At 39.2% G+C, this 70,219-nt stretch overlaps 4 protein-coding genes and 2 non-coding genes across 7 annotated transcripts; 3 read left to right on the forward strand and 3 right to left on the reverse strand.

Moving 5' to 3' along the window:
- Positions 1-348: 348 nt before the first annotated feature.
- LOC114500491 (olfactory receptor 51I2-like) lies at positions 349-3,171 on the reverse strand. The gene has a single exon (XM_036028921.1). The coding sequence runs from the start codon at positions 3,129-3,131 to the stop codon at positions 2,169-2,171; it is 963 nt and encodes a 320-aa protein (XP_035884814.1). The 5' UTR covers positions 3,132-3,171; the 3' UTR covers positions 349-2,168.
- A 17,975-nt stretch (positions 3,172-21,146) lies between these two features.
- LOC114500465 (olfactory receptor 51F2-like) lies at positions 21,147-22,125 on the reverse strand. The gene has a single exon (XM_028517167.2). It carries the CDS (start codon positions 22,091-22,093, stop codon positions 21,149-21,151), a length of 945 nt encoding a protein of 314 aa, XP_028372968.1. The 5' UTR covers positions 22,094-22,125; the 3' UTR covers positions 21,147-21,148.
- Positions 22,126-30,795: 8,670 nt separating this feature from the next.
- LOC114501236 lies at positions 30,796-30,958 on the forward strand. The gene has a single exon (XR_003684986.1). It is a non-coding gene; the product is annotated as a U1 spliceosomal RNA (small nuclear RNA).
- Positions 30,959-42,783: 11,825 nt separating this feature from the next.
- Positions 42,784-42,947, reverse strand: LOC114501235. The gene has a single exon (XR_003684985.1). It is a non-coding gene; the product is annotated as a U1 spliceosomal RNA (small nuclear RNA).
- An 8,711-nt stretch (positions 42,948-51,658) lies between these two features.
- Positions 51,659-52,840, forward strand: LOC114500454 (olfactory receptor 51F2-like). The gene has a single exon (XM_028517153.2). The coding sequence runs from the start codon at positions 51,687-51,689 to the stop codon at positions 52,629-52,631; it is 945 nt and encodes a 314-aa protein (XP_028372954.1). The 5' UTR covers positions 51,659-51,686; the 3' UTR covers positions 52,632-52,840.
- A 3,569-nt stretch (positions 52,841-56,409) lies between these two features.
- Positions 56,410-60,715, forward strand: LOC114500378 (olfactory receptor 51E2). Of its 2 annotated transcripts, none has more exons than XM_036028922.1 (2): positions 56,410-56,703; positions 59,454-60,715. In XM_036028922.1, the coding sequence occupies exon 2, from the start codon at positions 59,504-59,506 to the stop codon at positions 60,455-60,457; it is 954 nt and encodes a 317-aa protein (XP_035884815.1). In that variant the 5' UTR covers positions 56,410-56,703; positions 59,454-59,503; the 3' UTR covers positions 60,458-60,715. The 2 variants fall into 2 exon arrangements, with proteins under 2 accessions (XP_035884815.1, XP_028372851.1); XM_028517050.2 differs by lacking the exon at positions 56,410-56,703 and adding an exon at positions 56,862-57,128.
- Positions 60,716-70,219: the final 9,504 nt, after the last annotated feature.

The following is a 70,219-nucleotide window of genomic DNA, read 5'->3' on the forward strand; positions in this document are numbered from 1 at the left end:
CACATATACACATATATTTTGAAATATGTATGTGTATTTCCTCACATGTTTTAGTTTTTATAAATTTCAAACCAGGGAAAATTAAAAGACTTATAATAAACACTTGTATTCCTATCACCAAGATTGATAACATTTTTTTTACATTGTTTTGTCTCCCTATCTATCCATCTCTTTTTTCTCCTCTTTCTACACTCGTACATTCACACACATGCACATACACACACACAGACTTGTAATTTTCACTGATTTCTATGAAAATAAATTCTAGACATTATAATCTTTCTCAATAAATATTAAGTATGTATATCCTAAAAGTAGATTCTCCTATATAACCACAGCGCCATTTTCAAAACTAAACAAATTATACTAACCTAATAATATCATAAATATATAACATATATGTAAAGTTCACAACTGTTCTAGTAATGAATTGTTAATGCTAGCATTTGGTTGTGGTTCAGCCCCTTTAATCTCTTTTAATTTAGATTAATTCCCCTGACATGGTTTTTATAACCTTGCATTTTAAATAAATTCCAGGCTAGGGGTGTGTGTGTGTGTGTGTGTGTGTTGCTTCCCATGTGCAAGATTTTTCTGATGATTTCCTCATGGTCAGGTTCAGGTTGAATATCTTTGGTAGGGATTTTGCACATGCGATGTCCTTAATGTTCATAAGAGTAGGGTAAAGCCAAATTATCCCAATATGGGTTAAGTTTTATCATTTGCTTAAGGTAGTAATTGTCAATCTCTTTATTGTAAAGGTACATTTATTCTTTTGTATTTAGTAACTAAACTTTGCAGTGGTACTTTGAGACTGTGTAAATATTCTGGTTTTCAATATCCTTTAAGTATGTTTTAATTACTTTAAATTACATGAAAAACTGCAGAAAGGTAATTTTCTAAATCCGTTGATACCTTTGCACTTATTACATGCCATTGTTTTATAAGGAAGAGTTTCCTTCTTCCTTTTCTTTCCTCCTCATTTGTTTATTTTCCATGTTCCTGTTGGCCTACCTTTGGCCACTGGTAGCTCCTCCAATAGGGTTTCGGTAGTTGTTCATATTTTTTACATTATGCTATTGTTTTTGTGTTCTTTATTGCATTCAGGCATGTATCGCCTTTTGTTCTCAGTGTTTCATACCTGGAATTATTAATTGCTCCAAGGATTCCAGGTTTCTGTAGTGGGAAATGGCATTTAGAAATAGTAGGGGGATGCTAGCTCTGCTTCCCGCTACTGGTGTCATTGCTTCTAAGGACTTCCAGAGGCCCAAGGAACAACCATAGAGATACAAGTTTTAAAAAATATGTCTACATTTTTCCCACTACTGGTGACACCAATTTAATTTCAGCTTCCATTTTCCTTTTTCTAGACTCTTCCAACAACCTCCTACATGCATTCTTTTTCTCCTCCACTCTTACCTTTTCAATCTGATATACACAGGTAAGCCAGTGCAAATTTTACAATGCGATGATAGCCTTTCCATGGCCGACTTTTAGACAAAAAGCAAAGGCCAAATGTTTCAACCAGATCTGAAACACCCCAAGAAGTCTCACCATTGCTCATTGTCTGTAGTTCATCTCCTGTCCTTCTTCCTCTAAGACCTACACAAACTCTGAGTCACATATGACTACTGACTGGCCTTTCTGGAAAAAGATCAAATAATTACATACCTTAGTATTCTTACGTTGTTTTCCTTCATTAGGCGTGCCTTCCCCTTGCCCACCTTTTCTGCCTGCCTGACTCCCCTTCACCTTTCATCCTCCTTCTTACCCAAGTCCTTTCCAGTTTCCTCTCAACAAGGCAAGAAACCCTCTTCTAGATTGCTAAGCACTTAGTGTGTACCCAGAACAGCCTCAGCACACTTGGTTATAATGGTGTATTTATAAGCCTGTGTCCTCCAAAGTAGGGAAAAGATCCTGCATGGTTCATGTTAATATCTAGTATTGAGCACAGATTCTTACACAAGTACACACTGGATGCAATAGCTGAGATTAATGAGTGCAGCAAAGAATCAAGACTGTTCTTGACCCATCAGTCTGGGGGTTTCCATTTGCTTGTCATACTCTTGATTACGTGTCTGGGTCAAGGCTCAAAATAAGGGCTTTCTGGACAAAGATATGACTGTTCGGCCATGTTTTCCCTCAGACCTTAAGGTTGTTTCTTGATTTTATCAGCCTTGGCCCTTCCCCCTCAGCACTCTGAACATAGCTTCTCTGATGGGCTTGGATTTCACACTGTAGATGACGGGGTTGAGCACAGGGGGCACCACCAGGTACACATAGGCAATAAGAGCATGTACAATGTGAGGCAGGTGCCTTCCAAAACGGTGAATCATGGACACACCTATGACTGGGATGTAGAAAACCAGAACAGCTAAGATATGAGAAATGCAAGTGTTGAGGGCCCGGATGCGCTCTCTGGGAGAGGCCAGGCCCATGACTGTATGAAGAATAAGGGTATAAGATAGGACAATAAGCAAGGAGTCTACACCCACCGTGGACAGAACTACATATAGTCCATAAAGAATATTGATGGTAATGTCTGCACAGGCCTTTTTCATGACATCTGCATGGAAGCAGAATGAATGGGATAGAAGGATCTTGCCAGGGCAAAAGTTGAGTCTCTTCAGTAAGAAGGGTACTGGGAAGAGGGACACAGTGGCTCTAGCCACAATGGTCAGTCCAATCCTGGTGATGACAGTATTGGTGAGGACAGCTGCATAGCGCAGGGGCTTGGAGATGGCCACAAAGCGGTCAAATGACATGGCCAGGAGCACCGAGGACTCCACCACAGAGAAGGAGTGGAGGAAGAACATTTGGACCAGGCAGGCATTGAAAGCAATGAGACTATGGTCAAACCAGAGCACAGCCAGGGTGGTGGGCAGTGTGGACAAGGTGAGGCCCACATCAGTGAGGGCCAACATGGACAGGAAGTAGTACATGGGCTGGTGCAGGCTGGGAGTCCTCCTCACAGCCAGGAGGATGAGGCAATTTCCAGTGAGGGCTGCAGTGTACATGCAGGAGAAAGGAATGGAGATCCAGCCATGAAGGGCCTCCAGCCCTGGGATGCCCGTCATCAGGAAAGCAGGTGGCTGGAAGAAGGACATGTTGACATTGGACTGGGAAGGGAGCATCCTTGGAAGGCACAAAAGGTCTCCAGAGACATGACTTCAATCTTGGCAGAAAAATAAGAAGACATGACACAATTACTGGAAAACAATACCAGCTCCTAATTAGGTGACATGGGTTTTTATGCAATGGCAAATATAAAACACAAAGATTAAAAATTATACTGCAATCATATGATCCTTGTCTTTCCTCTCCTCAGATGTGAGCTATAAAAGATAAAGCAACAAATGCAGAAACAACACACAAACAAAGAAACTGATAGATGCAGACAATAGAAGACTGTTGTTACCTGAAGGGAAGTGGGGTGTGGGGGAAGACAAAGAGGGTAAAGTGGGTCAAATATATGATGATGCAAGGACCGTAAACTTCAGGTGGTGAGTACATAAAAGAATATACTGATATTGTATTATAAAGTTTTAACACCTAAAGTTTATGTAATGTTACTAACCACTGTTATCCCAGTAAATTTAATATAAAAATACTGTGTCTAAAAGGAAACTAGAGAATTACTGCATTTTAATCTTTTGACTATGAAAATATCATTTCATCTGTAAAACACTAATCTATTCACGTCCTGAAGAAAGCAATGATTTAAAAATATATGTGAAATGTTTGTAGATCATCTAATCAAAACCACCCTATTTTAAACAACAGAGTGACCTCCTGGAAAACAATTGTTAACATATTGTAGAAGCCTGAAGGGTTGACAGTATGGGTTTGTTATCTTTGGTTTCCTGAGTTGCTTTAGATCCCAATACAAACAAAGAAGTAAATAAACAAACAAGGACACTTCAAAGGTAGGTTAATAAAAGAGCATAAGAGAAACAGCCACGCAAATATCTTTGAGCAGACATTTAAAAAACCATCACAGATAAGCCTGTGAGCTAAGAGAGGTTTTAGTCTGAATGCTGGGCTGTAGAGTTATGCTATATTTAGCCAATGGAATGGGCTTGCTCTGGAGGTAAGAATGAACTTTTTTGTTTTTGTTTTTCCCTTTAGGTGGTGGGGGAGTGCCTCTAGAGCAGAGGATTGTGCATATTATGGTAGAATGTTTTCCAAAGAAATAATATTGCTGATGGTGTCAGTTCTGTCAGCCTCTATTCTTTCTGTCTCAGATATTTTTTGGGAAAATATGAAACAAAGGTGTAACTTGCGCCATTCAAAGATGAGTAAAAAGCAGAGCAAGTCCAACATAGAATTTGAGCAGATATATTTTGTAAACAGTCAAAGGGACAAGACAAGCTACAGGTATGTAAAAAATACTCTCGGAGATCAGGAATTATTCAGGAAAGAGAAAAAATTATGTGCAAACTTTCCTAAATAAAGAAATGAAAGAAATCATGAACCAAATTAAATATTTTTTTTGATATTAAAGTATAAAAATGAGTTGCTAACAAAAAGAAGAAACTGATGAGTATGCCAGATGGGAAGACACATCCTCTAAGGCATTCTTTGTTGTGAGAGGCTGTGGGGGACATCTCTCCCTGGAAATACGGTCTGAGATTCCACCTCATCTCTGAGCTGTAACTCCCTCAACCTTAGGAATACAGACTCCTCAGGCTCTGTTTTTCAAGCAGAAGATGAGACTACTGTCTCTTTCATTGTCCAAGACTGATTATTTCTCCTTCTCTGCTTTATTTCCAGATCCTTCCCATTAACATCTCCCTCAGCTGCTGAGATGCCAGCAGCCACCCATCTGAGAAGTGGAGAAGCGGGTGTGTGGACCCCAGGTTACTCACCCAGGCTGTTGTGTCAGGCTGCTCTGCCTCTCCACATTATGCAGGAGCCCAGGATGTCTTTGTGGCAGAGGAACTGAGTTTTATCTCATTGCACAGAGACACCTTAGTGGCAGTTCCCATCTCCAAGGAAGGAGAGGTTTGTGTCACAGGGGAATCACTCCACTTACATCCCTGGGGAATAAAAATGTTGGGGCTCCTTTTGGAATCAGGGGAAGTGTTTTGAGAAGTAAACACTAAGGGAGAAAGGGAGACAGAGTCATAGGCTCTACAATATCGCCCCAATTTAAATTGTTGTATTCAGAGATTGTCAGCTTCAAAGGCCCATCTACATTTGAAATCCCTCCAGGAGAACACTCCTAGTGAGGCTCTAAGATGAGTCCTACAGGACTTCCTAGTCTTTGCAGAGGGTAAGGATATAGAGTGATATGTTGGGACCTAAATTATTGGCCCAACCCAGCTGAGGGAGTCAGGAAAAGCTTCCTAGAGGAGGTAGAGAAGGAGCAGACTTTTGAAAGGCCCACAGACCCTGTTCTAAAGACTCAGCTCTCATTCTAGGACAGACATCAGGACTCCAGTCTTGTAGATTCAGACTGGGGCTGGCAAAGATTATGCCAAACAGATGCAAAAGGAGAGGGAACTTGGACCGTGAGGAGAACATTATAGAGCCTGTCAGACATGGGTTCTATTTCTTGCTCTGTTTCTCAACGCATACAAGGTCTGTCTCTGTTCTTTTCCAGTTTCTCTGGGGAGCTCCCTGCCAAATAGCTTTGGACTCAGATGTTTCATATGGCAATTTGGACTAAGGTCATTGAACTGGAGCTGCTTTCTATGGGCCCATTTACTTCTCTTTCTTTGATTTTGGTTGCACTCTCCCAGCTGGACTGCGTTTAGCCTGCCTGCCTTTCCCCCCAGAGGTAATAAGTAAATGTAGGGAATAATCACACAACTTGGAAATCCTGTATCAAAATGAATTAATGGTGATTAACCTGAGCTGAGACGTTAGCATCACTTCACGATGCTTTCCTTTTAGTTCTTAAATTGTCACCATTTTTCTCAAGCTCTTTATCCAACTTTCATCTCTACTCTCAGTGGGTAAATGATGAGGCTGTCATTTAGTTATCTAAATAGATCTTGGATTTCTGTTTCCAGGAATGTGCCTGATGCAGAAGAACTTATGACCCAGCCTGGACAAGCCATCCTGGAGAATGATCACCCTAGTGTCTCTGCTCTGGTGGTCTTGCCTTATTTCCCTCTTCCAACTAGAAAACACATACAGTTTTGACGTGATAAGGCTGCAAATGCCACAGCTCATGATTAATTCCTGTCTTGATGTATGATTTCAATGATGCTTGCTCCCACAAATCCATGTCAGTGAAGCTGTGTGGGCCTTCAAAATTCTTTCTTAGACTCCAAGGTGGTTACATAGTTATTTTTTGTGGGGGATGATAGTAACTGAAGAGAGGGGAGGGACACAGAAACAGAAGAGGAGTCAGTTCTCATGAAATGTTTGCATTTCTGTATGCATGTGTGAGTATTTATGTGGAAACTGCCAATGTTCATCTATGTGTGCCTACTGGAGACTGCTTTCCCATAAGAGTACTGTACATTCTGATTGTGGCTGGGTGTAGGTATATTTATGTGAGTATAAGTGATACTCATTGTGTGTGTGTGTACAAAGAAAATGTGCCAGTTGTGCATTTGTGTCTTGGTGAATGTGGTAGGTGTGCCTTGACATGTATATTTCATGGATAATGGATCTGATTGCACACTGATTGTGTTTCTATGGACCTGTTAGTTGGCATGTGATATGCATCTACTGAGAATGTTGGACAATATCGTTCTAAGTGTCTGCTAAAAATGTTGCCTCTATTTTTATTCATATTGCAAATATGGAAAATGTAGAATATAAAATATTATACATTTGTAACAATTTATATAGAATATCTAATATGTACGTGTATGTGGAATGTGTGGACTTTGGATGGCTACAGCTTTCAGCATGTGGAGTCTTTGTGTTTGGGCATATGTCTGTTGTGTACGGTATTTGTGATAGGAAATCATTTTGTGTGATACAAGTGTCTTTAGTCATACACAGATGGAATGTCATGTCTGAAGGACATGTGTGTATGCAGGTATGTGTGTACATGCAGTGTTTGTGAATGTTGCATTTTAGGGCATATGTCTGGTGCATGTGTTTTAGGGCACATTTCTTTTGTGTGGTAGCTGCCGCACACATGGCTCCAGAGTGAAGACAGCATCTGTGCTCCTGGGCAATGATTGTAGAATTGTGTCTCTATGTATTAGGGGTGGAAGTAGGAAATTAAGGAGGTCCTGGCTGTGGAAGTAATCCCAAATCTGAGAGCCACCTCTGGGGCCCAGAGTCTTGGACTGGGCTCCATATGGGTATGGCTCAGCCTCTGGGAATGATTGGAAAGCAGAGTGCTTCCTTTCTACATCTTCTCCAGGGCCAGATCACACCTTCTTTATCCTGACCACAGCACTTTCAGTGCTTCTGTCACCTCTTCCCATCTTTCCTCCCATACTTCTGGCCCATCCACAGGTATTGATCTGCCTAAATCTCTGGCCTCCTGCATCAATGGCATCTCATAACTTTTTCTATTACACTTGATCCAAAGGAAATGAGGGTGATACAGAGTCAGATTATAGTCTTCCCTTTCCACTCCTAAGGAAGCCAGCAGCAATACAGTGCTTTTAACTCAAAGAAAGTTGAGGAACAATGGTATGGAGAACCTGGAGGATACCTAAAATAGGGACATAGAAGAGGATGCAATTTTTAATATCAGACTTCACCATGGCAACCAACAAGCAAGGGACATGCCTGAGTGAGCTTAGAAGAAGAGCTGAGGCAGATGGCACCATATTGCTGTGTCACTATCAGCATTGCCCGATGAGCACATTTGTTTAGCCATTATTTAACAAACATTTATGGAAAAATATAATAAGATAAGACATTGTTGTGGAGGTGGCTAGGGTTACAGAGAAGAATAAGACAAAAAAACCCAACCTTAGGGAACTTTAAGTCACTACATATTCTCCAGCCCAAGGATTTTCAACAGGTGTGCTGCAAGTGGCACACTGGTGTGCCACAAGGATTTTTAAACATGCGATACCTGACTATTTAGTTGGAGGTACTGACCTCTTTTCCCTGAGATTGTCACACAAAATATGAAGAGAGCCAACAAAACAATAGCCATCTGGTGTGAATGAATAAGAATTATATTTTTTGGGGGTGCTGCAGAATTTTAGCCATTAGTTTATTTGTGCCACCAGATGAAAAAGGTTGAAAATTGCTGTTGTAGCATATAACCACAAGAGCTTGAATCCTGACCCCAAAGCATCCTTCCTTTATTTCTGCCACTAAAGTTGTAGATTGGAATTGGGGTAGATGGTGAGAAAGTCCATTTTAGACCAGTGGTTCCAGGGTAGCTTGTATAAGAAGTAGAGCAGTTTTTCCTCTAAGGTCTCCTTCACAGAGGTTTTTAGAGCCCTGATGTAGTCTTTCCATACCCACTTCCTTTCCCTCGTCTTATTCTTTCTTTTCACATTTCTTACTATTGTAATCGACAGGAAATCTAATCCTTTCCTTTATTTTTAAGCTCTTCTTATTGGTCATTTTTCTGTATTAAAATATAGGTACATCACTGGAAGGAAACCACACTAAAGATAGGGAATGTAAAATTTTGAAGACAGAAATTCCTTCTTGTGAAAACCATCCAGAGAAAGGTGTCTGTAGAAAAGGAAGGTAATGGGAAGGAAGACACTAAGGAGGACTGGAAGATGAATCACCCTTTCAGACTTGGAAGGTTTTATGTCTTTCAAGGCACCTTCTATCTTATTGAAGTTATCAAATTTACTGGCATAAAGGCATTTATAATATTCTCCTATAATACTTTAAATATCTGTAGCATCTGTAGTGAGGTCACCTCTCTCATTTCTCATATTGATGTCTGTCTCTCTCTTTCTCCCACCCCCCACCTCTCTCTTCTTGTTCAATCTGGATAGAGCTTTATGTATCTTATTGCTTTTCTTATTTTAATCATTGTTCAAATACAGTTTTCTCCTTTTTTACTCCCAATCCAGTCCCCCCTTCTACCCCTCCCCAATTCCCTCCCACTACCACCCTCTCCTTAGTTTATGATCATGTGTCCGTTAAGTTTGTTCCTGTGAACCCTTCCCACTGTCCCCTTAAATTGACTCTACTTTCTTCTGTGGGCACTGTTAGCCTGGCCTCTATTTCAGTGTCTTTGGTTATATTTTGCTTTTTTCTTTGTTTTGTTGTTTAGGTTCCTGTTAAAGGTGAGATCATATGGTATTTGTCTTTCACTGCCTGGCTTATTTTGCGTAGCATAATGCTTTCCAGCTCCATCCACGCTGTTGCAAAGGGTAGGAGCTCCTTCTTTCTTTCTGCTGCATAGAATTCCACGGTGTAAATGTACCATAGTTTTTTGAATCATTCATTTACTGATGGGCATCTTGGTTGCTTCCAGCATCTAGCTATTGTAAATTGTGCTGCTATGAACATTGGGATGCATAGGTTCTTTTGAATTGGTGTTTTAGTATTCTTAGGATAGAGTCCCAGCAGTGGAATTGCTGGGTCAAAAGGCAGATCCATTTTTAGTTTTCTGAGGAAGTTCCATGCTGCTTTCCATAGTGGTTGTACCAGTCTGCAGTCCCACCAGCAGTACACTAGGGATCCCTTTTCTCCACATCCTCTCCAACATTTGTTGTTTGTTGCTTTGTTTATGATGGCCATTCTGTCTTGTGTGAAGTGGTATCTCATTGTGGTTTTAATTTGCATCTCTCTGATAGCTAGCGATATTGAACATCGTTTCATGTATCTTTGGATTTTCTGTACATCCTCCTTGGAGAAGTGTCTGTTCAAGTCCTTTGCCCATTTTTTAATTGAATTTCTTGTCTTCTTAAAGTTGAGTCATGTAAGTTCTTTATATATTTTGGAGATTAAACCCTTGTCTGAGGTATCATTGGCAAATATGTTTTCCCATACAGTTGGTTCTCTTTTAATTTTGATACTGTTTTCTTTAGCTGTGCAGAAGCTTTTAATTTTGATGAAGTCCCATTTGTTTATTCTTTCCTTTATGTCCCTTGCTCTAGGGGACAAGTCAGTAAAAAAGTGTCTTCGTGAAATATCTGAGATTTTCCTACCTACGTTTCCTCTAGGACTTTAATGGTGTCACAGTATATAGTTAAGTCTTTTATCCACCTTGAATTTATTTTTGTATGTGGTGTAAGTTGGTGCTCAAGTTTCATTTTTTTTGCATGTAGCTGTCCAGTTCTCCCAACACCATTTGTTGAAGAGGCTATTTTTACTCCATTTTATGTTGCTGCCTCCTTTGTCAAGTGTTAATTGACCATAGAGACTTGGGTTTATTTCTGGGCTCTCTGTTCTGTTCCATTGGTCTATGTGCCTGTTTTTATGCAAGTACCAGGCTGTTTTGATTACAGTGGCCTTGTGGTATAGTTTAGTGTCGGGTATTGTGATCCCTCCTACTTTACTCTTCTTTCTCAAAATTGCAGCAGCTATTCGGGGTCGTTTATAACTCCATACAAATTTTTGGAGTGTTTGTTCTATGTCTGTGAAATATGCCATTGGTACTTTAATAGGAATTGCATCGAATGTGTAAATTGCTTTTGGTAGTATGGACATTTTGATGATATTAATTCTTCCAATCCATGAACACGGTATATGTTTCCATTTGTTTGTGTCTTCCTTGGTTTCTTTCTTCAGTGTTGTGTAGTTTTCTGAATACAGATCTTTCACCTCTTTGGTTAGGTTTATTCTTAGATATTTTATTTTTCTTTTTGCTATTTCAAATGAGATTTTTTCCTTGATCTCTGTTTCTGCTGTTTCATTGTTGGTGTACAGAAATGCCTTTGATTTCTGGATATTGACTTTGTATCCTGCTGTTTTGCCAAATTCATTTATTAGGTCAAGCAGTGTTTTGGTAGAGTCTATAGGATTTTCTATGTATACTATCATGTCATCTGCAAACAGTGACAGTTTTGTTTCCTCCTTTCCGATTTGGATGCCTTTTATTTCTTTTTCTTGTCTGATTGCTGTGGCTAAAACTTCCAGTACTATATTGAATAGAAGTGGTGAAGGTGGACAGCCTTGTCTTGTTCCTGATCTTAGTGGAAAAGATTTTAATTTTTGCCCATTGAGTATGATGTTGGCTGTAGGTGTCTCATATATGGCCTTTATTATGTTGAGGAATGCTCCCTCTATTCCCACTTTGCCAAGTGTTTTTATCATGAATGGGTGCTGTACCTTATCAAATGCTTTTTCTGCATCTATTGATATGATCATGTGGTTTTTGTCTTTGCTTTTGTTTACATGATGTATTACATTTACTGAGTTGCGAATATTGAGCCATCCTTGCATCCCTGGAATGAATCCCACTTGGTCATGGTGTATGATCTTTTTAATGTACTGTTGGATGCAGTTTGCCAGTATTTTGTTGAGGATTTTAGCATCAATGTTCATCAGTGATATTGGCCTGAAGTTTTCTTTCTTTGTTGTGTCTTTATCTGGTTTTGGAATTAGGATGATGTTGGCCTCATAAAAAGAGGTTGAGAGACTTTTATCTTTTTGGATTTTTTGAAATAGTCTGTGAAGGATAGGGGTTAGCTCTTCCTTAAATGCTTTGTAGAATTCTTCTGTGAAACCATCTGGTCCAGGGCTTTTGTGTGTTGGGAGTTTTTTGATTACTGCTTCAATTTCTTTTGTTGTTATTGGTCTGTTCAGGCTTTCTGCTTCTCTTTCATTGAGTTTGGAAGATTATATTTTTCTAGAAATTTGTCCATTTCATCTAGGTTTTCAAATTTCTTGGCATACAGTTCTTTGTAGTAATTAATTTCTTACAATCCTTTGTATTTCTGTGGTGTCAGTTGTAATCTCTCCTCTTTCATTTCTGATTGTGTTTAATTGGGTCTTCTCTTTTTTTCTTGATGAGTGTGCTTAAAGGCTTGTTGATTTTGTTTATCTTTTCAAAGAACCAGCTCTTGGATTCATTGAGCCTTAGAATTGTGCTTTTAGTCTCTATGTCATTTAATTCTGCTCTGATCTTGATTATTTCCTTCTTTCTGCTTGCTCTGGGCTGCCTTTGTTGTTGTTCCTCGAGTTCTTATAAATGTTGGGTTAGGTTGTTTGTTTGGAATGTTTCTAACCATTTTAGGTGGGCCTGTATTGCTATGACCTTCCCTCTCCAGATGGCCTGGGCTGTGTCCCATAAGTTTTGGGTTGTTGTGAGTTCATTTTCATTTGTTTCCAGAAACCTTTTGATTTCTTCCCTAATATCATTCTTGACCCATTCTTTGTTTAATAGAATGCTATTTAATCTCCATGATTTTGAGCATTTGGGGTTTTTTTCCTTGTGGTTGGTTTCTAGCTTCAGTCCCTTGTGGTCTGAGAAAATGCTTGGTATGATTTCAATTTTCTTGAAATTCTTGAGGCTTGTTTTGTGTCCTATCATGTGGTCTATCTTTGAAAAAGTTCCGTGTACATTTGAAAAGAATGTATATTTAGCTTCTTTGGGATGGAGGGTTCTGTATATATCAGTAAAGCCCATTTCATCAAGGGTATTGTTCAATGCCACAATATCTTTGTCTATATTTTGTTTGGAAGATCTGTCCATTTTTGGTAGTGGGGTGTTAAAATCTCCCATTATAATTGTGTTGTTGTCAATTTCTTCCTTGAAGTCCTCTAAGATTTTCTTTATGTATTTGGGTGCTCCTATGTTTGGTGCAAATATATTTACAATATTTATGTCTTCTTGATGGATTCTTCCCTTGAGTATTATGAAGTGACCTTCTGGGTCTCTCTTTATGGACCTTTTTTGGAAGTCTATTTTGTCTGATATGAGTATTGCTACCCTGGCTTTTTTTTTTCCTGTCCATTTGCATGGAAGATATGTTTCCAGCCCTTCACTTTCAGCCTGTGCAGGTCTTTTATCCTGAGGTGGGTCTCTTGTAGGCAGCATACGTGTGGGTCATGTTTTCTTATCCAATCAGGTATTCTGTGTCTTTTGATTGGAGCATTTAATCCATTTACGTTTAAGGTTATTATTGATAGGTACTTATTCATTGACTTTTATGTATGTGTGTTCCTCTCTCTCTCTCTCTTTTCCTTTCTTTTCTTAAAGCAGTCCCTTTAGCATCTCTTGCAGAGCTGGTTTGGTGGAGGTGTATTCTGTTAGACTTCTTTTGTCTGGGAAGCTCCTTATTTGGCCTTCTATCTTGATTGAGAGACTTGCTGGATATAGCAGCCTTGGTTGCAGACCTCTGGTTCTCATTACCTGGAGTATTTCTTGCCATTCTCTTCTGGCTTGCAGTGTTTCCATTAAGAAGTCAGCTGTTAGCCTTATTGGGACTCCCTTGTATGTTACTTCCTGTTTCTCCCTTGCTGCCTTTAAGATTCTTTGTCTTGAAATTTTTCCATTTTAATTATGATGTGTCTTGAGCTGGGCCTCTTTGGGTTCCTCTTGATTGGGACTCTCTGTGTTTCCTGGAATTTTGTGAGTTTTTCTCTCATCAAATTAGGGGAGTTCTCCTTCATTACTTATTCAACTAGGTTTTCGATCCCTTGCTCTTCTTCTTCTCCTTCTGGTATCCCTATTATATGGATATTATTACGTTTCATATTGTCTTGCATTTCTCTTAATCCCTCTTCATTCTTTCTGAGCCTCTTTTCCTTTTCTTGCTCTTTCTGGATGTTGTTTTCTACTTTGTCCCCCAGCTCACTAATCTGATCTTCTGCTTCATCAATCCTGCTTTTCATTTCTTCTGTGTTCTTCAGTTCAGAAATTGTATTCTTCATTTCCTTTTGACCTTTGTTGAGGGTTTCTATTTCCTTTTTCATGTTTATATAGTTTGCAGTGAGATTGATGTAGTTTCCCTCTAATTTCTGAAAGCTCATTGTGAGTTCATTGAACTTCCTGGTAATCATTGTTTTGAACTCACTGTCTGATAGTTGAGTTGCCTCTATTTCATTTAGCATTTTTCCTGAGGCTTCCTCATTTCCCTTCAATTGGTGGTTGTTTCTTTGTGTTCTCATTGTTCGTGGGTTTCTTCTTTTTTCTTCTTGTTTGTTAATTTGATCTGTCCTGATTCCCTGAAATTATGGTGTGAACTTCTGTGGTAGAATATTTGTGAGATTCAGTGGTGCAATCTCCTTCGTGTATCCTTGTGTTCACAGCTTCCCCCTACTCTTTTTTGTGATCAGTTGGAGGAGTAAGGCAAAATGTTTTAAGACAGCAAGACAGTGTACTATGATATTTACATTAGCAGCCAGTAGAGAAGAGATGGGTTATTCTTTGGCTCCTTATAGTGTTAACCGTGATCCTCCACCCCACTATCCATGTTTTAGAAAGGATGGAAAGAAGGTAAGACTCTTATTGGGGACGAGAGGATTGTTAGTTGGATCTAGAAAGCTGTGAGGCTGTGGGAGGTCAGATTCTAAGGTAGGATTGGAATAAAGATTAGTAAATAGGAGTAGTGTGTAAAAGAATAGAGACAACCCCCACAATAGTATAGTTCAGAAAATTGCAAAGTGGGCTGAGATCAGGTAGGGGTATTGAGAAGTATTTACAATTGTATAGACTAGGTCTTACTAACAGTAATAGTAAAGTGACAGTCTTGTGGCAGAATCCATGAGGTCTAGATAACACGAATAAGGGGTATAGAACCTTGAGAGGTGTATTAAAGGAACCCAGATGAAGGATAGTAACTTATCAACACCTTGTGACTGAGATACCAGGGGGAACCTATCAAATGACAGTATAACTAGCCAAGCAAAGAAGATTATACAGAAAGAAAAAGAATACCAAAATATTATTAAAATAAAAAATGTCAGAAAAATGAGAAAAAGATAATATAAATTTAAAGTAACTTGCAAGATTAAAAAATAAAGGAAAGAAAAGCAGAAGATGTAGTGCAGGAGAGATAAATTTGGAGTGGAAAGAATAATATTAGGATGAATGGAAGAGAAACATAAGGGATTGCGAGATAAAAATAATAAGAATTGAAAAATCAAATGTCACATAAAACACAAGATAAAATCAATCAACCAACAACAGCCACAAAAACCAAACCAAACCAAACCAAACCAACCAACCAACCAAACAAACAAACAAAAAGAACCTCTTGTTGGTTTCTAACTGGCCAGACCAGTTTTTCTGATCTTGCTGGCCTCAGCTGGCTGAGGGATTTTGAAATGCTTCTCTCTCTCCCAGCCAGATCTCAGCAAATCTGTCAGGTACCCTGGGTGCTCCCGAGCACACTGGCTCTCTGGATCTCACTTCCACGCTCTTCTGGACTCCGGGGTCCTGCAGGGTTCCAGCTGTATGATCTCAGTAGGCACCCTCGACGTTTTGGGATTCACTGCGCCCTCCCTGGGAATCGTAAAAGGGTGCACCCCTCTCCCAAACTTTTGAGATTCGGGGTCTAGGATCGCCCTAAGCGCCTCGCTGAGACCCTTCCGGGTTCACAGCGCGTGAGTCAGTCTTCCCGAAGGTGCGCGAGCTGAGCCCTTTCCAGCTCTGTGTTCCCCCACTGAACCGCACTCCGACTGGGTGTTGGTGCCTTTCCCAGCTCCCCTGGTCGGGCTGGCTGGAAATTTCTCAGCCACTACTGTATGAATGCACCAAGCGCCACGTCCCTCCCGGGATCACGGCGCGTGATTCAGGCCTCCCTATAGGGCGTGAGCCGAGCACAGCCCGGCTCTGTGCTCTCCACTGATCCGAACTTCCACTGGGCTAGGGGTGTGGGTGCTCTTCCAGGCTGCCCCTGGTCCTGTCGGCTACAGGCCCTCACTTCTCCCAGGTCTCTGGGCGGGTGTTCTTAGTCCCTGGGCGATTTTTTCCCAGTCCAACTGGCCAATCTGTTCCTTCTAGCAACACATTCTCCCCTGGAGTTGCTCACCCCCCGAATTCGGGGGAGGGAGCAGTGACTCCCCTCTCCTGGGAGCCCTGAGGCAGACCTGGGAGCACCGGGCCTGGTGATTGCACACCCCTAGACCCCGCGCTGATGCCTGGGCCCCTTTTGTCCTGAAGCAGTCTCGTTACCATCTGGTTTTCCAGTGATCGCAATAATTTTTGATGTCCTGCTTTCAAAAGTGATTCGGTAACCTAGTCCACTTGCTCTGTTTCTCCACCAATCCGCGAGTTTCTCTCCTCTTCACAGAAGCCGAGAAAAACGCTGCCTAGAGTAAAGCCGCCATCTTCTGTCCCCGCTTTTTTCAATGAAACAGATTTCAGTTTCCTTGATTTTCTCTTTTTTGTTTTGTTGATTTCTTCTCTTTATCATTTTCTTTTTCTGCTTAAATGGGATATAAATTTCTTTTATTTTTCTAGGTTCTTAAGGTGTAAGCTGAGCCTACTGGGATCTTTTTTTCTTATATAGGTGCTGTAACACTAAACATTTCCCTTTTAAGTACTGCTTGACACTTACATCCCACAAACTTGATGTATTTCCTTTCCATTCAGTTCAAAATAATTTCCCTGTTAGTTTCTTCTTTGACCTATAGTTTATTTAGAAGTGCATTATTTACTTTTCAAAGGTTTGAGGAGTTTTCCAGAGATTTTTATGCTATTGCTTTCTAATTGAATTTCTTGTGATCAGAGAACACAACTTTACATAATTTGAATCTTAAAATATATTGAGAATTATCTTAGGGCACAGAAGATGTTTGGAATAATGCTTGTTGTATGCTGCTGATTCATGGACAAATGCTCTCCAACTGTACATGAGACCCACCTGGAGAACTTTTTGGAAGTGCAGGTTTCTAGGTCTACTGTTATTAGAGATTCTAGTTCTGGAGATCTTGCATAGGGATCAGCAAACTGTTAGTTTGAAGAGGCTTCACAGGTGACTCTGAAAGGTAGCAAGGATTGGGAATCATGGCTAAGATGGGATAAGAGGAGTGGCAGATGTAGATAAGATTGGCCATTTGAGGGTGGCTGTTAGCTGGTAGGAGAGGGAGTTTTCAGGACTGTGCTTTATTTGTAGCCATGTTGGGTATGGAACAGAGGACAATCTTGCTCTTTACAAGCATAGCAACCAGGCAGCTCTGCTTTCAAGGACACCACACACTCCCTCAGGCAATAGCCCCACCTGTTTTCAAGTGCATGGGTCATGCATATAATACCTTTGGCTACTCCATTTGCTATACAGTATTTGCTATACAGTATTTTACAACCCCATGGCTGTTCTATAACTACCTATTTGTATTCAATCCCCTCACCTCTTGCCCATTCTCCCACACCCTTCCCATCTGGCAACCATTAAAATACTCTCCGTATCCATGCTTCTGTCTCTGTTCTTGTTGCGTAGTTTCTTTTTTTAGATTCAATTGTTGATAGATATGTATTTTTTGCCATTTTATTGTTCATAGTTTTGATCTTCTTTTTCTTAAATAAGTCCCTTTAATATTTTCTATAGTAATGGTTTAGTGATGATGAACTCATTTAGTCTTTTCTTGTCTGGTAAGCTCTTTATCTGCCCTTAGATTCTAAATGATAGCTTTTCTGGGTGGAATAATGTTGGCTGTAGGTCCCTGCCTTTCAACCCTCTCAGGGAGTTCCAGGGTGGGGCAAACAGTGTTAGGTAGATGGAAACTCAGATATGGTGTCCACCTGCCAGCTATATAGGGGGAGGGATCATCCAAAACACAATGGCCTCTGCCAGCACTTGTGTCTGGGAGCAAGCTGCTCCTCCAGCTGTGTCTGGACAACCCAGTTTCTCCCCATATGTCCCTTGCTGCTTTTGAACTGCAGCCCCAGTGCTGGAGCTCAGAGTAAGTGAGTCCAAGTAGTCAGTGAATGAGCCCTTTTAAAGGAATGCCTGGGATTACAGGAGCCTTCTGTTTTATTTATCTACAATCTCTGCTAGCATTTTTACCCAGAAATTATGGGGACTTGTAAACCCAGCAGTGGCACCCTGGACTGCGGGTTTTGGTTTGAGACTGGGACTCCTGGCTCCTAAGGGGGGACCTCCCCACCTGGGATAATCTCTCCCAGTTTTTAACCACCACACATGGGTGTGGGATCATCCCATTCCTGGTTTGCACCTTTCCTACCAGTCTTGATGTGGTTTCCTTATATGCTTAGTTATAGGGTTTCTGTTCAGCTAGATTTAAGGTGGTTCTGAATGATGGTTGTTATGTAGTTTTGTTATAATGTTGATGTGAATGTGGGAAGTTGCAGGGAGTTCATATTCCTTTGCACTCAGCTAGACCAGAAGCCGCATCTGTTTCTTTCTATTTATAGGTCTACTGCCTTTGACTATTTCAATAGCCTTCTATCTGGTAAGTTTGCATACATTATAGCTTCAATTCAGTCTGTTCTCTACCACACAGTATGAAATAATCTTTCTAAAATCCATATGATCATATCAAAACCACTTTCATTCTTTCTTACGGCCCTTATCATTTCCCATATTTCTGATTGGTCCTCATTTATGTTTTCAGACATTTCTTGAGCCATGGGTTCCTTGCTCTTTGACTTCCAGTCACCCTGCCTTTCCTTCCAATCCTTTACCACACCATGCTTCTGTTCCTATAAGCTCTTTGGAGACATGTTTTTCTGTTACTAAAATACCTTCCCCTAAACACCCACACTTCCCTTTTTCTAGTTAATTTATCTTCAGCAATTAGATATTAATGACCACTTCTTGAGAAAAGCCATTCCTGACCCCTTAGAATAGGTTAGATACTTTTATTATTTGCTTTCACAGAAGCATCCATTAATCCATTTGTTTAGTCACTGTAGTAGACAGAATTCTAAAAAGCCCCAAAAATGTCTTGTTTGAGTTTCCATAACCTTTGAATATGGTGAAATATCACTCCCATGCTTGTGTTATATGCCACAATTGACCTTATGACAGGTGTGGGTGGAAGTATGGCCCACAGAATCCTCACGTCCTCCATGATGGTAAACAAGTTTTCCCAGACACAATCTTGCTGTTCTGGTGGGAAAGGGGGTGGCAATTTCCTCCAGTGGAGAATGCCCCGAGCCCTTCTTTCAAATGACTTTTTGGGAATGGTATGTGTAGGTGTGCACAGCATACATGCATAGCTCATCCATCAATGTCTAAAAGGCTATAGCCATACAAAAACAGTTATTATCTATAGATAGTAATTGAAGGAACACAGAGATCTGTCATAGGTCAGGGTCTGTTAGTCATGCTGATGCCAGAGGGTCTCTAAGATGTATTTAATGAAATAAGGAGCTCATTCCTTGTGCCTTGGACTTAAACATGGGGTTTATATCACCATGGTTATACAAAACAAAGCAGAGCAAGCTTCAAAGGATACAATGTACATTTCAGGCCTGATTCCCATGTGGATGCTTGGTGTTAGAGTCAGGTATGCTTGCCATCTGTGTTTTTACTTAGTTTTCCAGGGAGATTTACTAGCCGCTTTCAGGGCTTGTTCTTGTGGGGCTACAGTCTCAGAAACCACACAGAGTGGATCCCAGCAGATAGGTAGTTTATATCTTGGTAGGCCTGGTCTAATTATGAGTCCTTAAAAGAGGAGGGTTCTACATCTGGTGACAAAAGCACTTAGAGATATTTAATTGATCTGTATTTCTTACATAAGAATGAGGTTCGTTTTGGTACCATTGTATCCTCATCACCTAGCAGGGTACTTGGCACATAGGGTCAGTAATCAAACCAAACTAACAACAAAAAACCCCGTTTGTTAATACATAAATGGTGAAATGCTCCAAGTTTGATACCTGGCAAGTATAACACACATGTTTGACAGAATTTAAGATTTGTTTCCCTGAGTGTAAAGTTTGTGTTCTTAACCCCTGCAACATAGGATATTACTTACCCAGTGCAGGCATGATATAGTAAGATCTTGCAATATTGAACCTCACCTTTTCAGGAGGAGTGTTGCTGGGGAAGGTCTGAAGAAAGCCATACATGCCCTCACAGCTTCACTTTGGAAGAAGTTACACTCAAACAGAAATATATTGACAAATCTTAGTATAGTCATTATTTTCCTATGAGAATTTATGGAGCCAGAGTATTCCACAGAGGTATGAAGGACATCAATTTTGGGAAGATGGCAGGGGAGTTCCCCTAAAGTGAAAAAGTAGGAAATCTTCACTAGGAGATGGGGCTTAATTCAGTGAATCACTTGTGTTTGGCTTCTCACACCTTCAGATCAGCTATCCAAGTTCATCAAGAAAACTTCTCCCTGACTTTTGTAATTACTTATATGTATTCTTTCTTTCTGAAATGCCAGAGGCTGCCTGGAGGTAAAATCTTGAAGTTGCCTCTTAGATGAATTAATCCATTGGGGACTCAAATTCATTTCCACATTCAAAAGAATGTTGGACTACTATTATTCCACTAACACCACTGGGCACTGAGTTGACTTTTGGCACCTTTGGAGTTGCAGTATTGTTGAGTGACAGGTTATTACTTATGTGCAGGAGGCAAACACAGTGCAATGTTTAATGTGGAAAAGAAACTTAATTAGGATTTTCTGAGAAATTAGGCTTCTGCTTGACAAATGAGAAGGTAGGCAGAAATGCCATGCAGGTAAGTGGGGTGATGAGAATGTTGGAGGCAGAGTGAATGGTGTCTGGCAAGACCCTGAGACCAGATAAAAACTGATAGTATGTTAGGCTCCAGTCTTGTTCACACATCCAACATACTTCTAATCTGCAAGTCATACTCCTAACTTATGTCATTGTAAAAATATTTAAAAAATGATTTGCAGGCATTAGATACAAAGCAAACTACTTAGTATGTAGTATGTGCAGTCCTGTGTAGTCTACCTTTCTGACTTCATCCCCTCCCTCTCCCTTTGCAGACCCTCTGCCACAGTCACACTGGTGAAGATAGAACAAGTGGTAGAGATGTAAAAAAGTACAGAGATGCTCATCTTTCCACAAACACTTTGACTTCTTCAAAATGTGGAGTTTTTTCTATGTCGCTTTTTTTTCTAGATTTTTCTCTGTTTTACTCAATTTCTAAGTTGCTTAGAACCTTCCCTCCTCCCCACATTTTTTTAAAAAGGTGAAATGAAAAGGATCCTCTTCCATGTTGGTGTTTGTCCAATTTTGCTTAGTAAAGTCTGGCAACTATCAATTTGCAGTATCTAGTAATCTCTTGCAAATAACTTTATTATGATACTTATGAATAGAAGTTTATATTCTACTTATATATATGAATGCCTTTATCCTGGCAAAACTGAGTTTCTGGAATGGACCTTTTTGAGTCCAAATTTTTTGAGTCTATATGTCTTTGGGATGGAGAATTTTTATCACAGCTCTACGTATCTGTTTGGTCTTCACACTGTAGATGATGGGGTTCATCACTGGGGGGATCAACAGGTAGGTGTTAGCAATCAAAGTATGTACATAGGGTGGGGCATGTTTTCCAAACCTGTGAACAAAGGACAGACTGATCAATGGAATGTAGAAAATAGCAACAGCCCCAACGTGGGAGATGCATGTACTGAAGGCTTTCTTCCTCTGTTCTGGGGATGCGATGCTGAGGACAGTTTTAATGATCAAAACATAAGAGAGGAGGATGAGGATTGAGTCTAGCCCAACAGTAGAGATCATGGCTGTCAACCCAACTGCGCTATTAATCCTGGTGTCCGTGCAGGAGAGCTTCATCACATCTGGGTGGAAGCAGTAGGAGTGGTGCAGCACATGGCTGTGGCAGTAGGACAGTCTTTTAAGAAGGGCTACCACTGGTGTCATCGTTAGTGTCCCCCTGATGACAATGGACACTCCAATTTGAGCTATTCTAGAGTCAGTTAAAATGGTGGCATACCTGAGAGGATTAGAGATGGCTACAAAACGATAAAAGGCCATAGCCAACAGCACTGAAGATTCCATGACAGTGAAGAGTTGAATGAAAAACATCTGTGACAAGCAGGCATTAAAGCTGATCTTCCTGGCATTGAACCAGAATATACCCAACATGGTGACTAGGGTGGATATGGACAAGCCGAGGTCAGTGGTGGACAGCATGGAGAGGAAATAGTACATGGGTTCATGGAGGCTGGGCTGAGTGACAATGGCAAAGAGAATCAGGCTGTTTCCTGAGAGGGCAGTTAGATAGAGGAAGCAGAAGGGAATGGAGATCCAGGTGTGGAAGGCTTCCAGCCCAGGAACGCCAGTTAGCAGGAAAATGATGGAAGAGGATGTGGTATTCTGGAAGTTGGACATGCTGAATTATAAGTACAGAATTCCAAGGTGAAACACTGGAATGGTGAAAAAACTGCATTAAAAATCTAGTTTCAAATAATTTTATTGAACCCCAAATCAACCAAAGATGAATATTTATATGCTACACAAATATGAATGACTCATTTAAATTGATAAAAGAATTGTAAGTTTTTAACTGCTATAGTAGGCACCATTAATTTATTTTTTATTTTATAGTTTTGCATTTATGTCAGCCCACAATTTTTCTTCCCTGGGGCCCTTTGCTTGTAGCTATGTTTATTCTATGCGACCTTTGCTTTCATTCCTTTAGTCAGAGATGACTGGACTAAATAAAGACATTTTATCCAAGGCTGACTGATCATATTTCATTCTTCCTGGAATGTTTAAATTGTGATGAAGAGGTTGCATGTTGGTTTTCCTGTATAGTTGGCTTCAGAGAAAAAGACATTGGGGCTATGGAAGAGCAATAATACTACATCAGCCAGAAGTATAGAAAGCAGAGAATCTCAAGACAATTTGGGAAACCGGAAAATAGTGAGAAAGAGATACTGGTTTAAAATACAAGTAACATATTACATTATGGTAAATGGCTTAGGACCAGTGCAGTCACATGCAGCTTACTACAGTATCTAACCTTCACAGTGGCAGTTAGATTGCAGGAGCTGGCATCATGTTTGAGAGAGATGGACAGTCAGAACAGACTTACCACTGTAGGGACAGAGGCCTCTGCCCCCACTTGACATAACGTGCTGCCACATTCAGATATATTTCTCTCTTCAATCTGCTTGAAGATGAGTTGTTTCCAGAACAGATTTTCTCCATTTTGTGAAGACATACTTTCCAAGAGATACCTAATACGATATTACTGTTTTGCTTTGAGGAGAAAGACATAACCTGATGGCAAATGTCTTCTGGCTTTTTTCATTGAGCAGAGAATTCAAACTAGATATATGGGTATGTATGAGTTGGAAGAGGGGACTGGGGAAATCAGAGGGGGCCTCTCTTGTGGCTGGAGAGAGGGCTCAATCATTGGGAAGCAGCCAGCATTAAGATCACTGTTGCTTGGGGAAACCCAAGAGTTTTCAGCGCACACAAGTTCACCAGATAAAGTGCCACCTCAAGGATTCCCTAAAAAATACATTAGTTTAAAAATTGGGAAATTTTGAATTGAAAATTAGAGAAAACAAGAAACATTAAGTTACATGAGTTAAGTAAGTGAACTATAACGTAAATTCTAAAGTTTAGGGTTACAAGAGTGTCCTCAGGGAACCAGTGACGTTACTGCCAGGAATGCCTCAGCCAACCTCATAATGAAAATAAGAGTTAACAGGAAGGGGGCATGCACTAGGAGGGGGAACATCTTTTTGACACTTCCAGTGACTATTTATTAAATGTCATGAATACTGTTGACGTTATACAGAAATCAAGCCTTGCCCAACTGGTATGCATTTCACAATAAGCTGTGAAAGTTTAACAGGCTAACAAGTTCTATTGACACTTTTCATAAATAGGCTGACTTCTGAAAAAACATTTTTAGTAACTATACTTAGCTTTGAAGAAACTATATATTGAGCAGAAAGACAAACTAAAACTGTATTTATTAAATAAATGATACATAGGATAGTTTTAAATAGTCAGTGCACCTCTCATTTTCCACATGTTTTTGTCCTGTTTATTTACTATTATTGATTTACAGAGCCTGGGACTCAGTCTTTGAAGTCAACTCCTGGAGTTAGAGGGAGGTAGAGTAATCATGAAACAGGGAATTCTTTAATTCTATGTACAAAAGGATCTGGGTATTTAGAGATGGTTAGTTAGAAAAATCAGTACTTGAAAGAATTCTATGTTTTGTCTAAGTTGGGAGGTATTCCCAGGCTTTTAGAAAAGCATATGTAAAAATTATTGTGGCAGAATGAACTTGTAATATTTGTGCTTGGCTCTTGCCTTATGTTCTCAGAGACATTTACTGAGCACCTACTTTGTGCACAGTAGAAAGTATGACATAACATGAACAAAACTCCCCTTAAAAATTTATAATGAAGTGAAGGAGAAAGAATAGCACTATTTCTAAATAACTCCAATATCTAATATCCAATGATGAATAATAAAAATGGTTGCGAGAGTACAGAGGGCCTTCACATGTGTTGATTAATTCTGGTTATCACTATGATTTTCATGGTGTTTATGATAATACACACAATGATTGAGTTGGAATTTTGATCACTGAGTTTTAGGTAATTTTATGAGATCAGTTATTTTTTAAAAATTACTAGCTGAAGAATCTCTCACTCATTCTAACTTGTTCATGGTTCCCTTTACATTATTTCATTAATTCAAACAATTTACTCCTTTCTCATTGCATTCGTTTTGTCAGATTTTTCCTTCCATTTCTGGCTTGGAGCTCAGAAGAAAAATGCAGAGTTGAGGTTGAAATGATCTGCACTGAGTCTGGCAGAAGAGAACGCCTTCAAATTCAGCTCCCTCCTTTCTATATCTTCCTCACCTGCTCCTCATTTATGCTGGACTCAGACACAGGGGATTCCTTATTCCTTTTCACAGTCAGTAACTCCACACAAGCTCCTGATCATCTACCATAAACACTTACTTCGTTTCAGTATTCAACCGAGAGCTCACACTGTGTATAGTGTCAACACTAAGCATATGAAGCAAGTAAAACAATAGTGGTTTGGTGCCTGAGAAAATCAGAGAGGTTGCCAGGACTTTTTCTTTTTAAAGCCCAAGCCCTTATTTTTAATAAGAACTAGTGACTTATGGAAATGAGAAATGAAAAAGGACAAGTTTTGAATACTTACTACATGCTGGGCACTGTATTAGTTACATGTCAGAGGATATGTAACTCTACCATTGCTTGTAGAGTGTACAAAAACATGATGTTTCTAAGCAATAAGACAGAAATATTGTGGAGTGACAGATACAGAGTGTGTGTATACAAGAATGTGTCTGTAAATCTTCCGGAATTATTATTTCCAAGAAATCTTAACAGAATACATAAAATATAACTGTAAAGTTTTGATGAATAGCTAAAAATGGAACTGCCTTTTGACCCCGCAATTCCACTTGCTAGGATTATACCCTAAGAACCCTGAAACACCAATCCAAAAGAAGCCATGCACCCCTATGTTCATAGTAGCACAATTTACATTAGCCAAGTTCCATGCAACCTAAATGCCCATCAGTAAATGAGTGGATCAATTAACTGTGGTACATTTACACAGTGGAATTCTGTGCAGCAGAAAGAAGGAGCTCCTATCTTTTGTTACAGCATGGCTAGAACTGGAAAGCATTATGCTAAGTGAAATAATCCAGGCGGTGAAAAACAATTACCATATGATCTCACATTTAAGTGGAGCTCAATCAACAACAACAACAACAACAACAACAAAACAAGCAAGCAAAATATAACCAGAGCCATTGAAATTAAGAACAAACTAACAGTGACCAGAGAGAAGGTGGGAGGAAAATAATGGGTGGGGGGAAGGGGGAAGGGTTTTCAGGTACAACAGTAAAAGACACATGGAGGAAACCAAGGTGGGGGGTCGGATCAAGGGAGAGAGGTGGTGATGGCTGAGTAGAGGGGGAGTGGTGAGGGGAAAATACAGACAACTGTACTTGAACAGCAATAAAATAAAGAAAATAAAACCCCCCAAAAGGTTTTGAGGAATACAGTGAGTTCATGATGAAAAGCAGGAGAGAGCGTTTTTGACATAAAGACATGAGCAGAGACTGAGTGAAACAAGAAAATACAAGAGAATTGCCATGTTGGACACTTACATGTGAAGCTGGAGGACTCAGGGGGGCTAGGAAATGAAACTCTTGCATTCCATGGAAGAATAAGGATCTTAGATTTTAGTTGCAAAGCATCAAGAACCAGCCATTTCCAAATATTTTATGAGTAAGTGAACAAATTATTCTCTGTCTCTTCTAATTTAACTACAGCAATTTTTTTTTCTTTTTAGTATCTTATTTTGTACCACTGGCTTTTGTTTAGCATTCTACAATATTCAGATTTTATCCCAACCTAAACAAATGAAAGCTTTCCACACTTTTCTGTAGGTGTTTTCAACACACACCCAATTTAACCAAGATATATCAACTATATATTATGATTGGCCATTGTGCTTAGTCAGTGAGGGTGGTAAGACATAAACCCTGTATCTCTCTCCGTTTCATGCCATATATTTTATGACAAAAATGTTCTTTGGACAATCTGTTTTTGTTTATTTTTCTTTCACCTTCACTAACAGTCTGGAGTCTTTCTCCAATGACTCAAAGAAAATTCTCCAACTGATGTCACTAATGACTTTCTAAATACCAAATCTAAAAGTTTATTTTCAGGTTTGTTTTTCTCCCCTTCCTCTCATTTTTTCCCCATGTTTCTCACTTTCCCTTTGAAACTTTTTCCTTCCTTACCTTCAGTGACAGTTATTCTGTGGGTTTCCCCTGTCCCCATTTACCAAACAATATTTTTGTTCTGTGTCTCCAAATTATGGTATTCTTTTGGAGTCTTTCTCCCCCAACTCCCAAGAAGTCCCTCTTCTTTTCTTGCTATCTGAGATCCTACACTCTCCTTGGAATATCTTAGTTATTTCCATGGTATTAAATAGCATTTATATCAAGATGACTTGCAATACTGAAATCTAACTGTGGACTCTTCTGAGTTCTATACTTCCAAAGTTGATAGGATTTTTAAAGCTGTGGCAAGGTTTTAAACTTGAAGGCAGTACCAAATCGTGGAACTACAGCGAGGAGATCACATCAACAATTTAGAAAAAGCAATTCACAGCAGGAGAACAAATCAAAGGTAGTGATGGGTGCTGGTGAATAAAAGGTGAAAAAATTTTATCTCCCCTTGAGGGACATCTTCACTCACAATCCCTCAGATAACCCAACCTCAGTGTGAGTCAAATCCAGTGTGTTCCTTTCCCCATTCCAACCTCACTCCCTCTCCTTTGCTTTATTTATTAGTAAATGACATCAAACTCTAGAAAATTATCTAATTGGCATTACCATCCTCACACACACAGATGTTGTATCCACCCATTCTTTTCCCTCTCTCTCATCACCTATATACAAATATTAATTGCATTTTGTCTTGATTCTACTTGTGAAATGTTAAAAATTAGAACATCAGGTGGTCCACATATGAAGTTGAAGTAACAGCAATATAGTTGGTAGTGAGTATTTGAAGGTGTATTTCATGCATTTTCTCACACTGGATATTTCATTGTATTTTCTTACATTGAAGGAATGTTACTGTTTATATCAAAGAATAAAGGGGAACTAATGGGTACAATTAGGAGGAAGTACTAAAATTCCCCTGAGCTACTCTTTTGCATTGCCATCATCCTCAAACCTGTTTAATTCATCCACTCCAATCCATACACAACCTTCCTTTTCTCTTGTGAGAAATGACCTATAGTCTTTCAACTAATTTTCTTGTCCACTTAGATCAAAATGATTCTCTTCGTCGTTGCACTGTTGTGAGCTGTAGCTTGTGTTTATGTCTTTAACTGCTGAAGTAGATCATATGTCATCACTATTGTCCAAGCCATTGTCAAAGTGTGTGACTGACCATGGTGTGGATCCTTGCACAGACACTAACTAGTTTTGAGACTTTGTACAACAATGCTAATAAAAATATTAATCATAACAATAATAGCTGCCACTGATTGGAACTTGTTCCATGACTATTACTGTGCTGAGCATGTTACAAACATATAATTTTAATTCTTAGTACAATATCATGTGGCAAGTGGCATTATTAAATTCACTTTAAATTCTCTTTCCTGCTAAAGAGACTGAGTATCCGAGAGATTATGAAACATATACAGGGTCATACACAACTAGGGAATGTCTGAGCTGAGATTCCAAACCCAGTTCTTCTTAATTCCAAGGCTTATGGTTTTAAGAACTATTTCACTTGCAAGTAATATAAACTGTTTTTGATCCAGTTTCATCATCTATGGGGTAGAATATGCCTAATACAGTACCTGGCATGCAGTAGGTATTCAAATTGGCATTTTTATCACTTTTATTAAGAAACATTGAGCTTAGAAATGAGGTTTTAAGCCTCTGATAACCTCTTTGGTTTTTTCAAGCACCAAACCACTAAACACCATAAATATATTAGTACAATGATGAAGTCATTTGATTAATGAACAACCAACTATCCAACCTATACCAGACAGAACAAAATATAGATTTCCTGAGAATAAATAATTCTACAAATTCTTCCATCCACCTCAGTCTACCACCTCATTCTCTAACCTGATTTTGTACAGCGTGAGAAAATTCTGTCCTGTGCATAAGAAACTTCACCAGAGTCAAGTGTTTTCATCCAACAAAACATTGTAAGATTTACTTACAGAGCCCATACAGCAGGTCTGTCTGTTCTTCTTAGGCTGACTTAGAAGGCTGAGGAGGCTGTAGGTTTCAGGGGAGATCCAAGCTTATGAGGGGACTTGTTCCAGCCTCATAGAGACAGTGACAGAGCTGAGAGACCAGTTCCTGCTGGTGGTGTAACTTGCTGTGTCTCCAGTCAGTGTCTGGATGCTCCCAGAAGACTTACTTTTTTCCTCATACAAGTCTTTTATGTCTGTTCCATTATGTAATTAATTATTGTGGCAAAGTGTTTTATAGGTTGATATGCATTTTATTGTCCTTCTGTCCTTTTATGGAAGGGTTCTTTGTAAAAACAGTTTTGAGATATGATTCATATACCTTAAAATTCACCCACTTAAAGAACAATTCAATAGGTCTTTGTAAATTCTCAGACTTTTGCAATAACATAATCACCATCTAATTTTAGAAAATTCTCATCATTCCCAGAAAACTTATGCCAATTCTAACAGCTACTCTGAGGAGGAATTTTTAAGATGAAATTTTATACCAGACTGCTAAAAGGCATCTGCTTTTGCAAATGCAAATTAGACTTTACCCCATAATGCTTTAGCATCTATTGTTACTCACAGCAGTCATATTTCATTAGCCTACCTGGGCTTCCTAGTATCCTCTCTTTGCAAGCAGAAAAAACAATTGACTCATCCTCACATGTATCTAGTACATGTTCATAAGAGTGCCTATATATTCTAAACATCATGCTAAGTGCTGAGGATTTAAAAAAGAATACAATGTAGTTCTTACTGTCCAGGGTCTCCCAGTTTAGCCTAGAAAACAGATTAACCAGTAGTCATCAATGTTGACGACCATTGATAAGGTGATCTTTGAGGTGTGAACTAAGTGCTTGATGAATATACTAAGCAAATCTCAGTCCACAAGTTAGGTGTGTAGAAATAAAGTTTTACTTTTTCATCATTCAATCTATTTTCTATTTTAGAAAATAGCCCACTAGATGGAAGAAAAGTAATCCCAATAATTTGGGGTTTTTCCCACTTGTGTTCAGATATTGAGGGTGGTACCTTATATCACAGAATTTGGGTAGCTGGGTGATGGATCTTGCCAGCAATGTCATCTGTGGGGCAGCTTTGTCCGCTGAGCCCCCATCTGCTACGGCTGAGAATAAGTCTACCAAGACATGATCTGCTTGGGGAGGAAAGGCAGCCAGTCTCTCTAAGGAGAAGGACTAATAACCTTTTCCTCAATGGCTTTTTTTGGGGTTTGTTTACACAGGAATTCAGGTAAAGCTCATTACTCATTGTCTCCAAGTAAGGATCAAATAACAAGGGACTCTGAGGGCCTATTTTGAGTCAGGGTCAGATAGCTAAAGAGCTGTAAAAAACTTTAAGGGACAAACTTACTTCTTCCTTGGACCCTTATCAGTTATTTGAGAGCATTCTAAACAAAGCAGTTTTCACAGGATTTTACATATTCTTTCATAGACCTGATCACCAAGGGGACCTGCCCTTTCCAGCACAAGGCTGCACCACCCTCTGTCATTGTTTCAGATTTAGGTGGAGCAAGGGAAGTAAACTGGCCAAGAGATTAGGAGATTTTCTCGCAGACAATGAGGACTCAGGCTATGTCAAAGCCGAGGAGTGAGGGTCCATCACCCCCTTTTACTGTAGTCCCCAAAGTCCTTCCTTGGGGGCCTCCCATGTGATCATGCCTATCTTAGATCATTCCCCCCTTGGGAAATCTTACCTGTAATTGGCTAACCAACCAAGCAATGGGGGATAAGGGTGAATCAAAAGGAGCAGAAGCAGTGCTCCTGCCAGGGAGATAAGCTTTTGTCTCCTTGGTGCCTTATGGTCCAAGGTCATTCCCTCAGCCTTAGCCTTGGCAGGGGTTACAGCTTCTGATACCAGGCAGGGTGGTTCCCAACAGTCATTTGAGGTGAAGTGACTACTGCCCTCTTTAGTCTCTAGTAAACTGTCCCCACAGATTGATGTAGCCTTACAGCCCCTTTAGATCCTCAGATATCCCCGCCATTTCTGGACCATGCTGAGCATAAAAGTCATCCTTGATTTCTGTCTCCTACAGTCTGCATACAAACCTGAAAATTCTGCCAATATCTTTGAAAATATTACCAGAATTTAATACTCTCTATCACCTCCAAACACCCAAGGCACAAGTATCTTCTACTTGGGTAATTTCAGCAGTTTCTTAACTATTCTCCCCGTATCCGGGCTTACCTCTATCCACCACCCAGTCTGTTTTACCACAGTAAATGCATTGGCATAAAATATTTTATTCTTTATCATGTAAAAAAAATAATAACAATAATACCTATCTTGCAGGGGAGACGCCACCATCACGAAGGTGGATTTCCCAGTGTGAGGCTTATCCATTGCTCTCTGGGTGTGCTGAGCCCTGCTCATTTCCCCAAATGTGGGGAACTTGACTGCATAATTTGTTGTAGTGGGGACTGTGTTCATGCTCTCTCCTTGAAAAAAAAAAAACCCAAACACTATTTTGTTATGCATTGTATGTTTTCAGATTTTATATCAATTGTTTGTGGTAGACAAAATAATGACCAGGGAAGATATCTGTGTCCCAATGCCTGGAACCTGTGAATATGCTCCCTTTATGTGGCAGAAGGAAGTTTGCAGATATGATTCAAATTGAAGACCCAGATGGGGACATTATCCTGGGTTATCTGGGTGGGCCTAGTCTAAGCATGTGAGTTCTTAAAAATAGAGAACTGGAAAGATGGCACTATGAGAAGAGCTTGCTCCGCTGTTGTTGGCTTTGAAGATGACAGAAGGAGACCACGAGCCAAGACATGTGGCTAGCAACTAGAAGGAGAAAACGGGAGAGTTTTGATTCTTTCCCAGGCCCTATGGAAAGGAATGCAGCCCTGCTGATGCCTTGGTTTTAGCTCTGTGAGACTCATTTCAGACTTCTAACCCACAAAACTGGAAGATAATAAATTTGGTAGAAGAATCTATTATTACTTTGATTTATGCTGTTACCAAGGATTAAATGGTTTAAGTAATTACTTAGGTTTTTCAGTTAATAAGTGGCACAACCAATATTCAAACCTTGGGATATTTGGAGACCCTTTTGATTTTTAAAGTTCATTTCTTAGAGAATCGTCATACAACTATTCTTCTTCCACTAATTCCAGTTCAAGTCATTCTAAACTCTGTAGCACACATGCATGTTGTGTGCCAGACGAGATGTTAACACGTTGTCACTTGTGTAAGCTTATATTTGACATATGAAAGTTTGTTCTGTTGTGTGTGCTTATAATGAACTCCTCGAGACTTTTGAAAACATTTTCTCTACCAGGCTGGGAAACTTCTAGGGCAGTGACTCAATTCCCATTAGTCTCAGAAATGACTTAGAAGGGATCATATTTATATTTATCCTGGCCAAAAGAATGTGACTTTTTTTTTCTCAGAGCAATAGTACTGCAGGAATATCACGTGGAACTGGTGTGCACACTGGAATGGTGCTGACTCACACTGGTACACATGCTTTCAAAGCAGGGCTCTTCTCACCAACCTACTCTCCACCCAGCCCAGCAAAAGAGTCACTAGTAATTTGATTCAACCTTCTAAAATCTGAGCAAAATGTCCCTCAATAAAATTACACAGCAACAGGAATGTGCAGTTGTCAATACCAATACCATTCATTCAACCATGGAAACATACCAGTCTGTGACATCATTTGCCTTCATATTCATGCTTTCCAAACTTGTTAATCCAAAGAGAAAGAGCAGAACTAGAAACAAGAAAACTGTGCCATAGGGACTTGCAATGTTATTTGTTATCAATATTTTACAGAAAACTGTGCCATAGGGACTTGCAATGTTATTTATTATCAATATTTTACTACAGTAAATAGTGAAATATTTTTTCCTGTCAAATCAACACATTTTTTTTAAAACATAATACACAGTATTGTGTTTCTGTATTATAGTGGACTAAGCAGTATTTTATAATGTTTGTGTGAACTTTCTGGAGGTGAATTTTCCAGTATATTGCCTCAACATACCTATAATATTCTATTTCTAAAAATTCATCCAAAACAATTTATCAGAGATGCAGGCTATGTTTTATAGAAGGAAACATCAATTACAGCATTATTCACAGTAGTCAAAACTATTGGTAACAAAAATTCTCAGTGACATAAAAATAAAATGTTATATCCAGTCGTAAAATGCTATATAACCTTTAAAATTCATGCATGTAGCAGTTTATATGGACGATCATGCTGAATCAGGAAGTGGAAAAGCAGAAATCAGGGCTAAGAGTCTTACAACACAATGCATAGTGCAAGTTCTGAAAGAAACAGAAAGTCTGAGACAGGAGCTGTCCTTCTTTTGGTTGTGCAAGGAGGCAAAGTATATGTACCTATGCCTCTATCTTAGCCAGAAGTCCAAGGTATATAAGTTCTTGTGTACCCAATACAGAAAGAAGATAACAAAGATAATATTAAATATTCATCAGAAAATTCAATCAGAAAAACACTTATGATTGAACAAATATGAAATGGCTATTGATAAAATCTAAATATCAAGAAACAGAATTGTGCAAATAAACCACAGTGAGTGATAGATATTAAAATGTTTATACAGGCAGTAACTTGAACCTAATATTATTTATGGAGAATTCTCCCTAAAGACAGATATCCTAAAGGTAACCTCAACAATAACAATGAAATTCAATGGAAGCTCTCAGACATTAATTGGAGAGGATATCTCAAAAGTTTGAATTTCCATCTTTGCCAAAGGGCATTGAAAATGTATTGGGGCAGTGAGTTCCCTAAGAAACCATCACTGATGCTGGATTTACTTCTATTTAGATGAAGGATGATAAATATGAATCATCTTCTCTGTTTGAGGATATAAGCATGCATTTACCCAGCTCAATAATTCTATAGAATCAAAGAAGTTCCTCTATATTGACTCTTGTGCTCATTTTTTCTGAAACTCTACTTTTATCTTCAGAAAGAATGTATGGTTTCTAAGGTCTGGGTTCCTCTTTCAATCATTGATGCATGCATTCTCTCAATAGGTATGTTTATCTCTATGAAATGGCAGTGTGTACAATGGACAGAATTAGAATTTGACCTGGTACTCCAAGAAGATTTGTACGTGACTCTAGCAAAGAAAATATCTGAGTATATAAGTTAACCTGATGAGTCTCATTCCAACCCCCAAATTGAATGAACAGGTAGTGGCTCCAACTTGAATGAGAATAATTGGTTATAGGAGATGTAACCAAGAAGGTTTTTCTCTAGGTATTTGAGAAAGAGAAAAATGTTCAATACAGACAGCCTCTTGAGGATTCACAAAAAAAATAAAATAAAATAAAATAAAATAAAATAAAATAAAATAAAATAATGGCTGGAAAGCTTGACTTGTGACAGTGCAAAACAAAAATAAAATCCAGGAGTTTGGAGTGAGCACTTTGACATCAGTTGGAAGACAAGCTTCATTTTTTCACCTGTGACATACTTGCAAGAACCTCTGTGCTGCCCTCCTGATACATCTTCAGAGTTGTCAAACTGGGGTCAGGATTAAAATCACAGAAGTGGTAAAAATATCTTGGAGTAATAAAATCTAAGGGAAGGGAAGTCTGAGGAAACAACCCTGGGAAATTTAACAGTATTTAAGGAAAAGACAAAAGAAATGTCTATTATTAAGGCTGTAGAAGCGTAGCCACTAAGGCAAAAAGGATCCCCAGGAAAATGCAAGGACCTCATCAGTTTTGCTCAGGCCTATGACCTCAGGGCCAGGATTAATGCCTGGCACAGTAGCATCTAAGAATATCTGCTGAATATATGAGTGAATTGCATTTAATCATAGTTGTAGACCCAAGACCCTTAATATCAGGCACATATTGTAATCCCAATATATGACCCCCCTCAAGTTAGATGTAGAGTCATGTGACCATGCCAGCATATATTAAAAGAGATGACAAACTAGTGGAATTCTTATTAATCTGGTAGTTATTCTTGATATTAGGACTTCATACAAATTTAGACATAGTGATAAAAACTTCTTTTTCTAGATAAAATGTTAACAACTTTAAGACATAGTTTGTAAGCTTAAAGGTGTGGAAGCAGACTCTCAAGTTAAGGCTCTTTTTATGATAGGAAATAAATTCAGAGACCCCAGGGGATTATCTAGGTTTCCAAGCTAGTCTTCTCTTTAGCAACAATAGTAATAATGTATTAAATGCTTCCTATGTGCCCCCAAATTTTCTTTATTATATTTTTCTCAGAGTCCTTTCCACTGCCCTGCATGCTTCTCACAATATCCTTTTTCAACTCAATTTATATAATCAAAGGAACATAGAAAGGCTACTCCAATGCGGGGAACTCTATTAGTGGCTGGAATAGCTTTTGTTTTTTATTTTTTATTTTTAATTATATGATTCTTTTTTAAAATTTATTTTTAGAAGTGGGAAAGGGAGGGAGAAAGAGAGGGAGAGAAACATATATGTGTGGTTGTCTTTCGCATGTCCCCAGCTGGAGACTTGGCCCACAACCCAGGCATGTGCCCTGACTGGGAATAGAACCAGTGACCCTCTGGTTCACAGGCTGGCACTCAGCCCACTGAGCCCCACAAGCCAGAGTTTATTTCTGTATTTCTTAAGTCACCCTTGAGTGTTCTTACACTAAAACTAATGAGCAAATGTTAAATAACTATTTTTGGAAAGGTATATTTGAATAATTTTTTCTCTCCCAGGGAGAATTCTTCCAGGGCTATGATTTAAATGTGCTTATAACCAGACCACCAAGAATACAGATAGACTTCCCCAGCTATAAAGCTTCACATTCATCACTATCACAGTAACATGCTTTGGGTATTATTAGCTACTTTTTACAGCTAAGAAAATTGAGGCTAAGAGTAAAAAATCAAGGGTCAGAGGAATCATATTACTTTCTCCTCTCTGACTTTAAATCATATGCTTTGTCACTCCTTATTTAAAAAGAACTTCAACTTTTTTTTTTTTTAGATTTTATTTATTTATTTTGAGAGAGGGGAGGGACAGGGGGAGAGAGAGAGAGAGAGAGAGAGAAGCATCACTGTGCGGTTGCTGGGGGTTATGGCCTGTAACCCAGGAATGTTCCCTGGCTGGGAATCGAACCTGGGACACTTTGGTTCCCAGCCCGTGCTCAATCCACTGAGCTATGCCAGCCAGGGCTAAACTTCAACTTTTTAAAATGTGGAATGAATACATGTTCATGACTTTATAACTATATTCTGCATTTTAATGGCTTTTGAACAATACTGAAATTGTTTTCAAATTAATAAAATATATGAATATATATAATATCTGAATGTGTTGAATACATACTAATGAAGTTATCAATTTTCTTTAAAGATGTTCAGAAAATGCTTCAATGTACTAAAATACTGACCTCATACAAAGAAGAATTCCTGGATCTGGAAAGGAAGTTCATTTGATCCTGCACCCTGCTTTTGAAGAGTCCTCTCAGACAATAGTAGAGAGTCTTTTAAAGCCAGAGGGAAAGGTGCTAAGGCTGGGGAAACAGTCTCTCATCAGTCTTGGCCCCTGAAACCATCTCCAAAGATATTCCCTTTTGCCAGGAGAACTCGTAGGGAGTTCTCTGGAATGGAGAGCTATCAGATTTGAGAAAGACAGCCTTTATAAAGAGCCCAGAAGCTTCCTGGTGAGAGGCATTTACCCACTAGAAACAAATTCCTAGGAGAGAACTCTAGAACAGGGCTGTGCCCTGCTAATCCTCTGAACAGCTATAAGCCAAAGCTTTGAATAGTGCAAAATAAGAGATAAGTGGCATTAATGAATCTCCCATCATTCATGTGATCATGAGATGGGAATCTCTCATCAAATGATGAGTTTGCTCCCATCATTTGCCATTAGTACAGCGTTCATAAGGCATAGGACCCAGATGACAAAGCAGTTTCTGAGTAACTATATTCACTGAGACTAGTGCAATATTACGTGCTGCAGAGCCCAAGGCCTTTCCTGGGCATTATGGATATCTTGGGGGTTGTTACTAACTATGCACTGACATAACAAAGGTTAACTTAAATGGAAGCAATAAGCATATAAAAACATGTTCCACATTACATGTCATGAGAAAATGCAAATTAAAGCAACAGTGAGATACCACTACAAACCTACTGGAATGGCCAAAATCCAGAGCACTAAGAGTACCAAATGCTGGTGAGGATGGGGAGCAACAGAAACTCTCATTCATTGCTGGTGGAAATGTACAATGGTATAGCCACTTTGGAAGAAAGTTTGGTGGTTCCTTACAAAACTAATCACACTCTGACCACACAGTCCAGCAATTCACTTCTTACTATACACCCACACAAGTTGAAAACTTGTGTCTACACAAAAATTGCACATGGGTGTTTACAGCAGCTTTGTCCATAACTGCCAAAACTTCAAAGCAACCAATTCAGGGTCCGATAGAAATAACACCTGCTTGAGTGAGGTCGGTAGGGTACTAATACAAGGGTAATAATTTATAGTTTTAATTTGAACATCTTTCTTAAAATGCCATAGGGTGATGCTTGATATGATATTGTTATGTTACAGAATTACATACTTAGGATTTTATAATAAAAGATTTTGGAGTAATGAAAGATTTTATAATAAAAAGTTTTCTGATGTTATTGGTGCCAGACCCTATATATTTTTCAGTAGGTTAATGAATAAATAAACTTTTATACATCCAGACAATAAAATGTTTCCTGCACTAAAGAGAAATTAGCCATCAATTACGAAAATACATGAATAATCTTAAATGCATGTTGCTAAGTGAAAGAAGCCATGTAATTCCAACTATATGACATTCTGGAAAATGCAAAACTATGGAGACAGTAAAAAGATCAGCAGTTGCTAGGGGCTGGAGGAAAGTTGGATTTAATAAATGGAGCACTGGGGATTTTTTAGGGCAGGGAGAACAATGTGTATGATACTATAATGGTGGATATATGTCATTGTACATTTGTCTATACCCATGTAATGCACAAGACCAAGAGTGAGCTCTGAAGTAAACTATGGACTTTGAATAATGGTGATGGACCAATGTAGGTTCATCAGTTGTAACATGAACCACGCTGGTGGGCGATATGGACAATGGGGGAGGCTATGTATGTGTGGGGGGCAGGTGATGTATGGTCAATGTACACACTTTTCACTCAATTTTCTGTGAACATAAAACATCTTTAAAGAATAAAGTCTATTTTTAAAGTGATTAAAGAAAACTACAGAACTGTTTCAATCTCTTATGTATCCATCAAAAGTTTACCAAGGCACTAGGCTGTTCTGATAGATGGCCTAACACTAAAACCAGTACATTTACCTCTGTGGTGGAGACAATTAAGCATGTTGAACAGAGTTTATGCCAAAGCAGTGGAAACTCATAAATGGCTTTTAGCCTTTGCCTATTAATATAGCCTTCAAAATTAGTGGTGAACTGAGAATGTTGTTAAGTTTTAAGAATAATAACTAATTAAACATACTTCTTGGCATACAAAGCTGTGCCAAGATTTATGTTGCCTAGCAAGGATCTGCTATATGGAAAGGGGGCAGGGGGTGATGTAATTATTTGCACTAGCATTGCTGTAGAGCAGACACCTTAATTGTTCTGTTTAATTTTTTTCTCCTTTTAAAAGATTCTAAGCCCTGGCTGGCGTAGCTCAGTGGATTGAGCACGGGCTGGGAACCAAAGTGTCCCAGGTTCAATTCCCAGCCAGGGTACATTCCTGGGTTGCAGGCCATAACCCCTAGCAACCGCACATTGATGTCTCTCTCTCTCTCTGTTTCTCCCTCTCTCTCTCTCTCTCCCCCCCTTCCTTCCCTCCCTAAAAATAAATAAATAAAATCTTTAAAAAAAAAAAAAGATTCTAGATCCCTGGGAGAGTCTGGAAAGACACATTCCTTTCCAGAAATTCATCAAGAACCTAACAAAATATACCACTGTTTTTATATAGCTTCTGGATAAATAGAAACAGCCTTTCCCCCAGAAAGCCCTTTTCGGAATGGGGGACACTTTTGCATAGCCTGGAATGACTTTGCCATGAAATGTATGAGACTCAGTGGGAAAAATTGCAATTCATATGGAAGCTCCCAAGATACAAAAGCAAAGGAGATGCCCAGGCTGTTACAGAGATGCAAATGTGAAAATGTTGCTGCTCATGCTGAGGACTCCAGTCTGAATAGGGCTGGTCCCTGAGCAGGGCTGCAGGTAATGGTGCAGTTAGCAGAACCTCAGACTCTTTTCCAGAGCAAACCCAAGGGATTTAAATCATTCACCACTCCAGGCCTAATAGTCAGTGGAAACAGAGACAAGAGGCATAATGAATGGCTAAGTGTTTTCTAGTTGGCTTGTCCCAGGCCCTGAATATTTTGAACATTTTCCGTGCATTCACTCACCCAATTAGAGCTGACATAGCATTGGTTACACTCATAGTATTTGGAACCAGACAGCCAGGGTCCAACTGCTTCGTCACTTAATGTGTGACCTTGTGTTAATTTCTTCACTTTTTACAATGGGAAAATAATTATATCTAGTTCACAGATTTATTTTATATAATAAATAAAATGACCCAATATTAATTTATGGAAAAGTCTTAGCATAGTACATTCTGCACACCTTCAAAATGTATTATTATTTGTCACAACTATTATGGTTTTTCATTAATATAGCAGTTTAATAAACTTTCATTTAGTGCCAAGTAGGTGTCACATACTGCACTCCAGACATGAGATGTAAAGGTGTAGTCTCCACCTTCAAGTTCACACTTCTGATAGATAAGGCAACTGTTACAAGAAGACAGATCTGATTCGGACTTCTCTGTTTCTGATCTTTTGCTTCCTAGTTCCCTGAGGAATCTGGCCTTGCAGCCCCTCTGGCACTATCCTGAGAGCACTGTCTTTCCACCTTCTCTGCTTCAACCCTACTGAACTTACCTTCTGTTCTCTGAATATGGCATGCTTTGCTCACCTCTGAGCTTTGTCTCAATCTGTTCATTGTGGTAGTACTAAGGCGTTTATTGATTCCTTGGTTCTGCCCCAAAGGTAACTCAAAAGACATTTTACTGACATAAAATTTACTTTTGTATAACAATTGAAATTGTTTTTTCCTAAGTTTTCTGATTTCAAATTGAAGCTACATTAATGTAAATTGAATATTGTGGGGTTTTTAAATTTTGCTCTTTGTTTTGTTTTTTTGTGTTTGTTTTCACTTGCCCTGCTCCATGGTTTCCCAATATGGTGCTGAGTTTGCTTATGGGATATAACACCACAGTGGCTGCCTGTGCCTAAAACATTTTCTTGACCTTCTAACAGTCTGTTCACAGTACCCTCTACTCTCCTCCCCTCCTCCCTAGCTCCCCTGGAAATAGTTTCTCACCATTTGTTTCTATATAGCAGATCTTTGCAAGGCAATGTAATTCTTGGCACAGTTCTTTATGCCAAGAAGTATGCTTAATTAGTTGTTATTTTGTATTTACTTAGATCTCCTTTCAGCAACTATATTTCATTAGCTTCCCTTGACCACCTGGGGCTAGGTTATCCCAACACTTATGTGATGATCTATATGAATTCTTCCCAAACATAATTGTCACAAGAGTCCCTTAGGTATCTTTCAAAAATGCAGAATATGATTCAATACATCTAATATATTGCATTTCCAGCAAGCATTCTAACAAGCACACTTATGCTACTAGTCTTTCAATAGCAAAGATGTCTACTAATTTCCATTTTAGAGTAACTATGACACAGTATTGTAATTTCTCATATACTTAACTATGTCCTCCCCTAGACTTTGTATACCTGGGGCAATGTCTATTGCATTCACTGTTTTAACCTCAGATCTTGTTTAATAACAGATATGTGGTATGCATGCAATATTTTTGTAATAATGAATAATGAATAAAGAATGTTGATGGGAGCATTACAAGATGTAGTAGGAGCAGAGAGGAATTAGATAAATAGGAATGATAAGAATAACCAGAGAAGTTAAATGAGAGAGGTAAGAATGAGCTGTATTTCTTTGTCCCCTGAAATTGAATGGTCGGTGTTGGCCAAACCAACAGGGTAGAACTGCTCATAATTTGACAAGGCTGGATCCAGGAGGAGAGGAAAATGAGACTTTCATCAGACCATGGAGGGTCAGTAGAAGTTGTAGGACCCTGATATTTTTTATAAATAGTGGCCTAAACAGAACAATCATTAATGCAGTGACCATTTTTTGTTATTATTGTTTGCTTGCTTTAGATTTATTTCTACAATTTTAGTACATTAACTCTAGATTACCTGATATGCCTCAGGGCTCTTGCTCATGTCTCAGACTTTCTGTTTCTTTCAGAACTTGCACTATGCATTGTGTTGTAAGACTCTTAGCCCTGATTTCTGCTTTTCCACTTCCTGATTCAGCATGACCGTCCATATAAACTGCTACATGCATGAATTTTAAAGGTTGTACAGCATTTTATGACTGGATATAACATTTTATTTTTATGTCACTGAGAATTTTTGTTACCTATAGTTTTAACTACTGTGAATAATGCTGTAATTGATGTTTCCTTCTATAAAACATAGCCTGTATCTCTGATAAATTGCTTAGGATGAATTTTTAGAAATAGAATATTATAGGTATATTGAGGCAATATACTGGAAAATTCACCTCCAGAAAGTTCACACAAACATTATAAAATACTGCTTAGTCCACTATAATACAGAAACACAATACTGTGTATTAAGTTTTTAAAAAAATGTGTTGATTTGACAGGAAAAAATATTTCACTATTTACTGTAGTAAAATATTGATAATAAATAACATTGCAAGTCCCTATGGCACAGTTTTCTGTAAAATATTGATAATAAGTAACATTACAAGTCCCTATGGCACAGTTTTCTGTAAAACATTGATAATAAATAACATTGCAAGTCCCTATGGCACAGTTTTCTGTAAAACATTGATAACAAATAACATTGCAAGTCCCTATGGCACAATTTTCTTGTTTCTAGTTCTGCTCTTTCTCTTTGGACTAACAAGTTTGGAAAGCATGAATATGAAGGCAAATGATGTCACAGACTGGTATGTTTCCATGGTTGAATGAATGGTATTGGTATTGACAACTGCACATTCCTGTTGCTGTGTAATTTTATTGAGGGACATTTTGCTCAGACTTTAGAAGGTTGAATCAAATTACCAAAAAGAAGACTCTTTTGCTGGGCTGGATGGAGAGTAGGTTGGTGAGAAGAGCCCTGCTTTGAAAGCATGTGTACCAGTGTGAGTCAGCACCATTCCAGTGTGCACACCAGTTCCACGTGATATTCCTGCAGTACTATTGCTCTGAGAAAAAAAAATCACATTCTTTTGGCCAGGATAAATATAAATATGATCCCTTCTAAGTCATTTCTGAGACTAATGGGAATTGAGTCACTGCCCTAGAAGTTTCCCAGCCTGGTAGAGAAAATGTTTTCAAAAGTCTCGAGGAGTTCATTATAAGCACACACAACAGAACAAACTTTCATATGTCAAATATAAGCTTACACAAGTGACAACGTGTTAACATCTCGTCTGGCACACAACATGCATGTGTGCTACAGAGTTTAGAATGACTTGAACTGGAATTAGTGGAAGAAGAATAGTTGTATGACGATTCTCTAAGAAATGAACTTTAAAAATCAAAAGGGTCTCCAAATATCCCAAGGTTTGAATATTGGTTGTGCCACTTATTAACTGAAAAACCTAAGTAATTACTTAAACCATTTAATCCTTGGTAACAGCATAAATCAAAGTAATAATAGATTCTTCTACCAAATTTATTATCTTCCAGTTTTGTGGGTTAGAAGTCTGAAGTGAGTCTCACAGAGCTAAAACCAAGGCATCAGCAGGGCTGCATTCCTTTCCATAGGGCCTGGGAAAGAATCAAAACTCTCCTGTTTTCTCCTTCTAGTTGCTAGCCACATGTCTTGGCTTGTGGTCTCCTTCTGTCATCTTCAAAGCCAACAACAGTGGAGCAACCTCTTCTCATAGTGCCATCTTTCCAGTTCTCTATTTTTAAGAACTCACATGCTTAGACTAGGCCCACCCAGATAACCCAGGATAATGTCCCCATCTGGGTCTTCAACTTGAATCATATCTGCAAACTTCCTTCTGCCACATAAAGGGAGCATATTCACAGGTTCCAGGCATTGGGACACAGATATCTTCCCTGGTCATTATTTTGTCTACCACAAACAATTGATATAAAATCTTAAGACATACAATGCATAACAAAATAGTGTTTGGGGTTTTTTTTCAAGGAGAGAGCATGAACACAGCCCCCACTACAACAAATTATGCAGTCAAGTTCCCCACATTTGGGGAAATGAGCAGGGCTCAGCACACCCAGAGAGCAATGGATAAGCCTCACATTGGGAAATCCATCTTCATGATCATGGTGTCTCCCCTGCAAGATAGGTATTATTGTTATTATTTTTTTTACATGATAAAGAATAAAATATTTTAGGCCAATGCATTTGGCCTAAATTTACTGTGGTAAGACAGACTGGGTGGTGGAGAGAGATAAGCCCGGATGCAGGGAGAATAGTTAAGAAAATGCTGAAATTACCCAAGTGGGAGATACTTGTGCCTTGGGATGTTTGGAGGTGATGGGGAGTATTAAATTCTGGTAATATTTTCAAAGATATTGGCAGAATTTGCAGGTTTGTATGCAGAGTGTAGGAGACAGAAATCAAGAATGACATTTATGCTCAGCATGATCCAGAAATAAAAGGGATATCTGAGCATCTAAAGGGGCTGTAAAGCTACATCTGTGGGGACAGTTTACTAGAGACTAAAGAGGGCAGTAGTCACTTCCCGTCTGATGACATTACTGGCCAGATCCATCACCCACCAACCCAAATTCTGTGATATAAGGTACCACCCTCAATATCTGAACACAAGTGGGAAAAACCCCAAATTATTGAGATTACTTTTTTTCCATCTAGTCGGCTAGAATTCTAAAATAGAAAATAGATTGAATTATGAAAAAGTAAAACTTTATTTCTGCACACCTAACTTGTGGACTGAGATTTGCTTAGTATATTCATCAAGTACTTAGTTCACACCTCAAAGATGACCTTATCAATGTTTGTCAACATTGATGACTACTGGTTAATCTGTTTTCTAGGCTAAACTGGGAGACCCTGGACAGTAAGAATTACATTGTATTCTTTTTTAAATCCTCAGCACTTAGCATGATGTTTAGAATATATAGGCACTCTTATGAACATGTACTAGATACATGTGAGGATGAGTCAGTTGTTTCTTCTGCTTGCAAAGAGAGGATACTAGGAAGCCCAGGCAGGCTAATGAAATATGACTGCTGTGAGTAACAATAGATGCTAAAGCATTTATGGGGTAAAGTCTAATTTACATTTGCAAAAGCAGATGGCTTTTAGCAGTCTGGTATAAAATTTGATCTTAAAAATTCCTCCTCAGAGTGGCTTTTAGAGTTGGCATGAGGTTTCTGGGAATGATGAGAATTTTCTAAGATTAGATGGTGATTATGCTATTGCAAAAGTCTGAGAATTTACAAAGACCTATTGAATTGTACTTTAAGTGGGTGAATTTTAAGGTATATGAATCATATCTCAAAACTGTTTTTACAAAGAACCCTTCCATAAAAGGGCACAAGGACAATAAAATACATATCAGCCTATAAAACACTTTGCCACAGTAACTAATTACATAATGGAACAGATATAAAAAGACTAGTATGATGGAAAAAGAAATCTGGGAACACCCAGACACTGGAGACACAAGTTACACCACCAGCAGGAACTGGTCTCTCAGCTCTGTCACTGTCTCTATGAGGCTGGAACAAGTCCCCTCATAAGCTTGGATCTCCCCTGAAACCTACAGCCTCCTCAGCCTTCTAAGTCAGCCTAAGAACAACAGACTGTCCTGCTGTATGGGCTCTGTAAGTAAATCTGTTTTGTTCGATGAAAACACTTGACTCTGGATGAACTGAGGTTTCTTATGCACAGGACAGAATTTTCTCACGCTGTACAAAATCAGGTTAGAGAATGAGGTGGTAGACTGAGGTGGATGGAAGAATTTGTAGAATTATTTATTCTCAGGAAATCTATATTTTGTTCTGTCTGGTATAGGTTGGATAGTTGGTTGTTCATTAATCAAATGACTTCATCATTGTACTAATATATTTATGGTGTTTAGTGGTTTGGTGCTTGAAAAAACCAAAGAGGTTATCAGAGGCTTAAAACCTCATTTCTAAGCTCAATGTTTCTTAATAAAAGTGATAAAAATGCCAATTTGAATACCTACTGCATGCCAGGTACTGTATTAGGCATATTCTACCCCATAGATGATGAAACTGGATCAAAAACAGTTTATATTACTTGCAAGTGAAATAGTTCTTAAAACCATAAGCCTTGGAATTAAGAAGAACTGGGTTTGGAATCTCAGCTCAGACATTCCCTAGTTGTGTGTGACCCTGTATATGTTTCATAATCTCTCGGATACTCAGCCTCTTTAGCAGAAAAGAGAATTTAAAGTGAATTTAATAATGCCACTTGCCACATGATATTGTACTAAGAATTAAAATTATATGTTTGTAACATGCTCAGCACAGTAATAGTCATGGAACAAGTTCCAATCAGTGGCAGCTATTATTGTTATGTTTAATATTTTTATTAGCATTGTTGTACAAAGTCTCAAAACTAGTTAGTGTCTGTGCAAGGATCCACACCATGGTCAGTCACACACTTTGACAATGGCTTGGACAATAGTGATAATGACATATGATCTACTTCATCAGTTAAAGACATAAACACAAGCTACAGCTCACAACAGTGCAACGACGAAGAGAATCATTTTGATCTAAGTGGACAAGAAAATTAGTTGAAAGACTATAGGTCATTTCTCACAAGAGAAAAGGAAGGTTGTGTATGGATTGGAGTGGATGAATTAAACAGGTTTGAGGATGATGGCAATGCAAAAGAGTAGCTCAGGGGAATTTTAGTACTTCCTCCTAATTGTACCCATTAGTTCCCCTTTATTCTTTGATATAAACAGTAACATTCCTTCAATGTAAGAAAATACAATGAAATATCCAGTGTGAGAAAATGCATGAAATACACCTTCAAATACTCACTACTAACTATATTGCTCTTACTTTGACTTCATATGTGGACTACCTGATGTTCTAATTTTTGACATTTCACAAGTAGAATCAAGACAAAATGCAATTAATATTTGTATATAGGTGATGAGAGAGGGGGAAAAGAATGGGTGGATACGACATCTGTGTGTGTGAGGATGGTAATACTAATTAGATGATTTGCTAGAGTTTGATGTCATTTACTAATAAATAAAGCAAAGGCGAGGGAGTGAGGTTGGAATGGGGAAAGAAACACACTGGATTTGACTCACACTGAGGTTGGGTTATCTGAGGGATTGTGAGTGAAGATGTCCCTCAAGAGGAGATAAAATTTTTTCACCTTTTATTCACCAGCACCCATCACTACCTTTGATTTGTTCTCCTGCTGTGAATTACTTTTTCTAAATTGTTGATGTGATCTCCTCGCTGTAGTTCCACGATTTGGTACTGCCTTCAAGTTTAAAACCTTGCCACAGCTTTAAAAATTCTATCAACTTGGAAGTATAGAACTCAGAAGAGTCCACAATTAGATTTCAGTATTGCAAGTCATCTTGATATAAATGCTATTTAATGCCATGGAAATAACTAAGATATTCCAAGGAGAGTGTAGGATCTCAGATAGCAAGAAAAGAAGAGGGACTTCTTGGGAGTTGGGGGAGAAAGACTCCAAAAGAATACCATAATTTGGAGACACAGAACAAAAATATTGTTTGGTAAATGGGGACAGGGGAAACCCACAGAATAACTGTCACTGAAGGTAAGGAAGGAAAAAGTTTCAAAGGGGAAGTGGGAAACATGGGGAAAAAATGAGAGGAAGGGGAGAAAAACAAACCTGAAAATAAACTTTTAGATTTGGTATTTAGAGAGTCATTAGTGACATCAGTTGGAGAATTTTCTTTGAGTCATTGGAGAAAGACTCCAGACTGTTAGTGAAGGTGAAAGAAAAATAAACAAAAACAGATTGTCCAAAGAACATTTTTGTCATAAAATATATGGCATGAAACGGAGAGAGATACGGGGTTTATGTCTTACCACCCTCACTGACTAAGCACAATGGCCAATCATAATATATAGTTGATATATCTTGGTTAAATTAGGTGTGTGTTGAAAACATCTACAGAAAAGTGTGGAAAGCTTTCATTTGTTTAGGTTGGGATAAAATCCGAATATTGTAGAATGCTAAACAAAAGCCAGTGGTACAAAATAAGATACTAAAAAGAAAAGAAAATTTGCTGTAGTTAAATTAGAAGAGACAGAGAATTTGTTCATTTACTCATAAAATATTTGAAAATGGCTGTTTCTTGATGCTTTGCAACTAAATTCCTTATTTGCAATCTAAGTTCCTTATTCTTCCCTGGAATGCAAGAGTTTCATTTCCTGGCCTCCCTGAGTCCTCCAGCTTCACACATAAGTGTCCAACATAGCAATTCTCTTGTATTTTCTTGTTTCACTCAGTCTCTGCTCATGTCTTTATGTCAAAAATGCTCTCTCCTGCTTTTCATCCTCATGAACTCACTGTATTCCTCAAAACCTTTGGGGGGGTTTCATTTTCTTTATTTTATTGCTGTTCAAGTACAGTTGTCTGTATTTTCCCCTCACCACTCCCCCTCCACTCAGCCATCACCACCTCTCTCCCTTGATCCCACCCCCCACCTTGGTTTTCTCCATGTGTCCTTTACTTTTTGTACCTGAAAACCCTTCCCCCTCCCCCCCCCCCCATTATTTTCCTCCCACCTTCTCTCTGGTCACTGTTAGTTTGTTCTTAATTTCAATGGCTCTGGTTATATTCTGCTTGCTTGTTTTTTTTGTTGTTGTTGTTGATTGAGTTCCACTTAAGGTGAGATCATATGGTATTTGTTTTTCACTGCCTGGATTATTTCACTTAGCATAATGCTTTCCAGTTCTAGCCATGCTGTAACAAAAGCTAGGAATTCCTTCTTTTTGCTGCATAGAATTCCACTGTGTAAATGTACCACAGTTAATTGATCCACTCATTTACTGATGGGCACTTAGGTTGCATGGAGCACTTGGCTATTGTAAATTGTGCTACTATGAACATAGGGGTGCATGGGTTCTTTTGGATTGGTGTTTCAGGGTTCTTAGAATATAATCTTAATAGTGGAATTACTGGGTCAAAGGCAGTTCCAGTTTTAGCTATTCATCAAAACTTTACACAGTTATATTTTATGTACTGTTAAGATTTCTTGGAAATAATAATTCTTGAAGACTTACAGACACATTCTTGCATACACACACTCTCTGTATCTGTCACTCCACAATATTTCTGTCTTATTGCTTAGAAACATCATGTTTTGTACACTCTACAAGCAATGGTAGAGTTACATATCCTCTGACATGTAACTATTACAGTGCCCAGCATGTAGTAAGTATTCAAAACTTGCCCTTTTTCATTTCTCATTTCCATAAGTCACCAGTTCTTATTAAAAATAAGGGTTTGGGCTTTAAAAAGAAAAAGTCCTGGCAACCTCTCTGATTTTCTCAGGCACCAAACCACTGTTGTTTCACTTGCTTCATATGCTTAGTGTTGACACTATACACAGTGTGAGCTCTCGGTTGAATACTGAAACGAAGTAAATGTTTATGGTAGATGATCAGGAGCTTGTGTGGAGTTACTGACTGTGAAAAGGAATAAGGAATCCCCTGTGTCTGAGTCCAGCATAAATGAGGAGCAGGTGAGGAAGATATAGAAAGGAGGGAGCTGAATTTGAAGGCATTCTCTTCTGCCAGGCTCAATGCAGATCATTTCAACCTCAACTCTGCATTTTTCTTCTGAGCTCCAAGCCAGAAATGGAAGGGGAAATCTGACAAAACGAATGCAATAAGAAAGGAGTAAATTGTTTGAATTAATGAAATAATGTAAAGGGAACCATGAACAAGTTAGAATGAGTGAGAGATTCTTCAGCTAGTAATTTTTAAAAAAATAACTGATTGTTGAGTGGGTCACGGGCCAGCAGTGATGACGGAACGCTGTGGATGGCTCGTCAAAAAACATGCAAGAAAAGAACATGCACAGAGACAAACTAGTTTCTGTGGGGAGGTAGGAACGAAATGGCCACCCCCCCTAGTGGGGAGCGCGCTGATTTACAGTCCATACCTGTTTTTATTGGGCTCATTTTGCATAATAATTCAGGTAAAGTACAGTACTTATTAGGGGGAAGTAAGGAACTATAGAAAACAAGGAAGTCTGAGGTTCTATTTTGAGTCGGGGTAAAAGAGCTGTAAGACTTTGAGGAACAAACTAACTTCCTCCTTGGACCCTTCTCATTCAACTGAGAGCATTCTAAACAAAGAAGGTTTCACAGTAATTTACATATTCTTTCTTAAGCCTGATCACCCGCGGAATCCGCCCCTTTCAGCACAGAGCTGCACCACCCTGTCATTGTTTGAGGCTTAGGTGGAGCACAGTAACTAAGGCAACCAAGAAATGAGATTTTCTCCCACACAATGAGAACCCAGGCTATGTCAAAGCCGAGGAGCGAGGGTCCATCACCCCCTTTTGCTGCAGCCCCCTAGGTCCTTCTTTTGGGGGACCTCCCAAAGTGATCGTGCCTGTCTTAGGTCGTTCCCCCCTTGGGGAATCTTACCCGTCTTTGGCTAACCGACCAAGCTTTTTGGGGTTCAGTTATGAATAAAGCAGCAGAAGCAGCATTCCTGCCAGGGAGATAAGCTTTTGTCTCCTTGCTGGCTTACAGTTCCAAGGGCATTCCCTTAGCCTTAGCCTAGGCGAGGGTTTCAGCTTCTGATACCAGTCAGGGTGGTTCCCAACAACTGATCTCATAAATTACCTAAAACTCAGTGATCAAAATTCCAACTCACTCATTGTGTGTATTATCATAAACATCATGAAAATCATAGTGATAGCCAGAGTTAATCAACACATGCGAAGGCCCTCTGTACTCTCGCAACCATTTTTATTATTCATCATTGGATATTAGATGTTGGAGTTATTTAGAAATAGTGCTATTCCTTCTCCTTCACTTCATTATAAATTTTTAAGGGGAGTTTTCTTCATGTTATGTCATACTTTCTACTCTGCACAAAGTAGGTGCTCAGCAAATGTCTCTGAGAACATAAGGCAAGAGCCAAGCACAAATATTACAAGTTCATTCTGCCACAATAATTTTTACATATGCTTTTCTAAAAGCCTGGGAATACCTCTCAACTTAGACAAAACATAGAATTCTTTCAAGCACTGATTTTTCTAACTAACCATCTCTAAATACCCAGATCCTTTTGTACATAGAATTAAAGAATTCCCTGTTTCATGATTACTCTACCTCCCTCTAACTCCAGGAGTTGACTTCAAAGACTGAGTCCCAGGCTCTTTAAATCAATAATAGTAAATAAACAGGACAAAAACATGTGGAAAATGAGAGGTGCACTGACTATTTAAAACTATCCTATGTATCATTTATTTAATAACTACAGTTTTAGTTTGTCCTTCTGCTCGATACATAGTTTCTTCAAAGCTAAGTATAGTTACTAAAAATGTTTTTTCAGAAGTCAGCCTATTTATGAAAAGTGTCAATAGAACTTGTTAGCCTGTTAAACTTTCACAGCTTATTGTGAAATGCATACCAGTTGGGCAAGGCTTGATTTCTGTATGAAGTCAACAGTATTCATGACATTTAATAAATAGTCACTGGAAGTGTCAAAAAGATGTTCCCTCTCTTAGTGCATGCCCCCTTCCTGTTAACTCTTATTTTCATTATGAGGTTGGCTGAAGCATTCCTGGCAGTAACTTCACTGGTTCCCTGAGGACACTCTTGTAACCCTAAACTTTAGAATTTACGTTATAGTTCACTTACTTAACTCATGTAACTTAATGTTTTTGTTTTCTCTAATTTTCAATTCAAAATTTCCCAATTTTTAAACTAATGTATTTTTTAGGGAATCCTTGAGGTGGCACTTTATCTGGTGAACTTGTGTGTGCTGAAAACTCTTGGGTTTCCCCAAGCAACAGTGATCTTAATGCTGGCTGCTTCCCAATGATTGAGCCCTCTCTCCAGCCACAAGAGAGGCCCCCTCTGATTTCCCCAGTCCCCTCTTCCAACTCATACATACCCATATATCTAGTTTGAATTCTCTGCTCAATGAAAAAAGCCAGAAGACATTTGCCGTCAGGTTATATCTTTCCCCTCAAAGCAAAACAGTAATATCGTATTAGGTATCTCTTGGAAAGTATGTCTTCACAAAATGGAGAAAATCTGTTCTGGAAACAACTCGTCTTCAAGCAGACTGAAGAGAGAAATATATCTGAATGTGGCAGCACATTATGTCAAATGGGGGCAGAGGCCTCTGTCCCTACGGTGGTAAGTCTGTTCTGACTGTCCATCTCTCTCAAACATGATGCCAGCTCCTGCAATCTAACTGCCACTGTGAAGGTTAGATACTGTAGTAAGCTGCATGTGACTGCACTGGTCCTAAGCCATTTACCACAATGTAAGATGTTACTTGTATTATAAACCAGTATCTCTTTCTCACTATTTTCTGGTTTCCGAAATTGTCTTGAGATTCTCTGCTTTCTATACTTCTGGCTGATGTAGTATTATTGCTCTTCCATAGCCCCAATGTCTTTTTCTCTGAAGCCAACTATACAGGAAAACCAACGTGCAACCTCTTCATCACAATTTAAACATTCCAGGAAGAATGAAATATGATCAGTCAGCCTTGGATAAAATGTCTTTATTTAGTCCAGTCATCTCTGACTAAAGGAATGAAAGCAAAGGTCGCATAGAATAAACATAGCTACAAGCAAAGGGCCCCGGGGAAGAAAAATTGTGGGCTGACATAAATGCAAAACTATAAAATAAAAAATAAATTAATGGTGCCTACTATAGCAGTTAAAAACTTACAATTCTTTTATCAATTTAAATGAGTCATTCATATTTGTGTAGCATATAAATATTCATCTTTGGTTGGTTTGGGGTTCAATAAAATTATTTGAAACTAGATTTTTAATGCAGTTTTTTCACCATTCCAGTGTTTCACCTTGGAATTCTGTACTTATAATTCAGCATGTCCAACTTCCAGAATACCACATCCTCTTCCATCATTTTCCTGCTAACTGGCGTTCCTGGGCTGGAAGCCTTCCACACCTGGATCTCCATTCCCTTCTGCTTCCTCTATCTAACTGCCCTCTCAGGAAACAGCCTGATTCTCTTTGCCATTGTCACTCAGCCCAGCCTCCATGAACCCATGTACTATTTCCTCTCCATGCTGTCCACCACTGACCTCGGCTTGTCCATATCCACCCTAGTCACCATGTTGGGTATATTCTGGTTCAATGCCAGGAAGATCAGCTTTAATGCCTGCTTGTCACAGATGTTCTTTATTAAACTCTTCACTGTCATGGAATCTTCAGTGCTGTTGGCTATGGCCTTTGATGGTTTTGTAGCCATCTCTAATCCTCTCAGGTATGCCACCATTTTAACTGACTCCAGAATAGCTCAAATTGGAGTGTCCATTGTCATCAGGGGGACACTAACGCTGACACCAATGGTAGCCCTTCTTAAAAGACTGTCCTACTGCCACAGCCATGTGCTGCACCACTCCTACTGCTTCCACCCAGATGTGATGAAGCTCTCCTGCACGGACACCAGGATCAATAGCGCAGTTGGGTTGACAGCCATGATCTCTACTGTTGGGCTAGACTCAATCCTCATCCTCCTCTCTTATGTTTTGATCATTAAAACTGTCCTCAGCATCGCATCCCCAGAGGAGAGGAAGAAAGCCTTCAGCACATGTATCTCCCACGTTGGGGCTGTTGCTATTTTCTACATTCCATTGATCAGTCTATCCTTTGTTCACAGGTTTGGAAAACATGCCCCACCCTATGTACATACTATGATTGCTAACAACTACCTGTTGATCCCCCCTGTAATGAACCCCATCATCTACAGTGTGAAGACCAAACAGATACGTAGAGCTGTGATAAAAATTCTCCATCCCAAAGACACATAGACTCACAGAATTCTAGAGGCAGCCTACATCAGGCCTTGTTATTAAAAAACAGAACTAGTTATTATTAAAACCAAGTGATCAAAAATTTAAAATTAAGATTGGGTTATATGTAGGATATCAGCTAGTTTGACTCTATTTTAAAAACGTGGAGACAGAGACAGAAGAATGGAAGGGATAAACAGCCTAAAAGGTGTTATCCCCATCACCATTCTAAACTGTTGGTAATCCTGCCAATAGCCTTTCTCTTTTTACTTTATCCATTTCAAAGCAATTAGAATAACACATTATGAACAAAAAATCATGTTGTATGAGAATTAGGTAGTATTTCCTCACTGTAATAATAATTTTAACTAACATTTACCAATTCCTTTGACCAGTAATGGTTCTAAGTGTTTTTTACATCTATTCACACATCTTATACTCAAAGAACATTATACAGTAGCTACTTCTAACATCAATGAGAAAACTGAAACACAAAATGCTAAATAGCATGCTTAAACAGCTGGTAAGCCGCAAAGCCATATTTCACATCCATGCATACTGACTCCAGGGTCCCTCACACTCTTAACTTCGTGGTATATTGCTGCCTATACTGTAAACTACACATATAATTACTATACAATTAATATACATGTATAGCACTAGCAATTATATACATATATAACTAACTATACCTATATATGTATGTGTATATACATAATGATGTATGTATATAATTATACAATTCTTTCCTCTAGAAATTTTCAACCAAATTATGGAGGTTTGAAAAGTCCAAACAAATATTTAAATCTCACAAGTGTATATCTATCTACCTGTTCTCTCCCAACTAACTATATTCTAGAGTATGTCTCAAACCTCCATCAATTTTCTGCCCTAACAGAAACTGAAAAATGACTATAGATTTCAAATGAATTATAATTTGTGTCATTTACTTAGAAATCTTTTCATCTGTGGCATATATTTCATATAACTGCTTAATCCAGCAAGTTATTTTCAAGTTGGATATATCCATTAAGTCTCAGATTTTTAAAGCACATACTTCAAAGACACATCGGAATCACTCAATGTGGGCCCTATCACTGGTCTTAGATCCAACAAAAAAGTAGAAGCCACATCTACAGGGAACTCATTAAGTGACTATATTACTATTTAATAATAAGGATGGTGTCAAAATTCTCAGTATATACATCAATAATATTTTAGTCTCAATTATCATAATCTTCATCTCCTTGACCTTTGCATGCTGAAATGTGCCAGGATTGTGTTCTCAGACCTGCTAATTTCCTTTGTTGTATTTCCATTTTGGTCATCTCATTTGGCTTTATGGCTTTAAATACCATCTATATGCTGACACATCCCAAGCTAATATTTATACTCCAGATTCATATCTAACTGCCTATGTATCAGTATTTCCACCTGACTGTCCAGTAATCATGTTATATTCATTATGCCCCTGTACTCACATCAAAACAAAAACATAGTCAATCACAGTCTCCCAAAGCTCAGAAAATCTGCTTTTAATTTTCTGAGAGAGAACACTTGGAGCCATGGTGCATGTCTCTCCCATTCCACAGCCAACTTATGGGCAAATGCTGATAACTCTTTCTTCCAGATATTTGAGATATCAGTGCCTGAAATCCAACTTTCTACCACCTCTACTGCTATCCCCATGCTCCAATCCATCGTCATCTTCGAACTGAATATGATACTCTCTTGCGGATCTTCCTTCACCAGGAAACAACACAAACCCACAAGACAAATCGTGTCACTTCCTCTGTTAAACATGTTCCTGTAGCCTCCTGTCTTGCCCAGGGAAAATTCAGACATTATATCTTATACCTGGCTCCTTTCCCCCAACTCAACTTCATCTCCAACTACTCTTCCCTTCATCCACTCTCCTACACCTGCCCACCCTAACCACCGAATATTTCCTTATACTCACCAAGCATGCTTCAACATCAGACTTCACATCTTCTGTTCTTTCTACCTAAAATGTTTCCCCCCAGGCACCCACATGATTTACTATCTCACTTTATGAAGGTTTCTGCTTAAGCATCATCTTATTACAGGGCCCTTGACATTATAAAAAATAGCAACACCTCTCCCCCTCAGTTCCTATCTGCATTCACTCTTTTCCCTATCCACCTTGTTTTCAGTTTCTAGCACTTTTAACCCCCAGCATGTTACATATTTGTTTATTTCTCTTCTTGTTTCTCATTACAAGGTAAAATCATTGAGTATAAGTCCTTGGTTTTATTTATTCTGTCTTCTAGATATCAAAACAGGGTTTACATGTAGTAAGAAGAAGAATATCTCTGATGAGCTGGCTCTGTTTCCCTCTCAAGCCTTATTACTTCCCCTCTATGTGGTGCTCCAGACAACTAGCATCTCCTTAACCCTGATCACTCTATCCCACTTTCAAGCCTTTGACAAGCTGTTACTTCCACTTGTAGTACCTTCACTCTCTCCCTTCTTCTGACTTAGAGTTTGAATTTTCTTCAGAGACTTTTCTTCTGACTTCTGAAGTCTGTCTGGTGTCCTTCCCAGGTGCTCCTGCAGCACCTGTGCTTTTTTCTCATTCATGACAGCCCTCTTCAGAACCTACTGTAACCATCTCTCCCCAATAGACTCTGTGCCCACTTCTCAGGACCAGGCATATATTTTATTCACTGTTATATATAAGTGAAAAAGTTCAGAAGATGTGGAATTACATGCTGGGTGCCTGTTTCAACACACAATATATGATGGAGTATGGAGAGAGCAAAGAGAGAAAGAGAAAGAGTGATGTGGGCTAGAGAGAAAAGGGTGGGGGTACTCAGAGTCCTAACAATGGAAAGGAGAAGAAAGAACTTCAGACTCAAGACCCAGACAGCCAAGATGTTCACACTACCTCTATAGGTGTTTCTCTCCCACCTCACCCCCACACACTAATGTGTGAACAGCTACAGAGCCTAACAATCTTTGAAACTTATAAACTTACATTCCTGAAGAGTGACTAATTTGGAAGCTTCAGAAATGGGTGATTAGCAGAGTAAATATCATGTTCTGACTAAGGTGGGCAAGTTCCCAATGAACTGGAGACTTTCCTGAAAGCCAGGGCAATAATAGACACATTACCACTGTTGTAGCTACTTGAACCCAGAGTCTAAGTGAAACCCCTTAATGTCCTGTAAGTCCTGTAAGGGCCTATATGACTAAACTCCCCATCACCTCTATAATTTCGTCTCCTTACTATTATCCCCCTTGTCCATCTGCACACCTGGTCTCCTTATTGCTCTAAACTCTCAGATATACTCCCTTTCTAGAACCTTAATTGTAATTTCTGTATCTTCTTCCTGAAATGGCCTTTCTCAAATATCTCCATATATATATTTCTCCCTCCCTTCAGTCTTCTCCTCAAATGTCTCCCTTTTGTAAGGCCTTCCCTGGCTACTTCATTTAAAATTTCAGCTGCCCCCTTGATAATTATTGATTCCCATCTCCCCTTTATTTTTTTATCCTTAAGACTACTTAACATCCTATTTGGTTTTTCATATTAACTCCATTTATTGTCTGTCCCTGTCACTGGAATGTATACTCCATAAAGATGAGAGGTTTTTATTTTTTGGAGGGAGGCTGTCTATTTTTTCTTTTTACACTATGAGCCCTTGATAAGTAAATGTTGGATGTGAATGAATAAATAGAAAAATTGATTCTCCAACTGATATTATCACTAACTATGTGACCTAACACAATTAGTTTTAATCTCATCTAACCTTTCTCTATAACACAGGTGCAATAAAGAGTGGCTTCCATACATTGAGGTCTGTTTCATCAACTGAAAGAAAAGATGGAAAAAGAAAAGCTGAAGAAGTGCATGCCCACCCTTTGAATGACAAGACTACATTTTTTTGTACACATCTTGGTTTTTAAAGAGGATTTGAACTTCTAGGGTCCAAGGACAAAACTAATAAATGTGCCTTGGCTATTGTGTTTGGCCAAGTGACTAATGAAGAAAAGCACTGACTGTGGCTGACTGTGGGAGTTTGAGTCACCTGCAACAGGGAGACAGATTGTCGAGAGCCCTGTATCTGTAAGTGTGGGAGTAATGGCAGAAGCAATGGGCCCTTGGTGATTTCCCCTTCCCCCAGAGACAGAAACAGTGTGAACCCTGTGGGAATGACACATAAAAGAACTTAGAGATATTGTACCATCTACCACATCCCTGGAGCCTCACTCCCCCAGCCTGTTCCCATGGGCCTCCTGGGCAGCATTATGAATAAGCCGATGCCGGAAGGTGCGAGCCAGCTCTAGCTGTTCCCTCTTGGTAAGACTGCACCATTTTCAAGGGACTCCATCTTCTGGTTTTAGGAAGCCCAAATCCTACTATCCTAAGGGAATTTGAAGACCCCACAAACTGCCTTATGGCAGGGCAAGGGAAGCCCTTGTGTGCCACTTACACCTTCATAGAACAAGAAGGAGTGTCCCACAGCATTAGCTGACTATCCAGTAAGACAAGTGAGTATGAATACAACAGCCACATTTGGACACAAAGAGAAGTGGAAATTGAGTCTAGTCAGGGGTCATGTTAGGCAGAAGGCCAGGCAACATGAGAGGGAGACATGAGGTGTTCTGGAATAGGTAACTGGGAAAACAAGATGATGGCCCAAATCTTAGACTGCTACCAGCAAGGCAAAAAAGATGCCCTGTGAAGAGAGGGGTCAGGACAGTGCCTGACTCTGTGGCCAACAGAGACCCTTGAATCTGTGAATGCTGCATGCAGAACCATGGGCAGGAGGCCTCTGGAAAGGGAGGATATGTTACTGTGCTCCCCTTTCTACCTTCCATGCCTACCCTTTTCTTCACCCAGCTCCCATTTCTCTTGGACACAGAGGTCCAGTGATCTGGCCTCCCTCCAGGAAAGCTATCTTAGCATTACCACATACTTTTCAGCCTGATTTTTTTTGATTTCTGAATCTCTTTCCCCAAGTTACCTATGATAAATACATAGATGGTTGGGAGGATACAATATATAAGCTACATTTTATCTCACTGAAGGCTGCAATTATCTGCTTCTGAAAAGGGCTTTTTATTCTCTGACAGTAGTTAGGGTCCAAAGTTGGGATCTGTACTTATCAAGGAGTGTAGTATTATGCCTTTGTATAAGTTCTGAGGATGGAGAAAAGCAAATAGTGGTCAGAAGTATGAATTTTATAACCCTCAAGCCCTGGATCTGTTCTTCCTGGCTTATCCACAATGAAGTCAAATCTTTTAGTTCCCATATTATCATATTTATTTTAAGACCACTGTTTTCCAAACTCTCCACTAAGGCCAAATGGGAGAGCATCCCACAGTTGCAGTAAGGACCCAGGTTAGGAGCAAAAAAGAATCTTAAGGAGATGAAAAGGTTAACCTGAATACCACTAATAAAGATTCCTGCAGACTTTATTCCCAAGATTCAGAGGCTCTTCTTGAAAACAAGGCCTTGGCTCTTTAGAGAAAATTAGCTGTAAAAACCAGGGCACTAGGGAGCCTAGTAGGGAAAACATTTAAAGAAGTCAGAGCACATGTGTTTAGGCTTGGGGAGGTGGTAGGGCAGAACAACAGTGGGTTTCCAAACAGCAAATGTCTGCCCTAATATGAATGACTTGCTGGTCAACATTCCAGGAAAGACAAAGCTCTAGGAGTATCTGGACCCAGTCCCAGTTCTCTTTGAGGCAATGAAAGTGGCCTTAGAGGCAGCTCTCAGATGTGTAGGAACTCATCAGCCAGGAGCAGAGAGAAGAGCCTTCACAGGGACCCTGCCAGACAGCTAGGACCTGCTGGAGGCCACACAGCCTGTCAGCACCTTTGTCTTCAGGGAAGTCATAGGACAGAGCTACTGCCTTTCATTCAATGACCCCAGATGTTTCATTTTTTTCTTAGTAGATTCATTTTTGGTCTTTTTGGCTTTGTATTTTTCCTTTTAATTCAAAAAATGCTGCTGTGTTTCTTCCCCCCCACCCCACCCCACCCCAACAACCACTGACCTTAGATCTGGGGACCTGGAATCTTAAAAATCTGAAGGAAAAAAAAACCCTCAATGGCTTAATATGCCTTTTATCCCCTTCTCTGTCTGAGTTCTATTCATGTTTCAACACTGAACAGAAAAATCTTCTTACTCAGGAAGGTTTCTCTGATCACGTCTCTCCCCTGCCCATGCATTAAATGCACACCTTATGCTAATACTCATCCCAAACCTCTAATAATTTTGTTACTTAACTGTCTTCCAACCTAGGCAGGGCATCTGAAGGGTAGAAGGTGTCTTTCACCTCTGTATCAATAGCATCCAGCAAATAACTTTGTACATAGTAAGTCATATAAGCCAATGCTTATGAAAGGAATGAATAATTGAAGGAAAGGAAGAGAAAAGATGGAGGGAGAGGAGAGGAGAGGAGAGGAGAGGAGAGGAGAGGAGAGGAGAGGAGAGGAGAGGACACAGCTTTATCTTGAAACAGTTCCTAATAAGGTATCTCTTAATACCTACCTGAGTAAAGAACCACCCAGTATCCAGGCAATGAAGGTATGGGCCAGAAGAAGGAGTCCTAGGGAACTTGAGAAGGATACATTGTTGGATAAGCATTGTTCTTCCCAGGTTATCTTTTAAATATGTAAATGAGCCTTGAGAATAGTGATCAGTAAATGAATGTGAGCTGTCACTTTCCCCTTTGGAAGACGGCTTCATATCTTATGTGGGACTAAATGGCTTGGAAGAAGGAGGAGAGAATAAGAGGAGAGCTAAAGTGCATTCAGTCCCCAGGTTTCCAGCTCTGGCCTCTCTGATTGTGCTCCATGTCCTACCAGGCTGCCAGTGTGACCTGACCTTCTCCAGTGCCCCCTTCTCTGTGCCAACTATGAGTTCCTGCAACTTCACACATGCCACCTTTGTGCTTATTGGTATCCCAGGACTAGAAGAAGCCCATTTTTGGATGGGCTTCCCCCTGCTTTCAATGTATGTCATGGCAGTATTTGGAAACTGCATCGTGGTCTTTATCATAAGGATGGAGCGCAGCCTGCACGCTCCCATGTACCTCTTTCTCTGCATGCTGGCAGCCATTGACCTGGCCTTGTCCACATCCATCATGCCCAAGATCCTCGCCCTCTTCTGGTTTGATTCCCGGGAGATTACCTTTGATGCCTGCATTGCCCAGATGTTCTTCATTCATGCTCTCTCAGCCATTGAGTCCACCATCCTGCTGGCCATGGCCTTTGACCGTTATGTAGCCATCTGCCACCCATTACGCCATGCTGCAGTGCTCAACAATACTGTAACAGCCCAGATTGGCATGGTGGCTGTGGTCCGTGGATCTCTCTTTTTCATCCCACTGCCTCTGCTCATCAAGCGGCTGGCCTTCTGCCGCTCCAATGTGCTCTCACATTCCTATTGTGTACACCAGGATGTGATGAAGTTGGCCTCCACAGACACATTGCCCAATGTGGTCTATGGTCTTACTGCCATTCTGCTGGTTATGGGCATGGATGTCCTGTTCATCACCTTGTCCTATTTTCTGATTATACGAACAATTCTACAACTGCCCTCCAAGTCAGAGCGGGCCAAGGCCTTTGGAAACTGTGTGTCACACATCAGTGTGGTATTGGCCTTCTATGTGCCTCTCATTGGCCTCTCAGTGGTGCACCGTTTTGGAAACAGCCTTCCTCTCATTGTGCATGTTCTCATGGGTGATGTCTACCTACTTGTGCCTCCTGTGATAAATCCCATCATCTATGGTGCCAAAACCAAACAGATCAGAACTCGGGTTCTGGCTATGTTCAAGATCAGCTGTGACAAGAATCTTCAGACTGTGTGATGCAGGTGACCCTTACCACTACATTTCCCCTTATCCTTAATGGCTTGATATAATGACTTACTAATGTTCGCTTAATTTCAGTTGCTTATATAAATGTCAGTGGTTTTGTCTGGTAAGACCTCTAAATTCTGCCTCAGCTCAGAGTGATATTTAAGGAAATATTATGATTTCCTTCCATAGATCAAAACATTACTGATATCTGTATTATATTTAAAAAATAATAATTAGAAAATCTACTGATCCTCAAAAATATTTTAAAAAATATTTTAAATTGCATTTTAGAGTGACAAAAAGTGCAATTCGCTTTAAAACAGGAGTGTCCAACCTGCAGTCCATGGGCTACATGGAGCCCAGGATGGCTGTGAATACAGCCCAACACAAAATCATAAATTTACTTAAAACATTATTAGCTTTGTTTTGTGATTACATGTCACAAAATATTTAATGTGTGGTCCAGAATAACACTTCTTCTGTCAGTGTGGTACAGAGATGCCAAAAGGTCAAACATTCCAACTTTAAAACAAGGGAAAATTAGCCCTGGTTGGTATGGCTCCGTGGATTGACTGCCAGCCTGAAAACCAAAGGATCACCAGCTTTATTCCCAGTCAGAGCACATGCCTGGGTTGTGGGGCAGGTCCCCAGTATGGGGCATGAAAGAGGCAACCACACATTGATGTTTCCCTTTCTTTCTCCCTACCTCTCCCTCTCTCTAAAAATAAATAAATAAAATCTTTTAAAAAAGGAAAAATTACTCTATATGACTACTAACCCAGGCCTCATTTTTTTCCTTCAGATTAGGAGTTTTATTAATGAAAATTCACAATGAAAAAGGAGACTGTATTAAAGTGTATATCCTTGAACATCACAGCTGATGGTAGGTGTAATTGGCAAGATGCAGCAAGGACTTTTTAAAAGTTATAGGCTTTAATGCTGAATCTCATTTTTGAAAATGTGTCCTAACAAAATATTTCTAAGTGCAGAAAACTTTTTCAAAAAATATATTAGTTATGTGCCAAGATTGGAAATTGCATTTGCTGATCAAATACAGTTACTTAACTTTCATGTTATATTGCTTCCTGTTTAACATCTGCCATTTATTTCCTCCGCCTGTGCAATCCTATTTTCTCTCTGCTGTGTGCTTTATGAGATGAATGACTATGTGTTTTGAGAAGTAACCCTGCCCTTGTTGTGGGCTACATATCCAGATTACTCTTCATGTTTTACAACCACCTTTCATATTCTACATTTGGCTTCTTTCCAGACTAAGGAAGAATAATATTTTTGTCTTTTTATCTTTTATACCTTCTTAATTTTGTCTCCCATTTTTAGTGTATTCTGTATCTGTCAAACATTTCAAATGTCTGGATTTTAACTTAATTATAAGGTACAATAAAAGTATATTTTAAATCTTGCTAAGTGTTATACCTATTGCTTTTGTATTTATAGAATCCTCTAAACTCAGATTTGAAGATATGAGAGGTTTCCTAGTCTTCTTTCCCATCAGTGCAGGAATCTGGACAGGTATTATTGGTACAACTGTATGGTGCTAATGCATCTTTTCTCAGGCTATGATGAAAAGCTCAAAACTAACTATAATCATTGGGCCTGTTTTCCCCCAGTAGTTTCATTAAAAAAATCTTGGGTGGAGGTTGGGTGGATAAACCATGGGGGAGACTCCAACCTGTGGGCTCTCACTTAAGAGGAGGGAACTTTAGAGCATCCAATCATGATTACCTGCTCAGAGAAGCTAATCAATACATATAGAACAGGACTGAGGGAAAGAGAGAAAATGGAACACAAAGGAGACTTCTCTATAGAAACAAAGGCATGTCTGTGCTTTGTAAAAGTGAAGATTCAGGTATTGGGACTTACTCTAAATAATGAGGTGAGCAGCCTCATTTCATGAGGTTGAATCTTCTGTGTCTCTCCCCACAACCCACATCTGCTTCTCTCTTCCTATGCATTACTGTATCTCAGTGACACCCTCCTGCCTACTTCCAGGTATCTAAGAACATGGCCAGACTGACAATTTAATAAAGTGTATATCTCTTGCTCCCAAATTCCCCACTGTATACCACCACAGTTCAACTTATTAATATTATTCGTGTCTTCCCTACCCTTCCCTTTACCCTAAAATCTTTATTTTTAAAAGTCCTCTAAAGACTTATATGTCAATATTCATAGAAGCTCTATTCACAATAGTCAAAAAAGTGGAAATAACCCATGTGTTCATCAACAGGTGAATGAATAAATAGAATGTGAGGTATACATAAAATGGTATGTTGTTCATCCATAAAAAGAAACAAAATTCTGATACATTCTACAACATAGGTGAACCCTGAGAATATTATGCTAAATAGCACAAGCTAAGTGACGTAGCTAGGCACAAAAGGACAAATATTGCATGACTCCACTTATGCAAAATACCTAAAACTGGCAAATTTGTAGGGACAAAAAGTAGAATAGAAGTTACCAGAGGCTGTGGGGAGGAGAGGAGGAGGAGTTATCATTGTTTAATGGGTATTTCAGTTTGAAATGATGAAAATTTCTAGAAATGGACAATAGTGATGGTTCACAACAATGTGAATATACTTAATCCCACCTAATTATGCACTTAAAGAAACTTCAAATGATAAATTTTTGTGTTATATATATTTTACTGCAATAATTAGCAAAGAATGAATGTATGCTATTTCTTTATCAATTTTATATCAAAAACATGTTGAAATGACTGTATTTTGGATATATTGGATTAAAGAAAATATATTCCTAAGTGTTTTTAAAGTAGCCTAAGGAGGATGATGTTTAATCCCCTACGTTCAGAGGGGATAAAGCCCTGGGATAGGATTTGAGATAGAATGTTGGTTGAGCTATTGTTTCTGTTCTGTCACTAGGTGGGTAATATTGTCAACTTCATATAACCTTTTTGAACTCTGCTAAAAAATGGTTATTAAATCAGATGACCTCTAAATCCCATCTCCATTCTAAATATCATGTGCTCTGAGCATGAAATAACCATGAACAATCAATTCCGAAGGGCCTGCAAGGCTGAAACCTTCCAGGGACCCCTTTCCTGAGACCATACCTGCTATTTGCCCTAACATAGCACCAACTTGATTTCCTGCCCTCTGAATCTTCTTCCATTTAGGGCTCTTTCCAAAAACCAAAACTGTTATCAAAGATTAGGGATTTTCCACCCCAGGGGATATTCATGGCTCTCTAAAAGGAAACCCAGTCAAACAGAAAGACAAATACCATATGATCTCACCTTTAACAGGAACCTAGGAAACAAAACAAACAAGTAAAATATAACCAAAGACACTGAAATAGAGAACAAGCTGACAGTGACCAGAGGGGAGAGGGGAAGGAATTTCAAGAGAAAAGGGGAAGGGTTTACAGGAACAGGTATAAAGGACACATGGACAAAAACTGGGGGGGAAGGGGAGCAGGGAATGGAAAGGAGATGGGGAGGGCTGGGGGAGTGGAATGGGATGGGAGTAAAAGACAGAAAACTGTACTTGAACAACAATTAAAATAAAATAAAATAAAATAAAATATAAAATATAAAATAAAATACAAAACAGAAAGATCAAACAGTTGAGTGACTTGTGAAGTCAATATACTCTCTGTGATGCTTGTTATCCTCATCTGTTTATTAGGGATAACAGTGTCTACCCTTCAGTGTTTTTGTGAGAATTGTATGCAATCATTAATGTATGACACTTAGGACAGTATTTAGTACGTACTATGAAGTACTGTGAAGTCACTAAGTATTCATTATTATTACTTCCATGGAGGAGGCAGAAAATAATACCTGCCTGAGAAGGATATTGAAGGGATACAATGTGTGTTTCTGCCTGTGACAAGCAAGCCACACAAATTTTTTTGTAAGTACTCATTGAGTCACATTAGCCTCAGAGCTTGGAGTTTAGAAACAGGACTTCCTCCACCCCTCTCTTACACCAGCACCAAGACTAAGGTTGGGGGATGGGGAAAAAAGGGATGGAGTGTGGTGGATGGGGGAGGTGGGATTTAAATAGGATTCAAATGGGATTGAAATGACTGATGTTATGCACTAAAGGAGGAAGATCAACAAAAAGGTCATTTTCAAAGCTTTTCCAGAAAAATTGCATTCTAGAAGGTGAAAAACTAAAGGGCAGTATGGCAATTGCTTATTCCTTATTTGATCCTGGGAGAGTGTTTGTGTTCTGGCTCCCATTGATAGGGAAGACCTTTCAGGAGGATGCCCTCTGGGTACTTGGGAAGCTAAGTTAACTCACAGAGGTGGTCCCAGGCAGCTGCCACTGTGAAAGATTTCTGGGTCTCAGGCAATTGTTCAATGCAGTAAGCATATCTTTCCCAGTGAAAAAGTATCTCAAGGGACCAAAAACTATAAAAACACTACTCTGTTCCCAGCCATATTTATGTTGGCCAGACAGTGGAAGGCCCCAGTTTAGGTATCCAATTCCCCTTGAGAGACAGAGTCTGAGATTTCCCCATAAGTAGAAGAGTCCATTCTCCATTAATTTTACTTAGACCCATCTCTGAGCAGCACATTATTTATATCAAACTGAACTGACGAAAAATAAGAACAGAACACAAATGTGTTTGTTTCTGGCAACAAACTGTTTTTATAATCTGAAGGCAAGATTTATTGTCCATTCATATTTATGAGCAGAGAATGCCAGCATCATATATTTGAGATTCTTTCTGACAATGATCACCACCAATTCTTCAGCTGGTGTCAAAAGTCATGTCCAATGGTCATTTCTTTCACATGATTCAATGTTGAACATTCAAAAATCATTTTAATGTCCCAGACCCTGTAAAAGGTGAAGAAAATACAAAAATAGACACTAGCGGATATTATAATGGGTATCAAATGTCATCTAAAAGATAACAGACAACAAGGGTTGGTGAAGATGTGGAGAAAAGGGAACCTTGTGCGCTGTTGGTTAGAATGTAATTGGAATAGCTACTGTGGAAAACAGTATGGGGGACCCTCACAAAGTAAAATACCTTATGATCCAGCAGTCTCAGTTTTGACTGGGTGTTTGTCCAAAGAAAACAGAATCCCTATCTCAAAGAGATATCTGTACTCCCATATTCAGTGCAGCATTATTGACAATAGCCAAAATGTGAGAACAACTTAAGTGTCCGATGAATGAATGGATAAAGAAAACACGACATATGTGTTATATATTTGTGTATACTTAGCCTTAAAAAAGAAGGAAATCCTGCCATTTGCAACAAAATGGATGAAACTGGAAGGCATTATGCTAAGTGAAATATATTAGACAGAGAAAAACAATTACTGCATGATATCACTTACATGTGGAATCAAGAAGAAAAAAGTCAAACTCACAGAAACAGAGATTTGAATGTTGGTTGACAGAGGCCAGAAAGGTAGGGAAATAGAGAAATGTCGAAAAAAGATACGAGCTTTGGGTTACAAGATGAATAAGTGCTGAATATCTAATGTATAGTATGATGGTAATAGTTAATAATACAATATTGTATAATCAAAATTTGCTGAGAGTAGAACTTAAATGCTCTCAGAAAAAAATATGTGAGGTAATGGATGTATTATTAACTCAATGGTGGGAATCCTTTCACAATGTACACATATATATCAAATTACCACATTGTATACTTCCAGTGTATTACAACTTTATTTGTCAATTATACCTTAATACATTCAAAATTACTTAAAAATTGATAACTGATCTAGGGCAAACGTTTCTTAGCCTTGACACCAAAGGTATGATTTATTTAAGAAAAATTCATAAATTGGGCTTTATTAAGATTAAAAATATTTCTTGAATCAAAGATTCAATGAAGATGATGAAGAGACAGCCTACACAATGGGAGAATATACATGAACATTACATATCTAATGAAGGTCTAATATCTAGAATATATAATGAATTCTGAAAATTCAACTAGAAAAATAAAAATCTAATGATAAATAGTTAAAAACTGATTGGGGCTAAGATGGCGTCAGATTAGGAAGGAGCAGATTTGGCTTCCCTCTGCTCAGGGGAGAAAATCCTGGCTGATCAATGGAGTAGAGAAGCAAGCAAACAACATACTTCAGCATATGTAAAAATAGGGGACTAAGGATTGTGGCGGAACCAAAAAACTGGACCGTAAGAAGAGTGCTGCAACAAGGTAGGGTCCCGGGGACCAGCCTGTGGTCTGGGGGCTGCAGCCCCAGGCCCAGGGCCTGCTGCTGGGTTTGCCACAGAGTCCTTGGGAGAGAGCCGGGTCAACTGCTCCCTCCCGAGCCAAACAAGGTCTGAGCAGCACTGGGAGGAATCCAGGTGCTAGCAAACACACAAGGGCCGTGAGCACCTTTGGAGGCTGTGGACACCGGAGGGGCTGGGTCACACAGCAGGCCCCAACCCCCACAGTCACTGGCCTGGCTGGAGAGTTTGGTGGCGGCAGGAGAAGCCAGGCCACTGTAGGGAGCGGCAGGCTTGAACAGGAGGAATTTCTCAAGAGGAAGGAGTGAATAGACAGACACTGTTTGGGGAATTCTCCTAAAGTGATCAGTCGCTCCAGCCTCACTGCCACCCAGCCGTGGGTGCGTGGGAGCATATGCAGGAAGAGCATCCCCGCACCCCAGTCCATAGCAGTAAACCTGGGGGAAGACCTGATTCCCACACCCAGGGCGCAAGGCTGAGGAGCCAGTGTGAGCTCCACGGGGCCAAGAAAGAAAAGCCATACCAATCACCCCTCAGCCTGCTGCAGCCAGCAAGAACAGAAAAACTGGTTTGGCCACTTTGAAACCAAGAGACTTTTTAACTTGATTCTATTTTTTTAACAATTTTTAATTTTTTAATTTTTATTGTTTTTATTCTCTTTTGATTTCTTTTTCCTCTCTTTCTTGATTTCTTGTTTTATTCCTTCCACCTTCCTTTCCTCCAATTTTATCTCTTCTTCCTTCCTTCTTCTGCCTTTTCTATTTTTACTTTTTAAAATTTTTTCTAAATACCTACAAGTGAGACAAAATCCTGGATCTGTGAAAAGACCAAAGTTGAACCCAAAGACGGGGCATCAAAACAGCTGGGACAGTGAGATAAATTTTACTCGGCTATTACAGGGAACCTGCAAGTTATTGCATATTTGTATTATTATTATTTTTCCAGCTTTCCTACATCATTTTTAATAGTATTTTTGTATCCCTCTTCTTTTTGTATAGTCTTCTTTGCTAGGCTGGATATATTGTATTATCTGACAGTTTTCCCCTGATATCTCTTTCCATACTGTATTGCTAATCTACTATCCTTTAACTCACTTGTGTCCCATTAGCACACTACTCAAGGTTCTGTACTCCCTATTCTTGTTACCTAGATCTCATAGATTCTGTCATATGATTGTTGCCATAATATTATTGTAAATAACTGCTGTTCCATGCAATTGTAATTACTTCACAAACCCCACCCCAGATCTTAGCCCATTTCAAAGTTTCCTGAACTCTATTACTGTAGTGGCTAACTCTATTCTCTCACACACTACACCTATTTACTATCCTTTACTCTCACCTTACCTCAGAATCTGACCTCCCACAACCTCCCTGCTTTATAGATCCAACTCACAATCCTTCCTTCCCCAACAAGAGTCTTATCTTCTTTCCATCCTTTCTAAAAATCAGCTAGCTGAGTGGAAGATCACGGTTAACACTATACATAGTCAAAGGATCTCCTATCTCTTCCCTACTTGCTACTACTATCATAGAATTCTCTGTTGCTGCCTTAAACCATTTTGCCTTCACCCTTCAACTGATGACAAAAAAGAATAGGTGGAGGTGGTGAACATCAGGATACCCACTGGAAGAGGAAACCCAACAACAAAGGAACCACTAACAGATAACAACAGAAGAAGGTGAAGGAGGGAGTAGTAACCACACAAACCTCAATCCAGGACCTATTTGGAAATACAACTAAACAGTAGAGACAGTACCCAATACAAACAACTGAACAAGAGCAAAGAGAATTCTTTAAACCTAATACACACGGAAGAACCAGCTTCAACACAACCTGCCCTCACCAGCCCCCCCAAAAATATAGGAGGAGGTGGACAGAGTGGCCCTCATTTAACCAGCTGGTGGGAAGGAACTACCAAAGAAAGACTCAACAACAATCAAAACCCAAAGGCAAACACAAAGCCAACTTTAATGACAGCCCAAGACCAGTGAGCTTGGGAGATCAAGGAAACTGCACCACTGAAACTCACTGCTATTCTACTAAAGAAGTTCACACCACAAACCCAGAGACCCAGAACAGATTAATTTAAGAAGCTGAGGCCAACAAGAAGAGTCTCACAAACAATGGGAAGACAAAGAAACAATCCCAAAATGAAAGGAAAGGAGGAAGCCTCAGAAAGAATGCTAAATGAAATAGAGGCAATTCAACTATCAGATATTGAGTTCGAAGCAATGATCATCAGGAAGCTCAATGAGCTCACAATGAGCTACCACAAACTACAGGGAAGCTACAATGAACTCACTGAAAACTACATCAGCATGAAAAAGGAAATAGAAACTCTCAACAAAGGTCAAGAGGAAATGAAGAATACAATTTCTGAACTGAATAACACAGTAGAAGGAATAAAAAGCAGGATCAATGAAGCAGAAGATCAAATCAGCGAGCTAGAGGACAAAGTAGAAGAAAACACCCAAAAAGAGCAAGAAAAGGAAAAGAGGCTCAGAAAGAATGAAGAGGGATTAAGAGAAATGCAAGACAATATGAAACATAATAATATCCATATAATAGGGATACCAGAAGGAGAAGAAGAACAAGGGATAGAAAACCTATTTGAAAAAGTAGTGATGGAAAACTTCCCTAATTTGATGATAGAAAAAGTCACAAAAGTCCAGGGAACACAGAGAGTCCCAATCAAGAGGAACCCAAAGAGGCCCACCTCAAGACACATCATAATTAAAATGGAAAAATTTCAAGACAAAGAGAGAATCTTAAAGGCAGCAAGGGAGAAACAGGAAGTAACATACAAGGGAGCCCCAATAAGTCTAGCAGCTGACTTCTCAATGGGAACACTCCAAGCCAGAAGAGAATGGCAAGCAATATTCCAAGTAATGAGAACCAGAGGCCTGCAACCAAGGCTACTTTACCCAGCAAGGCTCTCAATCAAGATAGAAGGCCAAATAAGGAGCTTCTCAGACAAAAGAAGTCTAAAAGAATACACCTCCACTAAACCAGCTCTGCAAGAGATGCTAAAGGGACTGTTTTAAGGAAAGAAAGGAAAAGACAGAGTGAGAGGAACACACGTACATAAAAGGCAATGAATAAGTACCTATCAATAATAACCTTAAATGTAAATGGATTAAATGTTCCAGTCAAAAGATATAGAATAGCTGATTGGATAAGAAAACATGACCCACACATATGCTGCCTACAAAAGACCCACCTCAGGACAAAAGACCTGCACAGGCTGAAAGTGAAGGGCTGGAAACAAATTTTCCAAGTAAATGGACAGGAAAAAAAAGCCGGGGTAGCAATACTCATATCTGACAAAGTAGACTTCCAAAAAAGGACCATAAAGAGAGACCCAGAAGGTCATTTCATAATACTCAAGGGAAGAATCCACCAAGAAGACATAAATATTGTAAATATATATGCACCAAACATAGGAGCACCCAAATACATAAAGAAAATCTTAGAGGACTTCAAGAAAGATATGGACAGCAACACAATTATTGTGGGGGATTTTAACACCCCACTATCAAAAATGGACAGATCT

Source organism: Phyllostomus discolor, chromosome 6 (genome assembly GCF_004126475.2).
Source record: "Phyllostomus discolor isolate MPI-MPIP mPhyDis1 chromosome 6, mPhyDis1.pri.v3, whole genome shotgun sequence".
Classification (NCBI taxonomy): domain Eukaryota; kingdom Metazoa; phylum Chordata; class Mammalia; order Chiroptera; family Phyllostomidae; genus Phyllostomus; species Phyllostomus discolor.

Excerpts from the sequence above, each read along its gene's own strand:
- LOC114500465 (XM_028517167.2), bottom strand. The coding sequence starts at position 22,093 with ATGTCCAACTTCCAGAATACCACATCCTCTTCCATCATTTTCCTGCTA.
- LOC114500491 (XM_036028921.1), bottom strand. The coding sequence starts at position 3,131 with ATGCTCCCTTCCCAGTCCAATGTCAACATGTCCTTCTTCCAGCCACCT.
- LOC114500378 (XM_036028922.1), top strand. The coding sequence starts at position 59,504 with ATGAGTTCCTGCAACTTCACACATGCCACCTTTGTGCTTATTGGTATC.
- LOC114500454 (XM_028517153.2), top strand. The coding sequence starts at position 51,687 with ATGTCCAACTTCCAGAATACCACATCCTCTTCCATCATTTTCCTGCTA.